This window comes from Mya arenaria, chromosome 7, assembly GCF_026914265.1.
Source record: "Mya arenaria isolate MELC-2E11 chromosome 7, ASM2691426v1".
NCBI classification, from domain to species: domain Eukaryota; kingdom Metazoa; phylum Mollusca; class Bivalvia; order Myida; family Myidae; genus Mya; species Mya arenaria.
Window position 1 is genome coordinate 53,425,896 of NC_069128.1, and position 72,089 is coordinate 53,497,984.

At 33.4% G+C, this 72,089-nt stretch overlaps 1 protein-coding gene across 1 annotated transcript; it reads left to right on the plus strand.

Annotated features, from left to right (window-relative positions):
• The first annotated feature begins 8,492 nt into the window (after positions 1-8,492).
• On the plus strand, positions 8,493-25,105 carry LOC128241248 (cardioacceleratory peptide receptor-like). Its single transcript, XM_052958194.1, has 7 exons — positions 8,493-8,570; positions 20,907-21,042; positions 21,324-21,521; positions 22,221-22,360; positions 22,713-22,872; positions 24,162-24,290; positions 24,873-25,105. The coding sequence occupies exons 1-7, from the start codon at positions 8,493-8,495 to the stop codon at positions 25,103-25,105; spliced, it is 1,074 nt and encodes a 357-aa protein (XP_052814154.1).
• Positions 25,106-72,089: the final 46,984 nt, after the last annotated feature.

Consider the following 72,089-nt stretch of genomic DNA (forward strand, 5'->3'; position numbering starts at 1 on the left):
GGTACGATTGAGGAGATAGATACAAAAAATAAGAGGATAATTGATTGTTTTTGTGTTTGATTGCCAGTCAGCACCAATAGCTATATTTACTTTTGGTTGTTCACGAGGAGAAATAAATTGCAATTTTACACTAAAACAAATGCTTTTCTCTTTTCGTTATGGGCCTCAAACGCATATTAAATGACACTTAATTGAAGCCCAATTCTAACGTAGCGTCATTCAGATATGACCTCATTGGAATTGTGCCATATACTTGAAAAACTACAGAAACAAGCTCAATAGCAAACAATTTAAACATAAACCCGCTTAATGGCACTGGGTAAACGCCAAAGCCATAGAGCACGAAAACAAAACAAAAAATCACAAACAAGAAACATGGAAGAACAGCACAAAACTCCACAAACAGCACAGTACATAAAGACTACCGATCTCAGTCTCTGTGAAACTGGAAATTATGACAACATTAAATGAAAGTGCGGGGCGGCTTTTACAGCTTCCACACGGCTCTCACAAAACTGCTGTAAATATCAATCCCTGACCGCGCTGATGTTTGATTTCAAAAGTGAGAGCGGATTTAAATTTCAAATAGTGACAAAATGTTATTGTCTTTCCCAATTACATAGTGAGCACGCGTGTTGGCGCTGTCTAGCGAGAAACTGGTCTTGTAAGTGATTTTAAAGGAATACCGGCTGTTAAGTAACAGTAAATGGATACCATATATCGTTGAACATACAGCACTTCAGACTAATTGTAGAATTTATGTGGTAGGTTAGGGGTAGTATGGATTCAAATTGGCCACTTTTCTGTTTTTCGTTTGATAGCCAAATTATGTTATATTGATACTAAATACGAATACAACGACCAACGTCCTTGTAAGATTATTATATAATGATACGATTATTTATATAAGAGGAAATGTTACTTAATGGTGAATAGCAACTTTGAAATACTTCTGTCAACAACCGTTCATGCAAATACTTATATCTAAAAAGGGATGGTACACTCGGATTTATTACCTCACCAATCGTTGGCCGATACTGCAACCTAAGCAAATAAAACAACCTTTGACGTCATAGTTTCTATTTTCGTATACTTATACTAACATAATATTAATTTGTACCCTGACTATTTGTTTGTCCACGAAGTCTATAGTATGTAATGTCAAACTCTTCGTTGATACTTGAGCAATCATTTTTGTAACTGTGCTTGTATATCTCAACGATCATGTCAGCGTTCGACAGAAAACAATTTGTGAAATAACGACGACCATGGTAATATAGTTTGCACGTGCATAAATAAAATACTACAATAAAAAGTATCATCAGTTATTGCACATATCAAAACGAATTCATCAATACGATTCAATATAAAGGTTGAACAAGATAATATATAATTATTTAGATGGTTAATAATTAGGGCATTACATGTGCCATGGTTTGTTTGTCCTAACATTTATCAGTTTTAAATGACTGGGGATGCCTGGAATTTATGCGAACGTAATTGCTGCAGAGCCCTTTGGTTAATGAAACATTATCTTAAAGAGTTTCCAAACCCAAATCATGAATTAGCGAAAAACGTCATTTCTTATTTTTCAAGTGTTTTTTAAAACTGTTTTACTGAATGTTTTGATTGAACAAAAGGATTAACATTTCATATGGCTGTTTTTAAATCATATTCAGTAATATAATGCTAAACTAAACAAATGGCCTTTTACGTTTGCTTTTGTGCATCTACAACAAAATGTGTTATACAATAATCAATAAAAAAATTAGAAGACTCGCTCAGTAATCTCACGTGTCCGTGCCGTTCATGGAAGGTTTATTTGTTTGTATAACCAAATATATATCCTTTGCCGATACTGCAACCTTTATATGTTAACAGCAACTCTTTGACATGAATATTTCTATATGTATATACTTATACTCACAATATGAAAATTTGTATGATGAATAAATATGTCCTTGTGTACGCTCCTCTATTCTAAATAAGGAAGGCTATAGTATTTTATGATCAACTATTTGTGTGAGTAAACACTTTTTGTTAGAGTGCATTTACAGCATTAAAAAAAAGTTACAGTAACTCTTCCCCACCTTTTCTGTATACAGTCCATCATATGACGTCATAACGTGGGAATAGTTAATCAATTCATAGTTGAAACGTTATATCACTTTTCAATATAAAATTGTAACACTATTGACAACAATAGGTTTAACAAATTACGAACAAATTTGTTTTAACACGTTGATTAAAGTTTATCGTGTCCTGCTTACACAATAAAAACACTAACAAGATAAACACTTTTAAATTTATATTATATGCAATGATTCGCGATCCGAACAAATTCGAATATGTTGCGTTCAGAATATATTCTCAATTGCTGAAAGGCCCTTCATTTGCGGTGGAAAAATTGCCGTTTGATTCATTTTCCTGTACCCCTAAACACGGTTTTTTTTTAATGTTCGACTACCGGTTTTGTCCAAGAAGTATAATAATATTTGATAAATACATTACCGTTACTGCATCCACTTCCGAGTTATTTAAACGATGTGCGAGTAATGTATACATTGAACAACGAGTGTTGGGTTAAGTTAATAAAGTGTACCATTCATGAGAAGCTTACCGCGCAATGTATAGCATTTGTTTATTTGGTTTAAACAGTATTTATTTCAACATAACATTTTAATGATATACACAGTTATAGCCTACTCAAAATTACGGAGGTAATGATACATGGAAGGTATACAAATGAGATATGCACAAAACAAAATAAATTGACAGAATTGAGAAGGAAGCTATGGAAGTTTATACTATGCCTCGCTTCTGTCACTCTGTCATGCTGCTTGAAATGGTGTAAATATTCTAATTTTTTGTATATTTTTGTAATCGTTATAATTTGATGGATAATGTGAAAGGTGAACGTCAAATAAATAATGTAGTAGGTTGTAAAATGCGCATGAGGTATGAAAGAAAGAAGTGTAAAGAACGGGAAGAGAGGGACGGCATGGATAGGTCAGGTCAGTTGTAGAGTCAAGGTTGTTCTAATTTATCTTAAGGAAATTAAAAACGTTTAGTTTGGCGAATGTAGTGTTGAACGTGATTAAATATCGTTGAGTGTGTCTGGTCCGTGGCGTTTTTGGATCCAAACAATAAAACTTGAAGTGACATAGGTCTAATAGCAGGCAATTGGTCAAATAGGTGATGCCTTTGTGCATGATATATGGGACAGGTGAAAAAGAAATTGTAGGTGTCCTCAATTTCACCACATTGGCAATTTGGGCTATTGATAATGTTATTAAAGAACAATGTTCATTAAGATTACTACAGTGCATCCGCAGCCTTGCATGTGTGACACTCAATTTGCGTTCACCCTCATAGTAGAATTGAGGAAATGTTTGCTTATTCTTGTTAAGGTTAAACTTGAAGGAGGCCAAGGATATAGAGGAACGAACTGTTTCCGGAGGTGCATTCCACGACGATATTGTAGTTAGTAGAAATGAATTCGATAACAGTTGAGTTTTACAAGTAATATTTCGAAGGTTAACAGAATTCCTAAGATTGTAGGAGGTTGCATCACCAACTCGGAACGGAATAAGTGAAGTGAGATAGGCTGGAGTAATGAGATGAAACATCTTGTAAAAGAGTTTGAGTTTATGTTTCCTCCGTCTCTCCTTCAGAGGTTCAAGTCCTGTTTCAATATAAAGATTAGAAATGGAAACGAGACGTGTTGCTCCGAAGATGATCCGCGCTGCCTCATGTTGAACCTTCTCAAGATCTTCTTCATCAGCTTGCGTAAGATTGTCCCAAACAACATCGGCATATTCTAAAAGTGGCCGAATAAATTTTCCAGACTTTCCGTTTAAATGTTGATCCGACCGTTTTGTTAAATTTCAATACGCAATAAATAGGGCAGTGATAACGAACTAGCTGATCAAGAAATGGTTCCCCTACACCACATTTTAAAACAAATATAATGATGAAACTAAAAATAGGTCGAGAACAGATTCTGAGTTTTCGGTAAAATGAGTAGCGTCACGATTGACTTGTGAGAGACTGAACTGTTGACATACGGACTCAATCTTTTTTCCAGATAATGATTTATTCATATCAAGATTGAAATCTCCTGTAATGACTATGTCTTTAATACCAGTATCAACCGCCAGTGATATTGAGTTGGTAATGGATTCAAGAACATATGAACTGGATTAAGAAGGTCTGTAAAAAGTACCCAAAAGAAGACGTTTAGTTTTAATGCGTAATTCGAGCCAAATACTTTCCACATCATTAACTTCAAGATCACGTCGCTCTAATACAAATATGTCAGATTTGATGAAGAAAATGACACCTCCATGTGGGTCAGTAGACTGTCTCTTCTAAAAGGTGTATGAAAGGGAGGAAAATGCAACTCAGCTCAGAAGATTCAACATTAGGCGTGAGCCATGTTTCAGTAAAAGCTAATATATCAAAGTTATGTAAATCAGCATACAAATGTCTTGTTTGCTGTAAAAACTATGCACATTGTAATGTACTATACTTAAGCTACCATGGACCGCACTAGAAGCTTCGGAAGAGGAGGTAGACAGAGATGATATAGGACCGGGATTTTCATGAACAACACCGGAAAGGAGTAAAAGCATAAGCAACCAACAAATCAATTCAAAATAAGTTAAATGTTTAGTATCTTTTGCTTGAGCTTGATAATAACAGAACAAACCGACCCTCATTCTATAGGTGCCTATTTCAATAGACAATAAAATCATGTTATACCGGGATCAAACAGCTCTCTGAATGACGGATATCTACATACAACCTGACCTGTACCACGGGAAAATAGGGAATAGAAAGAGAAAGAGGGAAAAAAAGATGTATAAGGAAAGTACTTGTGTAACATAACTAGTACTTTAAAGTTGAAAGTTCCCTGAAATAGTTACGGGTTGGTTACGTTTTATTAAGTATTTTCGTAGATATAAAATGTGTAGCGCGAATGTGAGCATTCTAGTACAACTACAAGTATTATTTGAGAAATTATTTAGAAGCTAATTAAGGTTAACAGCTTCTTAGAAAATATTTCATGTTTTCGGTTTGTTAGCGGACGTGACTTTATAAATAGCAAAACCGAATTAATGCGACTTTTCCGATCAAATTTTAATGTAATTGTTAAAGTAAGAACTACCTTTGACTCTTTAAATTGTTGAAAATCAGATACAAGGAAAAAACTGCAAGCGGTTTCTCCATGTCATTTGTGAAACATAAAACATATAAGTTAACAACGCGAAATATTTAATTAAACATCCTTTTTAATGTTTCTTGATAAACATACCTATTTTTTATATATAGTATGTATGCACTGTGCTGTTTGTGGAGTTTTGTGCTGTTCTTCTATGTTTCTTGTTTGTGAATTTATGTTCTATGTCGTTGGCGTTTACCCAGTGCCACTAAACCGGGTCTATGTTTAAACTTTGTGCTACTTTTTGTAGCTTTTTGCATCAATAAGAAAATATGACATTACCGAAAGTTATTTTTACCAAAAATTGCAAATGTATATTTAAACATCGTTATAATTTATCTGCACTCTTATCGCACGGTAACTTGGCGTCTGCTGTGAGCATATACACAACAAAGAAAACATATCGACCGTAGCAAATCTTTGTTTGAATGCAAATATATGTTAATTTTTTTTTATTAAAAGTTGATTAATCTATATAATATCTTGCAGAATGTTTAAAAGCAGGCCTTTATAAACTTACATACTTGGTTTTGTGAATTACAAGAGTCGAAAAAGGATGTAGCTATTTTTTCGAGGCAAACGAAATTTGTTTTTCATACAGGAATTATTTATTTTCCGGCCCTTATGGATTATTTGAATTGATTTAACTATTCTTGAAAATGAAAAACAGCCTAAGTTGATACTTGGCAGATCTAACATTGTTACGCCTACCTCTGCTGTCAACAAGAATTAACTGCTGTCGCAGACAATCAAAATGGTATTTGAACTTTTAACAATTTGAGCATCTCTTGATAGTTCGACCGACGAAAACTGAACACAGGCATTGGAATTGATTTAAAAGATTTATAATAGGTCATTATTATGGTGAACATTAAATGTGTATTGAGTAGTGAGCTATTCAATATGATCTAATTTTCACCGGCAATCAGTTTTTCATTATTTGACAATTTAATTTTAAAGTGCCAACTCTTACAACTCTTTGCTTAAGACATGTTGAATGCTACCTTCATAATTATCTGATAGTAGTATATGCATCTATTATTTACTTTTAATGGTCTATATAATTAGTTAATTTCGTATACAAGAAAAAATAGTTATAACTGTTTAATAAAATATCTTTCATCGACCATTATAAACACAAAGGTAAACCTACTATTAATTCTAATACTAACCAATAACAACATAAAGTGAAAATTATGAAACAAACCGAAAAAAAAAATGAATTTATAAATAGAATGACATTTTATGTTTAGTTCAATATTATGAATAAAACCCAACAGACATGGGTTTTTTTTCCTCGTAGGATATCTGGACCAATGAGAGACTGTCTATTTATAGGTTAATTAAATATTTCTCGATACAGACACTGGTACTGAGTATTTGATGTACTCTGTGTCATAGGGTTGTTTTTATAAATCTAAGTTCATTACAAAATCAAAAAATAAACAGAAAAACAAATTAACACAAAATAAAAAAAGCAATATTACATGATTTTAATTATTCACATTTCCTAGGATTAGGGAATCTCATGTGTCATAGTTAGATTGTTTTTACATTTATCATTTTTAAATGACTTGCCTGGAGATGCCTGGAATTTATCATAAATGAGTAAATAAGTGCTGCTATGCCAGAATGATTAATGAAACATTTTCTAAAATTGAATTTAATGTATATTAAAGCCTTTCGAACCACAAAATATGATTAAGCAGACAAAGTCAATGCTCATGTTTCAAGAGTTGTAAACTACTTTTCTACTTAATATTACGCTTTATCAAACAGATCAATGTTTAAGCTATAATTTCAAGATTATTTTATACAGTCATAATTTGATAAAAACAATGGTTTTCACCATCTGCTTAGGAATGTCTCGGATAAAATATGTAAAACTCGATTCAATTTAATTAAAAGCAAATTAATTGACGTGTGCAGTAACCATATTTATGGGTACTCTCTTAAAAGTATGAGTTGAGTTCGTTTGTTTCGAGTAATTGACAAACCAGGATCGAAATTGAAAAATGTCATTTAATGAAATTAAATGACGTATATCGTTACAAACGAACAATATACATGGCCGAAAAAAAGTTGGAGGTAAATTAAACGCCATCCAATAGAAAATATCAAATAATACAAATTGCATGATAAAGCCAAATGGTAAGATAACAGTATAACAATGGTAAGATAACAGAATAGCAAAAAGTAGAAAAGCATGACTGATAGTGCAATAAAATATATACAACATGAAAAGGAATAAAAATAATATGAAAACAAACAGGCATGGCTTGAAAAATTGAAAGGACCTTATTAGGTATAATACGGTAAACACGCACTGGCCTATACATTGGGTAAGGTACGATGGGAATAAAAGCTTGTGAAAATACTGCGTTATCCGGGTTACTAGAAATTATCTGTGAAATTCTTACGTTGTGAGACCAGCGAGACGGACGGTTAAATAATACTATCAAAATTGGAAACTCGGTACTTAAATTATAAATTACTGCGTAATGAGTTAGACCCCTTGAAAGTATCATAAATAAATTCATTTCTTAAGAAATAAATTAAGTTATATCAGATTCGGCCAGGGATGGTGATACACCTGTTGTTTTATCAACAACTCCATCCTTGGCCGATCCAGTAACCTATACAAACAAACAAAATGATAGTCCTTCAAATCTGTGAACAAACAAACCAAGTATAAACTAAATTCGATTTAATTAAAAGCAAATTAATGGTCGCGTACAGTTACCAGATGGTTCAGCTTCGGTCAGGGATGGTAATACACCTGTTGTTTTATCAACATCTCCATCCTTGACCGATGCAGTAACCTATACAAACAAACAACACATGATAGTCCTTCATGATAGTCCTTCAAATCTGTAAACAAGCACCTCTAAAAACTTCCCTTTGACGTCAATATAACTCATATACATACAGTTATATAAGAAAGACTATCACTTAAGCAATGCATATGTTGATTGGAAATCTTACCATTTTCATGAATGATTTGTTCGGGTTAGACTCTTTGATTTTCGACACAGAAATACAGTTTAAAATATATACGCATTAAACCTACTGTGTTGTAATATGTACATTTTTGTTGCAAACAATAAGCTAATATCGGATGATCTGTAAATATTTACTTATATAATGGGAAATTACAATTGTGGAATTGTTTCTTTTGAAGAGTACAGTTGATCTTTGAAAGTTAAATATAAAAGTAAAAATAGATAGCTAACAAATTACTGGAAGTGGATCTCTACCAATCTTCACTATGAACAACACTACGAGTAAGCTGGACCAGCCAGTTACGAAGGAAAATAATACGTACTTTGTCTATGAGTTCCACCAGGTAAGTAACGGTTTCTTAAGGTATCAAGCGCACAATTATTTTAATAAAATATGCCTTGTGACACCATATTATGTTGGTAACCTTTGAAAAGGTTAGAGAAGAAGGGATTTAATATAAAGAAATGTAAAAAGATCTTCCAAATACGCTATTTCAGCAATAAAATATTTCACAATTCACGATCAATTTCAGTTGAAAAAATACAAACAACAAAAACTGTATCTATAATTATGTTTTTTTCGTTTATTTATATAGATACACAACACCCTTTTAAATTATACCAATATTTTACGTCGTCAACAGAATCAACAATTTAAAAGTATTAAAAATGACTCAAAATTATTTGTTTATCGAATACAAACTATGCACAATAATGTGAACTTTTAATGCCTGGAAAACCCATACAATTTTTGTATCGTTTGAAAGTGTTTTAGGTAGTGTTGAAAAATACCAAAAGTAATTTAAAAAAGAGATTGCAAAAGCTCTGTTTCATCATCAGAATAATAAAATGTCGGTCATTTTACTTGGAATTCAAGTGAAAAATAGAATAAAAAAACTCAAATTGCCTTAACAATATCGGTAATTAATCACTAATTTGTATTTTCAGTCATGTGTTGAAACGTTTAGTAATCATTAGGCAACTACCTTTTAAAGTTGACGACCATTATGTCATAAGAAAACATAATTATTTGCACATCGAATATCTCAACCATTATATATTTCGTGTGAATGTATAGAGTTTAAAATAGCGGTAAGATTGTGGAGCTAGATAAAAAAATAAGAGGATAATTGGTTGTTTTTGTGTTTGATCGCCAGTCAGCACCAATAGCTATATTTACTTTTGGGTGTTCACGAGGAGAAATAAATTGCAATCTTACACTAAAACTAACGTTTTTCTCTATTGGTTAAGGGCATATTAAATGACACTTAATGGAAGCCAAATTATATGCGAACGTAGTGTCATTCTGATATGACCCCATTGAAATTGTGTCCCAGCCCTGTCCGCGCTGAAGCTTGATTTCGAAAGTGAGAGCGGATTTAAATTTCAAATGGTAAAAAAACGTATCTTGTCATTCCCAATTATATACAGTCGAACCCCGTTTGCTCGAACTCCAAGGGACCGGCGAAAATACCTCGAACCTCGAAAAATTCGAGCTATGCGGAAACGTTTACGTATAGTATAAAGAAATCGGTCCTTTACATCTTGTTCGAGCCAACGAGGAATTCGAGCCAAGTGAATTCGTACCAACGGGTTTCGACTGTAGTAATCACACGTGTTGGCGCTGTCACGCGAGAAACTGGTCTTATAGGTGTTTTTAAAGGCATACCGGTCTTAATTAAGAAACAGTAAATGGATATCAAATATCTTTGAACATACAGCACTTTAGGCTTATTGTAGAATGTATGTGGTAGGTTAAGGGTAGTATTGATTCAAATTGAACACTTCTGTGTTTTTCGTTTGATAACAAACTCAGCCAAATTATGTCCTATTGATACAACGAACAACGTCTTTGTAAAATTATAATTATAGAATACGATTATTTTTATCAGAGGAAGTTTAAGCAACTTAAAGTTGAATATAAATCAAATTGAGACGGTGTCAACAGGCTGTTTTTCCTTTCTTTTCCATTTAATTCAGATTTCCATTCATCTCATATTTTGCGGAAAAGGCTAATCTTGTCAGCTACATTGAGTCTTGTTGAGGACTAAATGCAATGAATTAAGACTTTTAGGCAAGCAATCAATAGCAACTTTGAAATGCATCTGTTAATAACTGTGCATGTAAATATACTCATATTTGTTTTTAAAAAAATAGTATTTTAATTAATATTTGGTTGTTCACTATACAATGAATAGTTGTACAGGTCTCACTACGTCACAATTACTCTATAGATGCATTTGTTAACGTCTCTGTGTCGCTTGTTTATACACCGAGGTATAGTTATATATATTGACGAAACTTAAAATGAGAACACACAGAGGGATTTAAATTTGTTTAAAAAATACAAGCTAGGATATTATGGTAAACATATCTCGATACAGACACTGGTACTGTGTATTTGATAAACTCCATGTCATAGTGGTATTGTTTTTGTTTTTTTAAATAATTTTAAAATGACGCATGCAGTAAACATATGTGCCCGTTTCGGTCAGTAATTCATTAGGTTTTGTTACAAAACCTCATTAATCCTTGGCCGATACTGCAACCTGAACAAATAAAAAACAACCATTGACTTCATTTCATAGTTTCTATTTTCATATACTTATATTAGCATAATACTCCTTTGCAGCATGACTATTTCCTTGTGCACGTTCCTATATTCTAAATATCGAAGTCTATAGTATGTAATGACAAACTTTCGTTGATATTTGAGCAATCATTTCTTGTAAGTGAGCATGTATATCAATACGATATTGTCTACGTACAACATATAAAAACAATTGTCTTAATTACAATGACCATGGTAGCGTAGTACGCATGTGCAAAAATAAGATAATACAATAAAAAGAACCATCAGCTATTGCACACATTAAAACAAATTCAGCAATACGATTCGATATAAAGAGTGAACAAGATAATATAGTTGAAGATGCACTCTTCTTTCAAAAAACGATTTACCACAATTAATAATATTGTTTTAATATTCCAAAACGAATGAATAAATGTGGAAAACAATGCTTTTTATGAAGAATAACTAGTTAAATTTTAATAAAGGGTATAAACACGGTATCTCCACCCTTATGAGACTAAAGTAGATCACAGTAAATATTTTAGCACTCAACAATCATTTAGTATTTTTGCGCTTTCAGCTTATTAATACACGGTTATAATCTTGTTATCAGTAATTATTATTTTCAATAAATGCACTATTTAGTAAATAGTTAAAGGTTTATCAGTCGAAATTGATGGGGGTTTTTTGCATGTGTATGCAATGATTTTGAATAAGAGTGTTACTTTAAAAATTCGGGCATTACATGTGCAATACTTTGTTTGTCGTAACATTTATCAGTTTTAAACGACTTGCCCGGGGATGCCTGGAATTTATGCGTACGTAAGTGCTGCAGGGCCCGTATGATAATGGAACATTATCTAAAATTGGCCTTAAAGTATTCAAACACAAATCGTGATTAAGCAGAGAATGTCAATGCCGTTGTTTCATGAGTTGTTTAAAACTGTTTTACTGAATGTTTCATTTGATCAAAAGGATTAACATTTCATATAGCTGTTTCTACATCTTATTCTGTAATATGATGCTAATAAAGTTTTTGTACATCTCCAACAACACTCGTTAAGTTATCATATGAGTCCGTGGCGGTCAGGGATGGTGCATTTGTTTGTATAACCAAATATCCATCCTTTGCCGATACTGCAACCTTTACATATTAACAGCAACTCTTTGACATGAATATTTCTATATTTATGTACTTATATTCACAATATGAAAATGTGTATGATGAATATGTCCTTGTGTACGTTCCCCTATTCTAAATAAGGAAGTGTGTTATGATCAACTATTTGTGACAATTTGAGTAAACACTTTTTGTAAGAGTGCATTTACATCACTGCGACCTTGTTCAATGGCAAATAGAGCAAAGCCAAATATTTTTAAATAAAGTACAATAACCATGGCTACATAGTTCTCTTAAATATATTATAATATAGTTAAAATGAATTCGCACACTTTTATTTTAGTAAGCTTTTGTGAAAAAGTGGTTCACTATATAAATGCAATTTTTCTATCGTACATGTGTCTTACTGATTTATCATGACATAATTTATTTTATATATATTGAATTAACAAAATTATAGTTTGAACATCGTTTGTTGTCCACAATTGATATAAAACGGACATCAAGTCGGAAATGCATTACATTTGATGATGAATATTTAATCCATAGCTTCGTATATAAAACGTTAACGTTAAGTTCGCAAAACTTCAAATATACATCGTTCAAGGTATAGAATTAGCGTTGTGTCGATATAATTTGTTAAACACAACCTGATACACGTCTAAATGTCCATGCAAACTATATTTCACACGAACAAGTATCGAAACAAAATGCCTTCACTAATCTAGATTACTAGTAACGATAGTTATGTGCCAAATATACACAACAACATAAAACCGGTAATGTTTACGAATCGAACACTAGCAAAAGGTTGTTTACCGGGCATGTATCGTGGAACGTTGGTGTTTGGTAAAAGTTCAACTGATTAAATCAATCATAGATAAATTCTGTATCTGAGGATTGCACTCCACTGTATAATATATACAGGTTTGTTAAACGATATACCATTTATGTTTTGCTTTCCAGTTGTTTATAGAGATTAATCTGTGTAATAGAAATGATATTTCACTGTTCTAATAATATGCATTAACAAGAAGGTTTATATCAATTTTAGTAATAAGCCACTCGTAAAATATAACTTTTGGAGTTAACTCGGTGAAATGTATTATAATATTCCACTGAAGCAAACAATTACCCTCTATGTCTTTATTGAAAATGATGAAAAATGAGATTGGCCAATCAAACACTTGACAGGTTTTTACTAAGCTCTGTTGAATGAATAAGGGCGTTATTATATATTCATGTCACTTTGTATATCGTCAAAACTTAGTTTGCCTCATAAAATCTCCATACCAGGGGCAGTATTCATTAAGCAACTTAAGCAATTGAATTTGAAACTAAATGTTTTGATTTGCCTGTATATTTAGTTGACCAATAAGCTGAATGGAATCTCTAAGGCATGTCTAAGAATAAGGATAAGGTCAATATTGAATACTGGCCCAGGTGGCTATTGTAATGGTAGGTTTTAGTTTCGATAGAGGTCATAGCAGTGTTTAGCCAATAATCAACATGTACGAGCATATCAATTCAATCCCTCGTATTTCCGCCATTATTGTTTACCTGTCATCATACGCCAGATATAAGCAGTGTTTTAACAAACAACATTTTTTTATATATAAACAGATTAAGGGAACTTACATACAGGCCCCAATTTGTCTAAACTTCTTAAGCTTAACAGGCTTAAGTTACTTATTTCAATTAGCAGAAATACATACTTATAGTGATTGTTTATAAATAAAAAATGGTTGATTGTGATAATAATAACAAAAATCCCTATTTTAAGTATGAACACATTTAAAGGAGTATATAAAAATGCAAGATATTGAAAGTCAAAAATAGTGGGTTTATCTTAATCCTGTTATAAGTGACTGCAGATGTTTTGAGAAATTGGGGACTGGTTCTTGCTATTTCGCCCCAACTTTTACCAACCAAAATAGAGGTAGCGAGGCACCCAGGCGACACATCGTTGATTTTTATGATAGATTTACCTCAATAAAATATTCAATGAATTCCCATTAGCTACATTAATTTTGTAATAAAATGTTTTTATTGTTTCTGAACATTTTTACAATCATTAAGAGTTAAGAGACCGTTTACAATGAAATAATTATAACATAGATAATCTAACAGAGGACATCTTTTAAATAATGAAACGACTGCCTCCTAAGGTAATGCGATATATCTGTGAAATGTTATAATCGAACTATCAAAAGTACTTGCATATCAACATTTTCCCCATATTTGCAGCTGATTATGCCCAACTTTGAATGTGTGTTTGCTTATATTTTATAAGGAAACATAGAAATATTTTAGGACAAAACTATCATTTTACGAATAGTTTTCGTAACCATCTAGTTGGATAAAACAAGAAGCATAAAACAACCTGTGCTATATAATTTTCATTGCTGAATATATCAATAAACTCAATTATGTCGAGAAAGTCCATTCAACTATTAAGTGTAGATCATGAACTGCAGATCAAAAGAAAGTCATCCCGGTCTTTAATGATGCCTTGCTTAGAGTATGGTCAATGCCGTTTTAGCACCAGTTGCTCTGATGAAAGTATTTGAAGTCAATACATTTATTCTCTCAAATGCATGTACAACATGGAAAAAAAGAGGTATTTTTAGAAAATATAAGATGTTAACATTCAAAAATGAATTACCATATTTAAAAATCAAAACTAATATTAAATATATGATCTGTTTCAGAGTTTTATAACAGTTTTATGCAAAGGGAGAGACACGTTTGATGTCGGTATCTGTGGAAATAATATATAATCTTGATGTAGCAGTGATTTATATGATACAGTCTTGGAGACAGATTATCCGAAATCATACAATACATACACAGTATGAAACAAGCAATCTAGGTTTGGTTGAAACAGTTAATTGACATTGATGAACTGCGCAACACTTTCGGAGACCTCTAGGATCGGCTGAATGCGTTTTTTTTCGTTTTTAATATCATCAAGACTACATTACTAGTCCCAAAGGACCAGAGACATGATACTACAAAATAAAGCGCATCTGGCATTTTGTAGTATATTTAAGAAATTTTGATGATATTTATTTATTTAGTCTAAATAAAAAAACAAATTCATTTACCCCATCCTTGGGCGATACATAAACCAATCTGTACTTAAATAGTTATAAAACAAAATCTCCATCCTTCGTCGATACTTTAACCTATTAAAAGAACACCATCATCATCATCATCATAAAAATACACCATTTCGTTATTCATATACCTAAAGAAGCAAGGCGTCCTCACCGAAAATAGCTCGTGTTTTTTAATAGTACGCTTAACCAATAGTGTCAACGATGTATATGTCCATGTGCATGTTCTCCTATTATAACTAAATACGTCTATTTTATGTAACGATGAACGATAAGAAATACTACCCACCACTGAGGATCATATATGTCATACCCAGGACCGGTCAGCCTGCCACCGAACATGTATATGGACCAACCGACTTAATATGTACAAAGAAGGACGCATTACTGTTTGGTATAATGTTTGTTGACATTCGAGTACTATAATAAACAAAAACTTAACTCCAGTTTATTTTCAATAGGTCTTTGTAATGAGATAAGTTTCCTCAAGTTAATGCATACTTTGATAAGATTTATCTTTTGCGTTTTATCTTTATTAAGGATTGTTGGGATAAGAGTGAGGTTTGTGCACCTAAACTGGTTTAAACCCCAAGTAAATTTACATTTTACTGACTGTTCCAAAGCGGTACCTAACAGTTCTTGATAAACAAACCTATTTTTTATATAAAGTATGTATGCACTGTGCTGTTTGTGGGGTTTTGTGCTGTTCTTCTATGTTTCTTGTTGTGATTTTGTGTCTTTGGCGTTTACCCAATGCCATTTAACCGGGTTTATGTTTAAACTTTTTGCTACTGAGTTTGTTTCTGTAGCGTTTTGCATAAATATTGTTATGTCTTTTACTTTAAGATTCATATGAATTGTTTATTGCGAGTGCAATTAAAGAGTTCGTTTTATTTTTTAACTTTGTAATTTGCAAATAAAAATATATACATATTCGTAAATGCTTGAATAATAAAGAATTTCGTTTCTGCATTTTTAAAATGACCACGATCCTAGGGAAATACAGCTTTTTCTATCTAATATTGTAATGCAATATCATAATGGATATTGACAATTATATGACTTAAACGCTTTCCTAATATCAATGATATATTAAAATTCAAAGCAAACGGAAGCAGATCTAAAGATTGTAACGACATTTTATGAATCATATCACTTTATAGTTCTTGCAAAATACAATTCCGAGAATGTTAGCGTTCCCTTATGAAATAATATCGAGTACGCCTTTAAGTTGATATACATTTTATAAATGGAAAACATTTATTGTATAGTGATAATTATTTCAATTATTCATTATTTAGCCGTACAGACTGCCTACGCTAGTTTTACAGTTATATATATCATTGTATACCAATATTTTTCAACTGTTCTAAAAAACCTTTTAATTTTGATAAGCCTAGAACTTTTTTTGGAAAATGTTAAAAACAGTTTGTTAGATATCTGATCTTTAGACTGTAACTTAGTTTTATAAATGTATCGATTGTTTTATTGGCTTTTCTCGCGGCAAACTTTATAATTACATTTTTGAGAATGTTAACATTGTATTATAAAATATCATTTAGTCAGCCTGATATTAAGAAAATCATAAGCGCTTAGGTGACATCTATTTTCCAAATGGAGAACACTTATTTCATGGATATATTTATTTCAATCACTTATAATCAAGCCATAATGACAATAGGCGCTTGTTTCTGAACGCGCAAATTGAAAGGTTGTTGATTGTTAGTTAAGGTGACTTTACAAGGAGAATATGGCCGCTGATTAACACTTTTAATTGGAAAATCAAAGATTTGCATGGACGCAGTAAAATGTGTATTTCTTATGAACGAATGCATGAGTTCCTATCTTGAACTGGAAAGCAGGTGGAATTAAGACATTTGTATTAGTCCCGATGTTCCGTTATAGGGACTTAAGGATTTGCATAATAATACAGAGATTGAATGATACAAGATATCTGACACAGAGAGAATGAGTGTGAGCATAACGCATTGCAGCTGAGGATTGATCGGCAATCCTTGATATAAAATACAACAACCATGGTTATGCGGCGTCAATGCAGGTGCTTTGGTTTAAAAACCTTTATACAAAAATAATAATCATTAAATTGGTATAGTTAATTTTAATCCTATCATAACGTCGCATTAATAAGCAATTTCGGTGTTTTGATGAAAGGAAATAATCAAAATGCCCGATATCTCCTCAATGTTGTTGATATCATTTGGAAGCGCTTACATGTGGAAAACAAATGTGAACAGTGTAGGAAAAAGACATGATCTAAACTATTGACCTGGGGCCTTATTCAATAAGCAACTTAGATTGAATTTAAAATGAGGATTAGAAAGTACGCGTTTTGATTGGCCTGTATGTTTAGGTGACAACTATGATGAATGGAATCACTGAAGCATGTCTAAGCATAAGGATGGGATCAATATTAAATACTGGCCCTGAACCCTTCAATTATGCCCATATAACAAGGCTTTTAATGTTACGTTCAATGGTGGTAATATTAAACGTGTAGCATAATTTTGGATCGGACACCTCAAAGGAAGTCACAACATTTTATTCTAAATCAAACAATAGGCTTGTACATTTTTGTTTTATTGCGATTGGGCTGGATTTTCTTGATATTTCGAAACTTCCCCTCTCATATAATTTCCTCTTTACGAGACCACTTCATGTTCGCCTTTCTTAAGAAACCACTTCTTCTGCCCAATAAAAGTTGTTTCCTATTGAATTATGTCTGTCTGTGCATGTAAAGGTTGAATACCCTCCGTAAATATATTTCTGTCCCTGATTTATTCTCGGACAACGTCTGATTATTGTATAACCTTGTCTGATATATCTTTTTAAACAATTACACAGCAACTGTTATTCATATTAACGCCTCATTTTCCGCAGTCATTTACCATTTTCTTATGTAGTCATCATACATATTCATTCAATTGTTTCTCATAACTGCTTCAAAATGATACGTAAATTGTCTATTAACAAGTAAGATTACACTTTTTTGAGGAAGAGGCATATAGAACTTTGCATGAAAAGCATATATATTTTTTGCGCAGTCTGCTGGATATTTCTGAAATCATATCAATACATTTTCTTGACGGAAATTGTAATATAACGAACGATAAACTACGAAGTACGTGTCAGACGTGTATTATGTAGCAGAGCTGTTTTCTATATACACCATTATTGCAATGATGGACGATAGCCACCAAAGTGGACATTGATCCATCAGAGATTCTTAGAAAATACATTTTCGAGTAAAATATGGTAATGGCATTTATAACTGGATACCTTATGGTACATTTCCATCATGCACATTGCCGAAACTTTATTTTGCATCAGCATTATAACGATCAATATATTTCGCAAACTGAGCCTCGATTCGATTTGTTTTGAATAAAAATGTATAAAACGAATTATATGTCTATTAAATGTATGGCCAATTTTGAAACGTCGGTAACCCTTACATTGCGTCGCACTTGTCATATCATAATAAAATGCATCAAGTTTTCTTAATATATAAGTATAAATATAAGGACAAATGTAAATATGTTCAATTATTATAGACAAACTGGTCCAAACACGCACACGCACGCACGCACGCACGCACGCACGCACGCACGCACACACACACACACTCCAGTTCATTGTCATTAGTCATATAATTCACTACTTACATTTAATTGTATTAATTTTACATGTCATTTTTATGGGCCGATCCCTTTTATAAACAACTATTTTGACTTGACTTGAACTACTTTCTTGACCATTACTCGAACTTTCGACTAATGTTATTGTTTCTGTAGTTTTTCATATAAATAATGGTGCACTTAAATTGCGTGTTACGTTTGTCAATACCCATAAAGAACTATTGAAATATTTTATTATTAATTAAAACACGAAGGAACTGCGTAGGCAAGTTTCGTATGTTATTTTCATTAATAGTACATCTATATATCATCCAAGATGCAAATGTAGCTCAAAGCGAGATAGAATAAAGCAATTTTCCATGTTAACTCTCGTAAAACACGCGGGAGGAAAATAGGCAAATTATGATTAATTGTCCTATATGTCATACAAAGCTAATAATGTCAAGTGTAGGCTGATGTATGTAATTATTTGAGTGACGACACGGAAACGTTGATTTAGATAGACCGTAAACAGGATTTGATTAAAAGTCTGTAGAAATATATACATTTTGCATCACACTAATACGTTGCTAATCTTCAGATGATCCTACTTGTTGCATGTGATGCTCTTGCAGCTGACTACAAAGAAGACGTTCTTTAGACAACCTTTCAGTTTTTTAACCTAACCACTCTTTACCGCCTACAATAATTACACGGAACAAAGTAGTGCGAAGTAGAGCATTACGTTGCTGAGCATAGATTGCCTATAAACAAGGTTGCGAACAAACACTTGTTTTGTTATGGTGACATATCCCTGTCGTTAAATTACCTGAAAACGTTCGCAAATTGCATCGTTTAACAACCTAATAGTCGCGATAATTATCTAGCTATCAGGCTACTTTCGTTAAACGTTTTCGTTAAAATATATCATTCTATTTTTTCTCCTACATCTCTACCTACATGTCATCCTTTTTATCGTCCTACTTCCTATCCAAAATCTCATTTTTTCCTACTTTTCCTCTGACATCTACTCCTATATTTCCTTTACTTTCTCCCCTTCTTCTCATCCTACATCTCCTTCTACAGTTTCTCCTACATCTCCTCCACATCTTCTTCTACATCTCCTCCTACATCTCCTCCGACATGTTTTGATAAAACTTGCTTCAAACACATGCATTTTCCATCCTGAAAGAGAAATACCTTTCTAATGTTAAAATCCAAACTACATTAAAAATTAAAAATGCATTGCCTTTGAAAGTACAAAATGATAGAAATAATACAAAATATATGATTACTTTACCAAAAAATCTCAAACCACAAAGCAATCATGTATTATAAGTGATACTATTTTCTGTGTCTACCACGAATTGGGATTATGACAACACGGTGTTCAACCGCACCTCTACACTTAATACAGTGGTTTGTTATGGGTTGATCGAATTGCCAGGCCTTACCATAATATAAATTATTTTTGCATCGTGAGCAAAAGTAATTGCTTTGTATAATACTTGATCTCATGACAAATTGTCCAGTAGCTATTCGATTGGAATACTGATAGTCTGATAGTCTGAGGATGAACTGTTTATGTTTCTGATTGGGGGCTCCACGATATAAAATCTATAATTCAATTGTCTTAACAAGTGTAACATAGGATTATAGATATTGTTTTAAATCGATTGGACCTGTAACCAATCCAGATACATTGGAAAACCGTAAATCATTATAGATATTATGTACAAATATTGAACATCTGCGATGTTTATTTTAAAAATAGCTTTACAACACATTGTCATAAATTCAAAAGTGAAACCTTTGAGTGTATAAAAATATAATTTCACCGCTTCACGCTAATAAGCCTTGTTCAATAGGAACAAAAATAAAATGAACTCACGAAGTGCTTGGACAAATATATGAAGTCATGGTTTGTATGACATCATTTGGCTAAAATTGAAAAGGTTTTCAATTAAACATCAATTAATTATACACATTTTTCTGATAAATGAGCGTTTTTCAGGTTTATAAGCTGAAAGTCCTGTGTAACATGTTGTAACGACTTACCATGTATATTTAAAAATAAGCATCTGATAGTCGGATGTAACATTTCGTAACGAGTTACAACTCATATTTCAGGTTTAGCAGCAGATAGTCCAGTGTAACATTTTGTAACGATTTTTTATATATATCAGGTTAAGCAGCTTAAAGCTTGAAATGATCCATTGTTGTGTTTGTTTCAGACCGAACAGCTGATGTTTCTATGTATCTTGTTTGTAACGATCGTGGTCGGCAACTTCCTAATCCTAGCCGGCATTGTTTCCTCAGGCAAGCGCAGATCACGTATGAATGTGTTCATCATCAACCTAGCGTGTGCAGGTACACTAAAACAATTAGATAACGTATTGCAATATATGGGCAATAACAATAAGTCTACATAGCTAATCATAGTACCAATACATATATGGCACAGTGGCTTTATTTATGTCATTATCAATTCTTTATGGCTATGGAGCGTAAACAGATGTTTTCGGCATATCACGTATTTCGAGCCTTCTGGCCATCTCGACTGACGAAGAGTTATCGCAAGTATATTGATCTCACTGTTAATAATGATGCCTAGCACTGTCATATGAATGTTTAAACCGTTTTGGTTGCAGACCTGTCCGTTGGCTGTCTCCTGGTACTTACAGACATCATTTGGAAGGTGACAATCACGTGGTACGGGGGCTACATTGGCTGTAAGGTGGTCAAATTTGCTCAATGTGTAGCTACGTTTGGTGCAACCTACTCTCTTGTGGCGCTGTCTATAGATCGCCTGGATGCAATCGCAAGACCAATGAATATCAACAATGTCGGTAAGCACGTTGAAACATGTTCACACACAAGATTACAAAGCATATGTCAGATGTGATATTGGAGTTATAGTGACATGCAATATATCTTGAACAAATTTTACATCACTGATTGTCAAATATTCGTTTAACGAAAGTGGACGTATATAACGTAGATTCAGTTGGACTATTTAGAATCAACATGCTTGCGGGAATCACATCAAATAATGAACGCTTAGGCAGTCAAGATCTAAATAATGTAGACAACATGTGTCCTTCATTGCTTCTTTAAGATTCAAAGGGACTCTGTTCTCTGCACGATAAACTGGAAAGTATTACTGTGCTTAAGCCTTCAATATAGCTTAAAGTATTTGTTTCCATTCCTTATCAATATTATAAGTTTTTGGGCATTTTAATTGGCGAACAACATTTTAAAAGGTGTGCCTTCGTTTTTATTTGATGCCTTTTATCAGAAAGAAACGTGTTTTTGTAAAATTAAAGAAGACAATTATACAACATAGTGTTTTCGGATACTGGTAATTAAATTAGTATTTTGTCTAGCCTCTGTTCAGTTGAAATATACATCTTACAATAGTTATTACCATATACATTTTCAATGTTTTAGATAGGTCAAAGTCTCATTTCAAACGAAGCAACCAAACCAAACATTAGGTAACAATCTTATTTAAAAACAGGTCAATTCTATTTTTTTCTCTATTCAAGAGAGGCGGTGCCGCATACTTGTTGGATTGGCCTGGTTGTTTGCTGTTCTATTTTCATCCCCGATGTTGTACATGTCAGAAATGGACATTGTAGACGGGAAGGAACAATGTTGGATAGACCTACAACCGTGGGTGTGGCGGGTAAATACAGCTTAAATACTTCTTATATTGTTCCCGCTCAAGGCACCACAATCCACCTTGATGATGATTGCCAAACGCATTATAGATTAAGCATCTGGAACAATACCAATAATGATCTTAGCCGTAAAGTGAGATTATCTTAGTGTTTTACTTTAATTTCGTTTGGCAAAGATGTATAATGAAATGATTCCTAGTATTAAAGATTAAAAACATACTAGGGAAGAACACATAATTACTGGATGCCATCTGTTACTTAGATATTCGAAGTAACGACTGAAAATACGATACATTGATAATGTTAAAATGATGCACATATTTAGATATCAAGTTTGTTTGCATTTATCATTTCCAGATCTATGTAACCATGGTTTCATTCGCGGTGTTGATAATTCCCGCCATCATCATCGCTAGCTGCTACATCGCCATTGTCGTGGTCATCTGGTCAAAATCCAGCAAGTTTAAATCCCCCGACACTAGGCGCTGCGCAGAGAAATCTAGTCTTTCAAAATCAGGTATTCACTTATTGTTAACAAACAATTGGATTATGAACTAAGCTTTCACTCTCAAATTTACATAAAACTCAATAGTTATCATTTGTTATTATATTTTCTACAACTATTGTTTCGTGTACTCACTTTTGTGTTAAACATGTCTTTGGGTTGCAATTAAGCTTTCAAAATGATGTTAAGAAATGTTGAAATACGGCTTTGATTGAGGTTGTTTGTTATTGTGTGGCCTAGTTAGACTTTTAAAGTGTTTGTTGAGCCCGTACGTTGTTCATCAGAAGTGGGTTTTCATACGAGTATTTGCTATTGTACGTGTTGCTATAGTTTGTACTATTTGTCAGTACGCCCATTTATATAAACATTGGCGTAAGGGAACGAGAATACCTACAAACAACGCAAAAAATGCACTATAAGTCGGTTTAAGATTGATGATTCAACCAAGTATCATTAAGCAAATTCATTTTATGGTGTCTGCGTTTTTCCATCATTGCCTAGGGCATGGCAAGAACAGAAATATTATTTTGAACGCTGGCTTTTTGACTGATGTTATCACTGTTTGTGTCACATAAAACAAGTTCCTTGATGCATTCATTAAATGCACTAAAGTATGTTCTTAGAAGTTTAGAAATGCATCTTACTTTTATTTAATGATATTGCACAGTGCATTAGAGGTTCATAAATCTATAAAAGTAAGATCGCTGACATCTTGTCACTTTCATTTTCAAGAAATGTCTTATATATTGATGTCTTTTTTCTAGAAAATAAGAAATAAAGATGTGAAAACGTGTGTTTGTTTACTTAGTTATTTACATATGAATGTTTTTGTTGTGAGAATAAACAGCCACAAGGTCAATATGGTATGGCAAGATCCTGGAATCAAAGTAGAAACAAACGTAAACAAAACCTAATAGATATCAGTTACCATTTGTCAGTGTCAATACATAAACACAACGAACAGCGCAACAAAAATGCATGCTTTTATCGAGCTGATAGTTGTTTCACTCTTTTACATTTTATACGGGAATGTGTGTTTCGTATTGATTGTAACTTTTGAATGGAAACTACAGGGACAAAACCTACCGTTGTGTTTTTCAAAGTCACGAGGATCAGAAGTCAACCGCCAAGCACACAGTGAAAGAGATACACACGGCAACACAATAAGCATGAATTTAGGCTACGATATATCGATGTTTTCTAATCATAATACATGTTTAGCACACCGTCTTTGAATGGTACGCAGCAAAATGCGTTCATAAAGTGTTAGCAAAATCGTACAACACTATTTCATTTTCCAGGTTCTATCACTGTCCGCTTTACGGGTTCCAATAGACATTCCAAAGCCGCAATGGGAGCTTCAAGCTCAAGAGGAGTTATTCCGAAGGCCAAAATTAAAACGATTAAAATGACATTCGTTATAGTATTAGGTAAGTCTTGAAAATGTATAATGGAAAGAAGAGTTCATTTTTTTAACATAAATGAATCATGTATCTGAAGCAATAAGAACAGCGAACATTTTGTCATAACATCTGAACGGATGTTTAATAACACGGTACTGAATAGGACATACAAAATAAAACAAATAAATTCGTGCTTCACATTTCTGTTTTAGTGTAGTTCATTTCAATAATAAAACACCTAGTAAAGTTCCTACTGCTTGCCGCCTTAAGTTTGTTGATATAAACCTTTTTATAAATATTTGAAAGAATTACTTCTTATACATTTCAGGGGTACGGTAAATGTTATGTTATTTTTCTTCTTAGCAAATGTAATGCCATTTCTTTTCTGAAAAAGTGTTTGTGAAGAACGTTATCGCAAGCTATATTCCAAATGCTGATTTTGACAGGCAATTGAAAAGAATAGTAATTTCGATGAATCGTCAAAAACTTCAAAATTTGAATAAAACATATCTGATTAGTCATTCTCTCCGAAAGTAAAACACTGCAGGTTTATTCCATCGCCGTTAAGGGAGGAATACTTGAATAAAGTGTTATGTTTCTCTGTTTCAGTGTTCATATTCTGTTGGGCTCCATATTTCATCTGGGACTTGTTGTACGTGTTCGGTCACATCAAGATGTCACAGAGAAGTATCGCTATCAGCACATTCATCCAGAGTCTAGCGCCCCTTAACTCAGCCGCGAACCCAATCATCTACACGCTGTTTAACACGGCCATATTCACAGGAATGTTTAAGAAACGTCACGCATACAATTCCCCGCCCCATACGCCACGTAGTATATAGACACTATTCATGCTCAAAATTATTCAACGTTCTTAATTCTAAGCTAGACTATTTGGTGCTTTACTCTAGACCGGAGTCGTTTCAAGACTTACTTGGCGTAACTGATCCAAATATCGATGCACGAATTTGGCGTAAATGATCAAAACATCGATAGTTGAGGCGGTGTAACATGGCTAAACAGCGATTCTTAGGTTAGCATTGATCATAAAAAAAAAACGATACATGAGCAAGCGAAACTCAGCCTAACACTGATATTTATGTCGGCAAAACTCATTAAACACCGATACTTGAATCGGCGTAACTCAGCCTAACACCGATATTTGAGTCGGCGAAATTCATCCAAACACCGAAACATGAGTCGGCGTTACTCAGCTTACACCGATAAGTTCAGTTGGTGTATTTGGCCCAAACACCAATACTTCAGACGGTGTAACTCACTCTTAAAATTATACTAAAGTATTCACCCTTACATCGATATATGCGTCGGTGTGAATAATCATAACACAATGCTTAAGATGGCGTTTCTCATCCAAACACCGATACTAGAGTCGACGTATCTCATACAAACACCGATACTGGAGTCGGCGTTTCTCATCCAAACACCGATACTAGAGTCGACGTATCTCATCCAAACACCGATACTAGAGTCGACGTATCTCATCCAAACACCGATACTAGAGTCGACGTATCTCATCCAAACACCGATACTAGAGTCGACGTATCTCATCCAAACACCGATACTAGAGTCGACGTATCTCATCCAAACACCGATACTAGAGTCGACGTATCTCATCCAAACACCGATACTAGAGTCGACGTATCTCATACAAACACCGATACTAGAGTCGACGTATCTCATACAAACACCGATACTGAAGTCGGGGTTTCTCTTCCAAACACGGATACTGGAGTTTGTGTATCTCATCAAAATAGCGATACTGGAGTCGGCATAACTCATGCAAACAGCGATACTGGAGTCGGCTTATCTCATTCGAAATTCCAATACTGGAATATGGATACTCATTCAAAAACAGATAGAAATTTATAGTTATATTTCATTAAATTTTTAGCTGGTGTCATATTTTAAAACGCATAATACTGATTTCGAAGCTAAATTTGATAGAATGCATATCAATTTTAAAGCATTGAACATTGATTTTCACGAGACTGTGTGCAAATAGAACATTAAATTGAAAGCTTATAAGTCAGAGATATACCTTTATTTCTTACATAGGTTTTGTTATTAAGTTATGCTAGTAACTATATAATGAGGGATTTGTTTTATGTCATTCTATAACAGAGATTTGCATTAAATATTTATAAAAAATATGTTTGCTTAATATTGTAGTGCGTTCATATGGATTACGTCTTCATAGAATATTTAATAAACGAATACTGTCAACTCTATTAAGTAAGCAATGCACAGTATAAATAATATTCTACATTAAAAATGCTGTTTTAATATATTTTGCACCTAAATAATGTGAAGTGTATTTGAAAATGAATATCTATCTATTGTTACATTGTGTTTCATGTTTGTATTATATAAAAACGTAAGGCATAGTTATGTCTTGTCAATATTTCCAATAAACTTTAAATTTTATTTGTTAAAAACAATTTTCCAAAAAATTCAGATATTGTAGAATATATACGTGTTAAACCTCTTTAAAGCGCTACATCATCAAGTTAAATAAATGTAACGAGTAAGGATAAGATGATTTGTGAAGACTGGCAATTTGGTTGCTTTTGGGGGTCAGTATGGCTTGTGCAAATAGTGTTGATACCAAGTGGTTTTCAAGAAAAAATAAATTTGTTTTGAATATATTACATGATATATAATTTCTATCCCGGTGCAGTTTTGCAACAAGTGTGTGCCATCTACCGGCTTATCTCTCTTTCTAATATCCATGCAGATTCTTAAAAAAACCTGTTGTTATTCATTAACACCTGATTACAATTTTACATCTGCAAAAAGAACTATCTAGCTCTAATGGATTATTATCTGAAACTGGTTAACCAATTGTGCAAAAAAGACACCCTCCCTTATTCGTTGATTGACTGAAAACATCAATAAATCAACGTTTCCCTCTCCCTGATAAATCCTCTCATGAATATATCATAAGAATGTAAGTTCGTTTTTCATTAATTAAATTCAGGATTTAGAATGAACGTAGATCACAACACACGTTTTCATAAACAACGTGAACATAGCTAATAGTCTCCATTTGTACTCTGCTTCTTCCAATGTCAAAGTCTGTGTTCTAACACATAGTAGGTCCTTACAAAAAATCACATCAACTTATTTTAATTGTAAATTATTCTGTCATTTCCATACATCTGAAAATAGTTACAATCTGAAAAGAATGAGAAATCAAACATGTCTTATTAGTGCTAAGTTGAAAAGAATGGTATTTACTTCAACAATGATTTACTGTAAGAGCTTTTCCTTATAATATAATGACATTGGTAGAAAGGACCAACATAATTTCAACAAATAACCAAATAAACAATATTATTAAGTTTGTAATCCATTATGTATGCAAAAAAAACATACTGAAACGTTTGTGTTAAATCTATAAATGCTTGACATAATTTCTTATTTTAACAGAACACTTAGTTTTACTCAGCACTCTTTTATTGAAAACTCGAGTTCACTGGCGGTTCAAACTTTTCAACCAGCCGTAAGGTCCTATTTCAATCCGGTTTTGAGCTTGACGTGCCATTGTCATTTATTACTCATTTTCCGGTTAATGAGCTCGCGCGCAATGGATTTCATACAGAGCAATATTGTTTCCTGCATAGTACCGATGTTAAACATTCGAATCAAACTGTTCGTTATTTTGGCCTTTTACAACCATCGGAATTTGTGCAGGATTGTCATTCACACCAAAAATTATGCAGCGATTATCCCTGTAAATGCATTCATTTCATTCATGTTGTCATTCTCTACTCCTGCGAGGATGCACTTAAAGTCAGTTTTAACTGACAAATTCGATCGTTATAAAAACCTGTAGTCCGGTTTAAATGCTTTAACTGCACTGTTTATGTTCATATTTTCGTTTCCGTTTGTCTGTTTTGTCCTTGAAAATGCATTTTATACCATGATGTTGTTATTCTCTACTCCTGCTAGGATGCACTTAAAGTCAGTTTTAACTGACAAATTTGATCGTTATAAAAACCTGTAGTCCGGTTTAAATGCTTTTACTGCACTGTGGATAAGTGGATTACAGGTTATAATGAGTGTAAGGGGGATATCCGGAACATTGAGTTAATACATGTTATAATGAGTGTAAATGGGATTTCCGGAACATTGTGTTAATACAGGTTATAATTTGTGTAAGTGGATTATCCGGAATATTGTGTTTATACATGTTATAATGAGTGTAAGTGGATTATCCGGAACGTTTTGTTAATACATGTTATAATGAGTGTAAGGGAGATATCCGGAACGTCGTGTTAATACATGTTATAATGAATGTAAGTGGATTATCTGGAATGTTGTGCTAATACAATTGGGTTATTAGTACTGCGTTTTGATCCGGTGGTTGTATTCGACTCGAGTGTATTTTTGCGGAATCGGATTTCACAAGACGCAAGCCGATCACTTAAAAGCCACATGTTTTCATAGTAAATGTCATTTAAACGACGTACTATTTTGTTTTATAACGTCATTTTAACATCGCGCAACTGTACTTGTTATTACATGACGTCATAAGAGTGAAATACGGCCGTATTGCACAGGAGTAGAATAAGGACTACAGTATTTTGCGATATGCATTTCGTTTGGATTTATGATAGGTATAATACAGGCTATACTGAGTGTAAGAGGGTTATCCGGAACGTTGTGTTGATGCAGGTTATAATGAGTGTATGGGGATTATCTGGAATGTTGTGTTAATACAAGCTATACTGAGAGTAAGAGGGTTTACCAGAACGTTTTATTTATACATGTTATAATGAGTGTAAAGGCGATATCCGGAGCGTTGTATTCATACAGGTTATTATGTGTGTAAGGGGATTATCCTGAACGTTGTGTTAATACAGGTTATAATGAGTGTAAGGGGGTTATCCTGAACGTTGTGTTAATACAGGTTATATTTATTGTAAGGTGGCTTTTCGGGATATTATGCATAAATACGTTGTGCTAATACGGGTCATAATGAGTGAGACGGGGATATCCGGAACGTTGTGCTAATACAGGTTATAATGAGTGTAAGGGGGATATCCGGAATGTTGTGCTTATACAGGTTATAATGAGTGTAAGGGGGATATCCGGAACGTCGTGTTAATATTGGTTATTATGAGTGTAAGGGGGATATCCGGAGCGTTGTGTTAATACTGGTTATTATGAGTGTTAGGAGATTATCCGGAACGTTGTGTTAATACAGGTTATAATGAGTGTAAGGGGGATATCCGGAACGTTGTGATAATATAGGTTATACTGTGTGTAAGGGGGTTATCTGGAACGTTCTGCTTATACAGGTTATACTGAGTGAAAGGGGGTTTATCCGTAACGTTGTTTTAATACAGGTTATAATGAGTGTAAGGGGGATATTCTAAACGTTTTGTTAATACAGACTATGCTGAGTGTAAGTGGGTAATCTAAAACGTTTTGTTAATACAGGTTATTATGAGTGTCAGGTGGACATCAGGCACGTTGTTTTAATACATGTTATAATTAGTGACAGGAGGATATCCGAAAAGTTTGGATAATACAGGTTAAAATGAGCGGAAGGGGGATATCCGGAGCGTTGTGCTACTACAGGTTATACTGAGTGTAAGGTGGTTATCAGGAGCGTTGTGTTAATAAAGGTTTTAATGAGTGTAAGGTGGATATCCGGAGCGTTGTGTTAATACAGTTTATAATGAGTGTAAGTGGGATATCCGGAACGTTGTGTTAATAAAGGTTATAATGAGTGTAAGGAGGATATCCGGAGCGTTGTGTTAATAAAGGTTATAATGAGTGTAAGGAGGATATCCGGAGCGTTGTGTTAATACAGTTTATAATGAGTGCAAGTGGGATATCCGGAACGTTGTGTTAATACAGGTTATACTGAGTGTAAGGGGGATATTCGGAGTGTTGTGTTAATACTGGTTTTTATGAGTGTAAGGAGAATATCCGGAACGTTGTGTTATTACAGGCTATAATGAGTGTAAGGGGAATATCTGGAACGTTGTGTTAAAACAGTTTATAACGAGTTGAAAGGGAATATCCGTAACGTTGCGTTGATGCAAGTTATTATGAGTGTAATGGGAATATCCGGATCGTTGTGTTAATACAGGTTATTATGAGTGTAAGGAGGATATCCTCGGCGTTGTGTTAATACAGGCTATAATGAGGTTAAGGGGGATATCCGGAACGTTGTGTTAATACAGGTTATTATAAGTGTAAGGAGGATATCCGGAACGTCGTGTTAATAAAGGTTATTATGAGGTTAAAGAGGATATCCGGAACGTTGTATTAATACAGGTTATATTTATTGTAAGGGGGATATCTGGAGCGTTGTGTTATTGCAGGTTATAATGAATGTTAGTAGGATATCCGGAATGTTGTTCTAACACTGTTAATAATGAGTGTAAGGGGAATATCCGGAACGTTGTTTTAATACAGGTTATTATGAGTGTTAGGAGGATATCCGGAAAGTTGTGCTAATACAGTTTATAATGAGTGTAAGTGGAATATCCGGAGCGCTGTGTTAATACTGGTTATTATGAGTGTAAGGAGAATATCCGGAACGTTTTGTTAATACAGGTTATAATGAGTTTAAGGGGGATAACCGGAACGTTGTCATAATACAGGTTATACTCAGTGTAAGGGGGTTATCCGGAACGTTGTGTTAATATAGGTTATAATGAGTGTCAGGGGGGTATCCTAAACGTGGTGTTAATACAGTTTATACTGCGTGTAAGTGGGTTATCTAGAACGTTTTGTTAATACAGGTTATTATGTATGTAAGATGGACATCAGGAACATTGTTTTAATACAGGTTATAATTAGTGTAAGGAGGATATCCGAAACGTTTGTATAATACAGGTTATAATGAGCGGAAGGGGCATATCCGGAACGTTGTGTTAATACAGGTTATAATGAGGGTAAGGGGATTATCTAGAACATTGTCTAAATACAGATTGATATGAGTGTAAGGCGGTTATCTAGAACGGTATCCGGCTTTCCAATGGTGGGCATATTCTGATCTAATAGGAGGTGTTTAGTACGTTAAACTAATAATGCGTATGTCGGCATTATTTATGAATATAGTTATCGAGTTCAATGAGCGTTTTGTCGTCAGGTAAAATTGGAGAAATATGTAGGCTTTACAAACTTATCATTGCTATATCCATGATATGCAAAACTTGACAGGTGTTTCCTGATTTTAATTTCGCTTTGTCTACTAACAAAGCAAACCCAACCTGAAACCGGAATAGGAACCGTAAATAGGCCAGTATATGTGTCAATTTGTCAGTTATTCTGTCCGAGACCTGTGGATGTGCATGAAATGGGAGAGATTTTATGGGATCAGATTTCAAGCCTAGTTAACCAGAAGAATTTATATAATATACACAATCATACGATACTAGGTCCAGGGGCACAATCGGTCAATAATCACATCATCTACAACAAACACAACTTGATAGATACATTGATCAAAACAGTCTCCTTTATTTAACAAATCACTTGCTTTTAAAGCCCTCCTCTAAGTTAATGTCCGAGAGTTGTAATCGCACACTTATTGAAATTCCACGAACATGGGAGACTCATTATAGAAACAAAAAAAGCATCAAATGAATAAGGATGATAACAATGAGGTGTTTCAGTACAGTTTATTTAATATAAAATGCAACAGAACTGATCCATCTAATGTGTGAAGACTAAACTGCTACAAACGATATGCAATGAACCTTGTTTAAATATATCAATTTGCATTGTCACTGCTAATGGGCTTTGTTTCAATATATGAATTTAAGACTGGCACTGATAAGCTTTTAGAATTATGAAAGCTGGTTAATACCTTAATTGAACCTGGATTCATAGTTCAATTGGGAATATTTTGTTTTAAAATAAAAGTACAGGTGGCTGACATGCAGCTTTATATACAATACGTCTCGTTAACGAATTTATGTAAGTAAACAACAAGAGCGTCAAATATCGAACACATTGGACTGTGATTTTTTTCAATCTACCATTGATAAAATTCGACATTGATACAGGCGAAAGTTATGAGCTTTGCTATTCAAGTGCGCATTGTTTCTGTCATCATATGTACCAAGTTTCCTTTAATATATAGATAACTGTTTTCCGAATTGTGTGGTAAAGATAAATCTTTTGCACAACGATGCCGAAAAACAGGCAAACTGAAACTGACAAAGCAAGGAAATACTCCTAAACACTATGCTATACAAGAATATACTTGACATTGCAGAAATAAATGACTACTCCTCCAGGTTAAAGAATCTCACAAAACCCACTAAGCGGTTGATATACAAGTGGTATTCGGTTTATATTTGGTTGTTCGAAGGCTGTCAGGGAGTAACTTCATCCTGCTTAAATCAGTGACTATTTTGGTTGAAGAAGTTCGCTGTATTTTTTCATGACCCTACCTCAGGTGACTTAATTCTTGGTTTTAGAGAAAATGGCTGATTTTCCTTCCACGACATTGCTCGACTTGAACAAAAAACAACAACAGATGACGGTAGCAACGATGATTTAAGTGATTAATTATTTGCTTGGGTTCATTGTATATGCATAAAGTCATGTGTGAACTATAACTATTAAAATGGTATTAGCTATTGACAAGTCATTCATACATTTTTAGCAGAACAGATTAGAACAGAACATATATTTTTTAAGACTTAACGGATTTGTATTCATTATGAATACAAAACAGTCATGCCTACGAAATCAGCTGGCTGATAACGTTTATGCTATTGGTACGATTTAAAGTGCAAAAAAAAATCAAATGCAATTTACTCATACAGTTTATTCTAAACATTACCGGAAGCATACGCTTAAATATGCAAATAAAAGGCAGGAACTAAATGAAATGGAAAATCATGCTAACTTAAGTTGAAATCAATAAACTGAAGAAACGCGTTCAATGTCGGTAGGACATTTCAAGCACCACAAACAAGGATTTGAAACAAATATGTGCGTACAGTAAAGAAATTATTATAGCTATTTTCTGCAATTAGAAACGAATTTAAACCATATCTCTCAAAAGCATTGGCAGTTAATGTTATGATGTAGTATGCTTAAACACATTTATTGGCAAAACTGTGGTCTCGTAATGTGTAATACCCATTAAAAATGCTATAATAGGAATCGTTCAGTAACCATATGTTTTAGTTATTCTTATGTACATTCAATGAATTGAATTGTAATGTTAACATCGTGCTTAGTATTTGATATAAAACATGCCTACGGTCAGAAACATCATTACATTAAATGAGTACTTCATGTCTATCTAGGTACATATATAATACGTAAAACTGTTTAATTCACCTTTAGTACACGACCTCTTTTTTTGAGATTTGTTAAGAAAGAGTGGATTGTAACTCCGAATTGACAACCGTTAACCGATACTTATTAAGTTTAATTGAACAGTATAGTATGAAATAAAGAAACAAAAACACATCCGCATTATAATCAAATATTCATGTTTATGTATGATGAGTACATTAGGTCTTCTAGTGCAATTTAATACGTAGTTTATTTCAAGAATGTTTTATTGGTTGTGAAAATGATTTGTCACAAAACAACAGTTAAAATTAGAATATATAGCATATATGTTGATTTGTTAGGCTGCAGGCAGTAGGCGGTAAATTACCACCTAGTTGGGATAAAAGTGTGTTCAATGACGTGTTTTATATATTTTTCATTGGTGACTACATAAATGAACTTAACAACGGCGGGAAAGCTTATTCAACTATTAAGGGGAGTTTATGAGTTTATGAGTTGGAAAACAAAAGAAAGTCATTCCGGTCTTAAGTGATGTCTTGCTTGGGTATGATAAATGTTGTTTTAATACAAGTTGATCTTATGGACGTATTTGAAGTCAAGTCAAGTCAATATGTTTATTCTCTCTAATTCCTGTACAACATAAAAATGAGGAGGTATTTTCTTTAGATATAAGCTAACATACACAAATGAGTAACCATATTCAAAAATAAAAAATAAAATTTAATATATGATCTGTATCAGAGTTATGTAACAGTATTACACAATGGTGGAGGAACTTTTGATTTCGATACTGTGGAAATAATATATAAGCTTAATGTAGCAGTGATTTGTATGAAACACTCTTGAAAACAGATTATCCGAAATCATACAATACATACACAGTATGAAGCCAGCAATCTTGGTTTGATTAAAACAGTTAATTGGCATTGATGAACTGCGCAACATTTTCGGAGACCTATAGGATCGGCTGAATGTTTTTTCGTTCTTTTTAAATATCATCAAGACAACATGACTAGGCCCAAAGGACTAGAGACATGATACTACGAAATAAAGCTTATTTGACATTTGGTAGTATTTGGTAGTATTTTTGACAAACGTGAAGTGAAAATTATACAGTTTGTCTGAATGAAAAAAAAAGTAAGACACACTATAAGTCGGTTTAAAAGTGATGTTTCAACCATGTATCATTAAGCAAATTCATTTTATGGTGTCTGCGTTTTCCCATCATTGCCTAGGGCATGGCAAGAACAGAAATATTAAATCGAACGCTGGCTTTCTGACTGATGTTATCACTGTTTGTGTCGCATAAAACGAATTCCTTGATAAGTGCATTATTTAAATGCACTTAGTATGTTCTTATAAGTTTAGAAATTAATCTTACTTTTACTTAATGAGATTGCACAGTGCATTAGACGTTCATAAATCTGCATAAGTAATATCTTGTCACTTTCATTTACAAGGAAATTTCTTTTATAAATTCATGTCTTTTTCTAAAAAATAAGATATAAAGATGTAATAACGGGTGTTTGTTTTCTTAGTTATTTGCATATGAACGTTGGTTTATGCAGAAATCTTACCCTATTTGTTGTGAGAATAAACAACCAAAAGGTCAATATGGTATGGCAAGATCCTGGAATCAAAGAAGTAGAAACAAACGTCATCAAAACCTAATAGATATCAGTTAATATTTAAAATATAAACTGATTTTAGTACGAGTAAAACTACGTCCGAAACGTCGTTTACTACATCGCCATGTGTCAGTGTCAATAAATAAACACAACGAATAGCTCAACATGCATGCATTTATCGAGCTGATAGTTGTTTCTCTCTTATACATGTTATATGTGTATGTGTGTTTCGTATTGATTGTACCTGTTGAATGAAAACTATAAGGACAAACACTACAGTTGTGTTTTTCAAAGTCACGAGGATCAGAAGTCAACCGCCAAGCACACAGCCAAAGAGTTACACATGACAACACAATAAGCATGACTTTAGGCTACGATATATCAATCATGTTCCAATCAAAATACATGTTTAGCACACCGTCTTGGAATGGTCAGCAGAGACAGGCGTTCATAAAATGTTAGCAAAATCTTTCAATAATATTTCATTTTACAGGTTCTATCACTGTCCGCTTTACGGGTTCCAACAGACATTCCAAAGCTGCAATGGGAGCTTCAAGCTCGAGAGGAGTTATTCCGAAGGCCAAAATTAAAACGATTAAAATGACATTCGTTATAGTATCAGGTAAGTCTTGAAAATTCATAATAGAACGAAACGTTCATTTTTTACATAAATGAATCACGTTTCTGGAGCAATAAGCACAGCGAATATTTTGTCATAACATCTGAACGGATGTTTAATAATACTGAATATGAATTACAAAAAAACAAATAAATTCTTGTTTCACATTTCTGTATTGGTGTATTCCATTTCAATAATAAGACACCTATTAAAATTCCAACTGCTTGCCTTAGGTAATTATAGTGAGTCTTGTGTTGAAGGTTTCTGCCTCTCAAAAATGATGGTGTATAAGAGCTCTCTTAGATACACAAATAGACGCTGGACTCAACATTACCCACATATTACAAACTTACTAAGTCAACTCTCATTCCATTCCTCAACTCATAATACTTTTTACTAAAATCAAAGTCTAAATGCAAATCTTGTATGTTTTAAAACCTTTTAAAAAAGTATTTTCTCGCTGAGTTTATAGATAACCTTTAATCAATATACTTCTTATACATTTCAGGGGTACGGTAAATGTTTTTTTTATTTTTTCTTCTTTGCAAATGAAATGCCATTTCTTTTCTGGAAAAGTGTTTGTGAAAAACGTTATCTCAAGCTATATTTCAAATGCTGGTTTTTACAGGCAATTGAAAAGTACAGTAATTTCGATGAATTGTCAGTCAAAAACTTGAATAAGAGATGTTTGATTAGTCATTCTCTCCGAAAGTGAAACACTGCAGGTTTATTCCTTCGCTGTTAAGGGAGGAATACTTAAATAAAGTGTTATATTTCTCTTTTTCAGTGTTCATATTCTGTTGGGCTCCATATTTCATCTGGGACTTGTTGTACGTGTTTGGTCACATCAAGATGTCACAGAGAAGTATCGCTATCAGCACATTTATCCAGAGTCTAGCTCCCCTGAACTCAGCCGCGAACCCAATCATCTACACGCTGTTTAACACGGCCATATTCACAGGAATGTTCAAGAAACGTCACGCATATAATTCCCCGCCCCATACGCCACGTAGTATATAGACAATATTCATGCTCAAAATTATTCTACGTTATTAATTCTAAGCTAGATTATTTGGTGCTTTACTCTAGACCGGAGTCGTTTCAAGACTAACTTGGCGTAACTGATCCAAACATCGATACACGAATTTGACGTAAATAATCAAACATCGATAATGTGTATAACACGGCTTAACAGCAAAACTTAATTTAGCATTGCTCATAAAAAAAGATACTTGAGCTAGCAAAACTCAGCCTAAACCGATACTTTAGTTGGCGTAACTCAGCCTAACACCAATACTTGAGTCGGCAAAACTCATCCAGACACCGATACTTGAGTCGGCGTAACTCAGCCTAAAACCGATACTCGAGTCGGCGTAACTCAGCCTAACACTGATATTTATGTCGGCAAAACTCATCCATACACCGATACTTGAGTCGGCGTAACTCATCCTTACACCGATATTTCAGTCGGCGTTACCCATCCAGACATCGATACTTGAGTCGGCGTAACTCAGCCTAAAACCGATACTCGAGTCGGCGTAACTCAGCCTAACACCGATATTTATGTCGGAATAACTCATCCAGACACCGATACTTGAGTCGGCGTAACTCACCCTAACACCGATATTTCAGTCGGCGTAACCCATCCAAACATCGATACTTGAGTCGGCGTAACTCAGCCTAAAACCGATACTCGAGTCGGCGTAACCCATCCAAACATCGATACCTGAGTCGGCGTAACTCACCCTAACACCGATATTTCAGTCGACGTAACCCATCCAAACATGAATACATGAGTCGGCGTAACAAACATCGAAACCTGAGCCGGCTTAACCCATCCAAACTTCGATGCATGAGTCGGCGTAACCCAGCCTAACATCGATACATGAGTCGGCGTTACACAGCTTACACTGATATCTAAGTTGGTGAATTTGGCCTACACACCAAGACGGTGTTACTTACCTAAACAATTATAGTAAAGTATTCACCCTTATATCGATATATGCTTCGGTGTAAATGATCATAACACAATTCTTCACATGGCGTTTCACATTCAAACACCGTTACTAGAGTCGGCGCATCGCATACAAACACCGATATTCTAGTCGGGATTTCTCTTCCAAGAACGGATTCTGGAGTTGGTGATTCTCATTCAAAAAGCGATACTGGAGTCGGCATAACTCATTCAAACAGCGATACTGAAATCGGCTTATCTCATCCTAAATTCCGATACTTGAATATGGATACTCATTAAAACACAGATATAAATTTGTAGTTATAGTTAACTTAATTAAATTCATAGTTGGAGTCATATAACGCATACTACTGATTTTGAAGCTAAAATTTATAGAATGCATATCAGTTTTAAAGCATTAAACATTGATTTTAACGTGACTGTGTCCAAACAGAACATTAAATTGATAAGCTTATAAGTCAGAGATATACCCTTATTGGTAATAACATATAGGTTATGCTATTAAGTTATGCTATTAACTATATAATGAGGATTTGTTTTATGTCATTCTAGAACAGAGATTCGCATTAAATATTCATAAAAATAAAATTGCTAAATATTGTAGTATGTGCATATGAATAACGTCTTCATAGAATATTTAAGACACGAATATTGTCAACTCTATTAAGTAAGCAATGCATAGTAGAAATAATATAATAATATTCTACTGTACAAATACTATTTTGTTATATTTTGCACCTAAAATAATGTGAATATGTATTTCAAAATGAATATCTATCTTTTGTTATCACTGTGTGTCATGTTTGTATTATAAAAAACGTAAGGCGTATGTCATGTCGATATTTCCAATAAACTTTAAAATTTATTTGTTGCAAACAATTTTCCAAAATTTTCAGATATTGTAGAACATATATGTGTTGAACCTATTTTAAGCGCTACATCATCAAGTTAAATAAATGTAATGAGTAACGAGTAAGGAAAAGATGATTTTGTGAATACAGACAATTTGGTTGCTTTTGCGGTCAGTATGTCTTATGCCAATAGTATTGATACGAAGTTGGTTTCCTGAAGAAATGATATTGTTTTGAATATATTGCATGAAATATAATTTCTATCCAAGTGCAGTTTTGCAAGAGGTGTGTGCCATCTGCCGGCTTCTCTCTCTTTCTAATATCCATGCAGAATCAGAAAAACTGTTGTTATTCATTTACACCAAACTGCAGTTTTAAATTTGCAAATAATCTGTCTAGCTTTGTGGATTAACATCTGAAATCGGTTAACGAAATGTGCAAAAAAGGACACAATCACTTATATGTTGATTGACTGAAAACATTAATAAATCAACCTTTCACACACCTTGATAAATGTACACATGAAGATATATATCGCAAAGATGGACATACATTTTTCATTAAATAAACCCATGATTTGAAAGAAACGTAGACAACAATACATGTTTTCATATAATAGTCTCAATTTGTACTTTGCTTCTTCCAATGTCAAAGTCTGTGTTCTTACACATAGTAAGTCCTTACAGAAATCACATCAACCCATTTTAATCGTAAATGATTCAGTCATCTCCATACATCTGAGCCATAGCTTAAAATTTGAATAAATGAGATATCAAAGAGGTCGTATTAGTGCTAAGTTGAAATAAATGGTATTTACTTAAACAATGATTCACTCTCAGAGCTTCTCCTTATAATTTATCGACATTGGTAGAAAGGACCAATATAAAATATCAACAAAATAACCAAATAAGTAATATTATTAAGTTTACGATCCATTATGTATGCAAAAAACATTCTGAAACGTTTTTATTAAATTTATAAATGCTTGCCATAATTTCTTATTTTAACTGAACACTTATTTTTACTCAGCACTCTTTTACCGAACACTCGAGTTCACTGGCGGTTCAAACTTTTCAACCAGGCGTAAGGTCCTATCTCACTAACAGTTTTAGAGATTCATTGCATTATTTTTCCGGTTTTGAGAATGCCGTTCCATTGTCGTTTGTTTAAGCATTTTACCGGTTAATGTGCTGGCGCGCAATGAATGTCATACAGAGCAATATTGTTTCCTGCAAAATACCGATGTTTAACAATTTCATTAAACTGTTCATTATTATGGTCTCTTAAACCATCGTATTTTTCGTAAAATTGGCATTCACACAAATAATTATGCAGCGATTATATCTGTAAATGCATTTAGTTCATTCTTGTTGTCACTTAAATTCAGTTTTAACTGACAAATTGGACTGTTATAAAAACCTGTACTCCGGTTTAAATGTTTTTACTGCACTGTTTTTGTTCATATTTTTGTGTTCGTTTCTGTATTCTTTAGCATTGTTAATGCAATTTCAAACTTCATGTTGTCATTCTCTACTCTTGTACGGTTGCACTTAAAACCAGTCTAATAATTGTAGGGGGGTTATCTGGAACGTTGTGTTAATACATTTTATAATTTTATTAGAGGACATCCAGAATGATGTAATGATACAGTTTATAATAGGTGTAATAGGGATACCCGGAACGTTGTGTTAATACAGGTAATAATGAATGTAAGTGTGATTTCGGAACGTTGTGTTAAGTGTGATTTACAGAACATTGCTTTAATACAGGTAATAATGAATGAAAGTGTGATTTACGGAACATTGTTTTAATACAGGTAATAATGAATGTAAGTGTGATTTACGGAACATTGTTTTAATACAGGTAATAATGAATGGAAGTGTGATTTTGGAACGTTGTTTTAATACAGGTAATAATGAATGTAAGTGTGATTTACGGAGCATTGTTTTAATACAGGTAATAATGAATGTAAGTGTGATTTACGGAACATTGTTTTAATACAGGTAATAATGAATGTAAGTTTGATTTACGGAACATTGTTTTAATACAGGTAATAATGAATGTAAGTGTGATTTACAGAACATTGTTTTAATACAGGTAATAATTAATGTAAGTGTGATTTTGGAACGTTGTTTTAATACAGGTAACAATGAATGTAAGTGTGATTTACGGAACATTGTTTTAATACAGGTAACAATGAATTTAAGTGTGATTTCGGAACGTTGTTTTAATACAGGTAACAATGAATTTAAGTGTGATTTCGGAACGTTGTTTTAATACAGGTAACAATGAATTTAAGTGTGATTTCGGAACGTTGTTTTAATACAGGTAACAATGAATTTAAGTGTGATTTCGGAACGTTGTTTTAATACAGGTAATAATGAATGTTAGTGTGATTTTGGAACGTTGTTTTAATACAGGTAATAATGAATGTAAGTGTGATTTTGGAATGTTGTTTTAATACAGGTAATAATGAATGTAAGTGTGATTTTGGAACGTTGTTTTAATACAGGTAACAATGAATGTAAGTGTGATTTACGGAACATTGTTTTAATACAGGTAATAATGAACGTAAGTGTGATTTCCGGAACATTGTTTTAATACAGGTAACAATGAATGTAAGTGTGATTTCCGGAAGATTGTTTTAATACAGGTAATAATGAATGTAAGTGTGATTTACGGAAGATTGTTTTATTACAAGTAATAATGAATATAAGTGTGATTTCCGGAACGTTGGTTTAATACAGGTAATAATGAATGTAAATGTCATTTCCGGAACATTGTGTTAATACAGGTTACAATGAATGTAAGTGAGATTTACGGAACATTGTGTTAATACAGGTAACAATGAATGTAAGTGAGATTTTCGGAACATTGTGTTAATACAGGTAACAATGAATGTAAGTAGGATTTCCGGAACATTGTATTAATACAGGTTATAATGCGTGTTAGGGGGTTATCTGAAACGTTATGTTAATAAATAGATAGACAGACAGACAGACAGACAGACAGACAGACAGACAGACAGACAGACAGACAGACCCTTCAATTATCTCTGTTATTTTGTTAACCATTGCATACACAATTATATATCAGTGATTATGTTCTAAATGGAAACTTTCTTTTCCGGCGAAAAAAGGAGATTAAAGATAAAAACATTCTCGGTTGGTTTCGTATTATACAACTAAATAACTTAATAAGATCTTTCAATGTGATCGTTATTTGCCTCATATATATTTATTGATATCATATATTTCTGTGTGATATGCTTGTTTCCGTTATGTTTAAGAAAGCGCACGTCCTGATTTTTGTTATAGTAGTATCATTATATGCTGTGAATGGTACATACACGTACGGGCTTCAGAGAGGTGTTTCTTGTTACCAACATTTGCCCTTCATTGATCATTTGTGAGTGAAAAAGAGCCTTTTACTATAAGTATCTTTAAAAATGGTTGTTTCAGTTGGATATAGTCATATTATAACCATGGTATCGAGAGATAAGGGGAATGTTTTTTTTAAATCTAAATTTTAATTTTAAATAAATGTAACAAAAGGAAATAAAGGAGATGTGGAAACATTAGCCAAAAATGGATCATGATTTGATTGCCAATAAATGTAAGCATAGTAACCTGCCTTTTCACAATCTGTAGTATAGTCTTCTAAAAATACAAATTCTGTATGTATCATCCCTAGCAACCAGTAATATTTTGTTCAAGCAATACTAGTACACTGCTCTTTGCCTGTCAAAATGACCCCTGTACTGGTGATATCCCGGGAAACGGACTCGTGCGATACATACTTTTAATCTTAAAGCTGTTTTTAGAACCATTACAATACATTTTTAATTACATTTTTTTGCTTTACCTTAGTGCTATCTTAAATTATTTTTTCAGTAACATTTACACTAATTCGAAAGCAATCACAAGCACGCTTTATAGAACTTACTCGCGTGCCCTACTACCTCCCTACAGTATAAATGCAAGAACAAATGCGATCAATCATTAAATAAACAACTAAAGATAACGAAACCGGAGTCCTAGTATACGTACAGGCCATTTCAGTGTCCTTTTTCGTTAGTTATATCGAATTAAACAATTAAACAAGTTAAACACTCGATAAAAGCAAGCGTCATTGAATAAAATAATTGATGCGTATGGGATCTGTTTGTTATATTTGTATCTCTGCATGTGGTATTTATACGTTGTGTCTTTTGTTCATTGTTATTTGGGTTATAGTCTTTTGTATTTTAGCAGGTGTTTATTTCCAACTATTGGGATTGTCTCTGTAGTTTTTATTATACTATTGAAATCGAAAGATTTATTATCAAGCTTTTCAATGGTGGGAATATTCTGATTAAATAGCAGGTGTTTTATACGCGAAACCAATTATGCGTATGTCTGCATTATTAATGAAGATCGTTATCGAGTTTAATGAACGTTTAGCCTTCAGTTTAAATTGAAGAAATATGTAGGTTTTACACACCTATCATTATTATATCCATGCTAACATTTCCAGGCGTTTCCTGATTTGAGTTTTGCTTTATCTACGAACAAAGAATCATCAACCTCAATCGAAATAGGAACCGGAAATAAGCCAGTGTATGTGTCAAATGTGTCAGTTATTCTGTCGCTGAGACCTGTGGATTTGCATGAATCGAAAGAGATTTTATGAGATCAGATATCAGTAAACCAGTTGAATTCGTATAAAATACACAATCTTACGATACCAGGACCAGGGACACAATCCGTCAATAATCACATCATTTACAACAAACACATCTTGATAGATGCATTGATCAAAACAGTCTCCTTTTATTTACAAAAACACTTCCTTTTAAAACCCTCATCTAAGTCAATGTCCGAGAGTTGTATGTACACACTTATTTAAATTGCACGAACATGTGATAAACTTGCCAGAAACAGTTAATCATTAAATGTATAAGGTTATAAGGAGATGTTTCAGTACAGTTAATTTAATATGAAATAACAGAGAACTGGTAAATTGAAAGTGAGAATACTTAACTGCTACGAACGAAATACAATGAAACTTGTTAAATATTATGAGCTTTGCTAAATGAGTGGGCATTTTTGCTGTCAACATGTGTGCCAAGTTTTCTTTTATATGTATTTAACTGTTTTCCAAATTGTATGGTAAAGGTTAATCTTTTGCACAACGATGCCGAAAAAGAGGCAAGCTGAAACGAACAAAGCACTATGATATACAAGAACATATTTGACATTGCAGAATTGAATAACGACTCATCGAGGTAAGCAATCTCACATAACCAACCCAACTTTGTTGTTGGCAAACAAGGGATATTCGGTTTATATTGGTTTGTTCAGAGACCGCCAAGGAATAAACCCATCATACTCAGCCAGTGGCTATTTTGGATGAAGAAGTTTGCTGTATTCTTAATGACCCTTCCACATATGACTTAATTCTTGCTTTTAGAGAACATTGCTCTTTTTCCTTCCACGACATTGCTCGACTTTAACCAAAACAACACTTAAAACATACGCGGTAGCAACAATAATTTAGATGATTCATTATTTGCTTGGGTTCACGGTAGATGCATAAAGGCATGTGTGAACAATAACTATTAAAATGTTAATAGCTATTGGCAAGTCAGTCATAAAATGTTACCCTTAACGGATTCATTATGAATACAAAACAGTCATGCCCACGAAATCAGCTGGCTGATAATAGTGAACGCTATTGGTATGATCCCAGGTGCAAATAATTTCAAATGCATATAAAGCTTACCGGACGCATATGCTTAAAAGATGCAAATAAAAGGCAGGAACTAAGTGGAATGGAAAATCATGCTGAACTTTTGTTGGATTTATAGCACTGAAGAATCGGGTTCAATATCGGTATGACTTCAATGATTGTTAGGTAAGAATCATGACATTAAATCAGTAATTCATGTCTATCGAAGTACGTATATAATACTTAAAACTACACTATTAACCTTTTGTTCACGACCTTCAAATTTAGCACGTTTAACGTACTATACCATTATTTGTGTACGGATATTGTTTGTTGAACAAAGTCTGATATTTCCGAAAACAAGACCACACTACTTTCACTAATCTAGATTACAGTCCGCGATAATAATATGCCAAATAATTAAATGCCTAACAGCAACTGTTTTCTTAACAAAACCCAGCCTAGCTCGTTTTCCTGGCAAAACTCTTACATCTTGAGGATCGGGTAATAAATTCATAGGATTTAAACACAATACATAGTAAGCACTCGCTCTTTTCTATCGACAACGCTTATTTTATTGAAGAAGTTGCTATGTCTTCAAAAATAAGTGTCGCAGTTGTAATCATTGTTTAAAATGATGTGACTGGATTGCATTCCCTTGGCTTCATGTATTGATTTGTTAAATGTATCAAACGATTTCTTAATTAGATATATTAATGACTTATAATGAACAATATCACTTTTATCTGATCGAAAACTCTGTTTTATTTATTTATTATTATTCATTGTTCAATTATGATATAAAAGTCATCCAAGCCGATCCTTATTATAGCCATAAAAGCTACAGTTCGTAGTAAAATTGTATATATTTTTTTAATATTTAAATATTATAGACCAAATCTTCCTTACCATACAGTTTGGTGATATATAGAAGATACAAGAATATTTTTTATAGTCGCGTACATGTTAATAAGTAACATTTGCTATTATTTTTATCATTTTGTTTCGACATGAATAACAAACATACATACCAAATCAAAACATAGCAAGGAGCTGGTGACCTGGAAATAAATGCATACAGTTTTAGAAAGGTACAATATTTGAACAGTTTTTTGTAAAGCCGTTCTCTTGTAATAATCATGGAAATAATTATTAAAAGTACGAAATCTTGTCCAGTGGATGTATTAAGTATTGTTCATGAGGCATTGTTCAACCTATTGTGTTTATTAAATATTATTGTGAGGATGCACATTTAACTGTAATGTGTAGATTATGAAAATGCAAAGACAACTTTAATCTTTCCTGTCTTTCATGAAAGTTTCTTATTTTTGAATTGTATCTTGCCGAGGAAATACAGAATGTCGTTTTGAAGCTGTTCGATCAATCGGAAGTTTGGCGATATTGTGAACGAATATGTAGCTCTACAAACATCAGTAATTAATATGAACATGTTTGGAAAAATGATCCGTGTGAAACATACAATACATACACAGTATGAACCCAGCAATCTCAGTGTGATTGAAACAGTTAATTGACAATTTCGATAAATTGCACATCATTATTGAAAACCCCTAGGATCGGCTAACATTTACTCTATATATATATATCTATCTTCAAGACACTGTAGTTGGTTCAAATGACTAGAAACAAAAAAACATAGGAAAATGAGTCGCATCTGGCATATTGTAGTATTATTGGCAAAAGTTTTATGATATTTATCTAGTTTTTTTTTAAAGGAACGCTTATTTGATCGATGACATTCCTCTGTATGTAATTTGTAATTAAAACAGCTATACAATACTTTTATACAAGAAAGAAATACGTTCGAATATGCCGACAGTAATATTTCGTTACACAAGCTTTTCGAAATAAATATATTATTGTCCCTCAAAACAGACAAGAACTATTTGAGTATTATTCGATCAGGTATTTGTTTTGATATCGGTATCAGCAAAATATCCATCCTTGGTCGATACTTGAATCTATACAAACTTAGTGCCTGCAAACAACTACCTACGTACGTCATTTATATGTAGCTGTTTTATCCTCATCGATGGTGTCTGGTGATTATCTATAATTTCTTGAATATATAAATGATTTTTATGATACAATATTCGAATGCAAGAACTCTATAGTATTGTATTGATAAGCAATTCGTTGATATTTAACTACTATTTGTGTTTTTCTTCATGTACCCCACCGCGATCTTGTTTAAAGGCACAAATATCAGAGGACAATATTTAAATACAATAACAATGGTTATATAGTACTCAAGTTTGAATTTTAAAAACATGAATTGGTTGTATTGTTTGGTGAAATTCTTACGCAATATTTCTTCAATTTTAATCAGCAAATAACCAAGGGTAGATCTAGCATATATCGTCAGATGGGTTGTGCATGTATCGTTTGAGGGGGCGTTAGTTAGTAGCACAAATCAATGTGCGATCCTACTTCTCCTATACCGAAGAATAGAGAAAATGGGATGATGAGGGTTAATGCTCCACCAGTTAATTTTACGTACATTTTTGTATTTGAATTGTATTGTCCACATCGTGTATGATCGTTGCTATGAAACGACTAAAGGTCAGAAAATCATGACATTAAATGAAAAGTTCATGTCTATCTAAGTACTATATACTACGTAAAACTATACAAATACTTATGCTTGCGAACTCCAAATTCATCTTCACGACAAACATTAGGATTGTACGGATACACTTTCTTGAAGACAGTCTGATATTATTCTACGTGTGAGTAAACAATGAAACACACGAATACGTATCATACCAAAATGCCTTCACTAATCTGGACTACTAGTATTACTAATTTTACAAATGAAAAGAAAGAAAACATCACCAGTATGACTGTTGTTTTCAGAAATTTCAAAGACATTGATGTAAGCGCATTCTCCAACGATCGGAAAGAATTGATCAATGTGACCATGTTTACTCTTTGGTTGACCAGTGGAATATACTGGAATTCAAATGCACCTATATCTGAGAAAACAACAATTTGCCGCCCTTCAAAACTCAGGTTTACAGAAAACCTTCTCCGTTTGAAAAAAAGCGACACGCACAGCCACATCTTACTGAAGCATTCAAAATAGGTTGAACATAACCTCAAACGTCAGAAAAAGATTATCTTTCAGTGAGAAAGTTCTAAATGCAAAAGGTGATTTAAAAAAGTTCTATAAGTTTGTATCTGAGATATCGGCACAAAATCTGAAAACCCGATGCCAATTGGAAATAATTATACTGTACTAGCAGAAAGGTTTCCTGACCATTTCATAAATAAAACTAAAATCAATCGAGAATCATTGGTCAATTTCAATAAATACCAACGAATTAAAGAGGAAGATCCTTCTGTTGATAACATTCTAGACCTGAGTGAAAAAGTAGTTAAAAACTATATATATTAATTGCAGACAAAAACATGTGCTCTTGACATTCTTCCAAAACAACTGTTGAAATCTAACTAAGGTTAATTGCTACCTGCCATCACGAAGCTTGTAATACTTATCTCATAGTGTCTTTCAAACGAAATGGAAATAGGCAGTTGTGAGACCATTGCTGAAAAAAGCTGGACTTGAACTGGAGTTTAACAACTATAGACCTGTTAGTTACTACTTATTTTTGTCAAAAATTATTGAAAAAACAGTTATGTTTGGACTTAGTGATCATGCTAATGAAAATAGACCTTTCCAAAATATCAATCTGCATATAGACGTCATCACTCGTGTGAGTCAGCTTTGTTACGGCCTTTGAAAGACTTGTTGGATGCCTTGGAGATATAGGAAGTAACGACACTGATTACAATATAATTTTTTATTTGATTTTTTAATATACCTGCTTAAAACATATATTCGATAGTCTGTACGATATTTCTGATATCATATCGACGCATTTGCTTGACAGAAATCGTAATATTGCAAACAATAAACTATGTAATAGGTATCAGACTTGTATTATGTAGGAGTGCTGTTTTGTATATTCACCACTATTGCAATGATGGATGATAGCCTCCAAAGTGTAGATTGATAAATCAGAGATTCTTAGAAGATATATTATGGAGTATGAAATGTTAATGACATTTATAATTGGATACCTTTGTGTGTATTTCCATTATCGCACAAAACTACATTTTGCATCAGCAATTTAAAGTTCTCAATCATTCGGAAAGAAAATCTGTATGTATTCGATTTATGCTGAATGTTAAAGATGCATTATTAAATAATAGTATAAAATGAAAGTATATGTATATTCAATGTAAGGCCGATTTCGCGACTTCGGTATCTCTTCGGTAAATGGCGTCGCGCTCTACCTATTAGAAAAAACAACAAAACGGCTTGCGTCCCATGCACTGTACATCAGAGTTTCCCTATATAAAAGCTAAGGACAACTGTAACTATATTCAATATTTCATATAATAAAACCAACTCCTAGGATCCAGTTTGACGCATTATTTATTGTCAAACACACACATCCGCTGGTTGTCATTAGTAATAAAATTTACTTATTATATTCAAATGATTTTTGTTACATGCTGTGTATCACGAGCGGTGGCCTTTTATTACCAATAAAGAATTGATTTGACTTGACTTGATTAAAACATGAGTTCTTATAACAATTAAGAAGAACACAAATGAAATTTGACATATCATTGTGAAAACGCACACTGAACACGTATACAGCAATATTGAAATGAATTTATATTAATACGAAGACACTTCGGAGACATATTGCGTATGCTATTCATCATTCTTCTTTAGTTAGTGTCATCCAATATGTTATTGTAGCTCAGAGGGAGACAGAATGAACCAATGAACCATGTAAACTGTCGTTAAACACGTAGAATGAAAAAAAAGCAATACGTCACACAAAGCTTATAAAGTGTAAGCTGATGTATGTACTTATTTTGTGTGGCAGACATGCAATTACCGGTTGTGGAATAGTTGATGTCGATAGACCGTCAAGGATATGATTGAATATCTTCTATAGGGATAAATTCTGTTTGTATCGACCTTATTCAATCTAGCTTAAAGATGAAATTACGTGTTGTATGTGCTGCCTTTGCGGCTGACTACAAAGAAGACGACCGTACAGCTTCTTAACATACCCAATCTTTACTTCAAACAATTTTAAACAAAAAAGTGCGATGTAGAGCATTTCATAGCTAATCTAACACTTTTTTTATTTAGTTATGAAGATAAGCTCGCTGCATACATATGTTGTTATTTTACTTTTGACAATACCTACACTACCCTAGATAAAATGTTGTAAGTTATACTCCTTCCTTCCTCCTGCATTTCCTCCTATATCTGCTATTATTTCTCCGGCTTCATCTCTTCCGTCTTTCCATCCTACATATTCTGTTTCTTCTGCTCCTACTTCTCCTCCTTATTTCCTTCTCCTACATTTCCCCCTATTTCAGCTACTTCTTCATACACATTTCTCCTTCTTTTCTCATACACCTGCTCCTACTGCTCCTTTTTCTTTTTCAATATCCCCTACAATTTTCTATGCTTATTTCAAAATGCAAATATTCTTCTTATATTAAACACCAGCCTACTATATTCTTAAGAATAATTGCCTTGCATTCTACCCTGAAATGATAGATGGATACAAAATATATGATTGTCATACAAACAAAACTTCAAACCACAATGTATTCATCATGTCTCATCAGTGACATTATTTTCTTTGTCTACCACGAAATGAGATCATGATGACATGGTGTTTAACCAGACCTCTGCATGTAGTGCAGTGCTGTATTAAGGGTTGATCGAATTGTAAGGCCGAACTAGTAATTATTTAAGCATCATGTGCAACACTAATGGTTTTGTATAATATTTGCTCTCATAACAAATTGACCAGTAGCTATTTGATTGGAATACCGATGCTCTGGTGAAAAACTGATTATGTTTTTGATGGGAAAGGATAATATAAAAAGCATTACAACTCATTTTGAAAAATACACCACTTAAAACGTTAAAGTTTATCGATGGTTAATCATGTTTTCACTCAATTTAGCCCGGTTGTCAAATGGGAACACTACTATAATACTTTTTTATCACGGTGATTTAAATGACACAACATGAATGTTGCGAGCGAACATACAACGAGAGGTGTTAATTATTATAATATGACATTACGCATATTAACAAGAATATTTTGACCTAGAGTTATACTGAACATTATAAAATTAAAGTGAAGACAATTAAGCTCCTGTTTCTCAAATATTTGTTATGTAAGTAATTTCGAATGAGTGTTTATCAATGCTATTTAGTGCAAATTCGCCAATTTAGTGCGTATATATTAAACATCTTATAACCTCATTTTCTTCAGTTAAGTATAGTTCACTTTACATTTTTTTAATGAGAGTAATAGTGTTAAAATTACAATTATATTATTAGATAAAGAACTATTTTAACAAGAATATTTTGCACTTAAAAAAACAAGAATCTTTAGAATGTGAAGCAACATAGATTTATTGTGTTAATACAATGGATAAGGTCTGGTAAAAAACCCTGGTTTAAGAAAACATAATCAGTAATAAGATTGAGTTGATACCACAAGATGTATGCAAGAAGAAGATAATAAAAGGTTTTTGTGAAATAAAAAAAACGCCTAATTAGCAGTTAAAGAGATTTATTTTGATATTTTACTGGTTTTGAACGTGACGTTACATTGTCGTTAATTACGCATTTAATTGGATAATGACCTTGCGCTTAATGAATGTCCTCAGAACAATATTGGTTTCTGCAATTTACCAATGTTTAAAATTCGCAACAAACTGTTCATTGTTTTGGGTCGCTTTAAACTATCGAAGATTTCGCACTAATTGTCTTTGAAAGCAATTTTAATGCAACACGTACCGCTGCAAACCATTTATTACCTTCGTGTCATTCTTTACTCTTTTAAGGATGCACTTCAAGTTTTTACTGACAAATTTGACCATTATGAAAACCTGCACTGTTTTACTCCGTTTCAATGGTTTTACTGAAACTTAAAACAGAAAATCACCAGTTTTAGAAACCAGATGTTTTTTAGAGATACGTAGATGAAATTGTTGATATACATTTCAAAATAGTGTTATACTATGAAATCATGGAAGACCAAATTATTACATCGCCTTTTATTGTTCCATTTAAGATAAAATGTAAAAATCGATATTTATTTTTGCCGTCGACCTTACATTTTAATCGTGATTCTTTCGATTCCAATTACTGGAATAGTAACGCATAGCCATTTCTGTAGTTTGCGAGAAGTTTTTCACGCTGGCAACTTGGCTCAGTTGTTAGAGCAAGGTACATCTTAGTATGGTCTTACATTAATGTTATTGTGTTAATGCAATATTGAAATGAATATAATGTTGTTGTTTTTTAGAAATGTGTCTTCAAACAGTCTGTAATAAGTGTAATGGTGCGGAAAAAAGTAGTTCTTATGTTAATGACGAGTGTGAGTAGATTAATCCAGAAAGTTATGTTAAAACAGTCTCGTAACGAGTGTAAGTAGATTGTCCGGCACGTTTATGCTCATGGATTAAGACAAATATCGATGTTATATGTTTGTGTTCAAATTTGCATTAGATGTCCAATCTCGTTCTTACAAGCCAAACAGACTCAACCTATCTTTCATCATTTTATTATTAGTAGTATTTATTTATAATTATTAGGTCTTATGTAAGAGAGACTAAAATGATCAAGGTCCATTGTTACCTCAGGGTGAATATTGGTTCCGTTTTTACATTTAGCACAATATATCCCGAAAATAAACAGTGAGTATATAACGAACTGGTCTTTAAAATGTACTAGTGCCTATGAGCGTTTGACATGCTGGTAACAATAGTTTAATCTTGAACATAAAGTGCATAATTCTTTGTTTTTACGAATGAGTAAGAACAAATCAATAGTTACCTTTCGGAAAATCCTCTATCAATACTATCATCAACATAAATTAAATAAACCCAATTCCAACATTCATCTACATATATACGTTCAAACAGTATGTCATCAAGACGTCTGGCACGTCCACCATTTTTTAAGGACAATTTTGTAATAAACTAGGTAAGCCATTCTTATAACGACGAAGAAATATTGACTCTGTCTTATAGGTTTTGGACACACGGCACACTTTAAAATACAGACATCACGATAAACGAGATTTTTTTCTCCCTTATTCTTTCCCTGTTACTTTGTACATAACATAAACATATCCCAAATAACCATTTTATCAGTGATTAAATTTCGAAATGAGAATGAAAATTATTTTTTCCGCCGGAAACTGAAGATAAAAAGTTAACAGTGCAGCTTAACAGATTCAGTAAGCTGCCCATGATATCGTTACGTTGAAAATAAAGCCATCTCAATTCCCAGATAATGCTTCCAGGCAAATATATGTGCAAAAGGAAATGATCCAACGCAAAACCCTCTTTTTCTTATTTGATAGTTTTTACAATAGTTGCCGAGTACGATCGCAATCATAGTTAACTGATCTGAAAAAACAAGGGGCGGGGGTTGGTGTTTGGATGCTAGTTTATTCTTCACGGTTGGTCTCGTACACTTATACAAATATATCATTTCCTGAAACTTCTTAATGTTATTGTTATTTGACAATTTTATAATTAATGATATAATATATATATATATCTGTATTATATGCTTGTTACCGTTATGGTAAAAAAGGGGACGCATCGTGTGTTGTATAGTATTACAATTATAGGCTATACAAGGTACAGACAAGGGCGCCAGAGAGGTATTTCTTGTTATCAACGTTCGCCCTTCATTCATCAGTTTTGAGTGGTAAGAACCTTTTATTACCAGCACCTTTAAATGTTCGTGTAAAGGTCAGATATCATCATTTTTTACCAAGGTATCTACAGATGTGTCTAATACGTTCTAAATTCTAAATGCTAAATAAATGTAACATTAGGTCAAAAGGAGATGGGCAAAAATTAGCCAAATTCGGACCATTATTTGATTGTTAATCAATATATGCATTGTAACTTGTAACAATCAGAAGCGAAACCTTATTTTTCAAGCATTTCTACCAGACATTACGGTTTCCAGTGGTTTGGTTAGCAATACTTAGTTAACCGTTCACCTTTTAACTAATTAAACAAATAAGCACATTTAAAAGCAATTGTCATTGAAAAGCAATTTCGATGCATATTGAATCTGTGTGGTATTTTATATCTCAGAATGTGGGGTCTATTCGTTGTTTATGTGGTTTCAATTACTGTGTGCCGTAAAACAGGAATTATCTTGTTATACTCTCCTTTTTTCTGGGCTTGTCCCATTTTGTATCAATGTCTGAAATTATTCATGAAGATCGTTATCGAATTCATTGACCGCTTTTTCTCTTGTGTTTAAAGTGAAGAAATATGAAGGCTTCACACACGTATGATAAAAATATTCATGATATGATAAAAATTACAGACGTTTCCTGATATGAGGATTGCTTTTTCTACGAATAAAGCATCTCCAAACCTTAATCTTAATATGTACCGGAAATAATCAAGTATATGCGTCAAGCTTGTCAGTTATACTGTGGCTTAAGCCTTAGGATTTGCACGAAAAAAAAGAGTTTGTATGAAATCAGATATCAAGAAGATTTCATATAAAATACACAATCTAACGAGACAATGTTTAGACGCACAAGCCGTCAACAATCACTATTAATGCAGTGAGAATGGTTTTGCGCAAAGGATTCCGCTTACCATTGAACGGTTTGGATGAAGTACGTACAAATTAAAGACATGCAATAGAATCGATACTGATTCATCTCAGGCCATATCTGTCTTCACAATGGACTGTGATTAGCTTATGAAAATACATTCATTATGTCGTCTGTCCGGTTTTCATAACGGAACGGAAACAAACTAATTACAAAACATACATTAGGTCGCCTGTTCGGTTTCAAGTAAGGGCACGAACGGAAATAAACGGCGGTGAGTAATTAAGTGTTTCAATGGGAGGTAAAGGCGTTATAGTAGTACAGTGAACGACTGAGAGTGATATAGTGGTAGAGTAAACGTTTAAGAGTAGTGCTGTGGTACAATGAATTGTTAAGAGGAGTGTTGTGGTTCAGTCAACGGATGAGAGTAATTACGTTGTACAGTGAAGGGATTACAATTGTGAATTAGCACTGCGAACGTTGTGTATTGTATGCATACCAGGATTGCCGGGCGCTTTAAAGTATATTGATATATTTAAACACACGTTACTGCAAGTGGTGAGATAATTATGCACGATAGAAACAAGGATTGCATTTACAATTCCAAATAAGCAATGAAGGCCCTTTAAGTCAAGCAAATATTACAAAACTTTTTAACATTACGGTCAATGGAAGTTTAATTCTAAAAACTAAGTATAATGATATTTCTTTACCATAAACACATAATCCTGCAATATTTACTGAACAAATCTCCTGAGTTTGGACAGCAGTTCGAAACGTTCCGTAAAAAATGCTTACCTTTTTGCGAAATACTGGCCCAATTATAGCAGTTTGGCTTAAGGACTGGAAAGAAATTAAATTGTATTCTATAAATATTCGTGAACTTAGTGTCTTGAGTCTTAACTAAGTATTGTGAATGTTTGTAAACATTCAGCTGTTATTTATTACGTCTGGATAAAAGTTGTTTATGTTTAGAAACATACCCGCACCCGATATATCGCACATTTTTCGAGACCAGATTCGATATAGTGTTTAAAGCACTTTATCCTGTAAGTAAACGTTGATTTCTAATAATAGTTCTGTCTGTGGATATGATGACTATTACCTCTGAGAAACCATGTTGTTAACTCTGATTTAACATTTGACAACTTCTAATTATTGTGTAAAATGTCTGGCAGAATTTTTGAAATATGATACAACACCATGTTATTAATATAAATGCTCTCTCCACCCCCTCATTCTTTCCATTTTATATAATCGTCATAGATCACAGAAAGTGGTTTAATTTTAAATCCACCCGCGTAGACCCAGCTATCGCGGATTCATATTTTTTTAAATGTGTTTATTTTGGAAAAACATATACAGTAGGCATAAACCCATGGCACAAATACAATGTATACTACATTCATATGGTTTGCGATGAGTATTATGTACAGCGAAATACATTCCATCAAAAGCGTGAACTCAGAAAGCTCAACTTGAATGAAATTCTGTTAAAAGCGTGAACTCAGCATTCTTGGCTTTATTGACAGTCCATTTAAAGCGTGAACTCAGCTATCTAGGTTTGATTAAAACTCCATCCAAAACTTGAACTCAGCAATATCGGCTTTATTGGAACTCAATTCAAAGCCAGCACTTTTGACCAAATAATCTGTTTTTATTAAAATAAATCATTTTAATAAACTCGTCGTAGAAACTGTATTTGAATTGTGTTCGCAAACTTATTCAAATTACACAAACATGCAATACACATGACAGAAACAATTAAACATCAAATGGATAAGGTAATACTGAGGTGTTTCAGTATAGTTTATTCAATATCAAATTACACAGAATTGGATAGTCAGTAGTGTGAAGACTAAACTGCTACCGACGATAGACAATGAGCTTTGTTTCGAGATATAAATTAAAACTGGCACTGTTTAGCTTTTAAAGTTATTAGGTGATCGATACCATTAATTAAAACTTGATTTTTATTTCAATGGGATACATTTTGTTATGAAACTAAGAATTTCTGTGGCTAGAATATAGCTTTTAAAAATAACACATTTTATCCAATAGAAAATTATGTAAGCAAACAGCGAGAACGCCGAGGAAACGAACGCCAACGAAGGACCGTTATGTTCTTCTTTTTCAATCAAACATGGGTAAAGCTCGACATAAATAAGTTATGGGTTTGCTATACGAGTTCACATTGTTGTTGGCAACTTGTGTACTAAGTTTCCATTAAATATTGTAAACTCTTTTCCCTGCTGTTTATGTTTGGTTAATGCTAATACGTTTGCTTAGTGACGCCGACGTCGCTGCCGATGATTATACCATGGCTATGACAATACCCCTTCTTGTGTTTGTTTTTTTAAAAACAGCGAAGCTAAAATGAGCAAACCAATGAAATGCTCTCAATCCTCATTATCTACCTCAACTTATTTGAAATTGCGGAAACAAGCTTAATAACGACTTCCGGTAAAGAATATCGCAATACCGCCTAAGCTGTTGGTATGCAACCTGTCCTCGATTTATATTGGACCGTTTTTGCATTACCTTCTTGGTTAAAGAAGTTATCGCCATTACTGCATTACCCTTACTAAAGTGCATTAATTATTGCTTTTAGAGGAAAACTTGCTGTTTTCCTACAATGTCTTTCCCGACACACTTGGCGCTAACAACGGTGGTTTTAGTTAATTTAACTAAGCGAGGTTTAGTTGGTGTTCACGGTAGATGCATAAAGGCATGATATTCGCCAGTTGACAAGTCATGCATGAAATGTTATATTGAACGGATTGTCATAAATGCAAAACTGTCATGCCCACGCTATCAGATTGCTGATAATGAATGACGCAATAGGTTCGATTCAAAGTACAAATAATTTCAAATGCAATATTTCCACTCAATTTTATAAAAACCTTGGCGGACGCGCACTCTTGTAAAATACAAATAAAAGCCAGGAGATTAATAGAATGGAAAATCTTGCTTAACATGATATTGATGGTTTGCACTGAACAAATGGGTTCAATGTCGGTTTTACCTTTCAATCAGAACGAACATTTCAACAAGTGTACTGATTTTGTCTAGATAAAAATGTAGAAGCGATCACCAAATTTACGTATTTATTTACTTCTATAGAAGTAAATCACTTTCAGTTCAAGTTACTATTTATCAAATGCATTTACCTTGATGACATGAATGAATCTTTATTTCCTCCAATACATGAAGATTTTAACAGAGTTATATTTACAACCATGAAATGATATATACATATAATTAGTTTTATACACACCAAGAGTACACAATCAATTACAGTAATATAAACGTGTTTTAATAGAGTTATATACAAAGTTCAAACAGAATACATACAACTAAATATGCATTTGTTATGTTATTGTGTCTGCACAACATTCTGTACGTTAAATTAGAGAACCTGTTCAGATTTGTTCTCAAAAGTCCTATACAGTAAGAGCATCCTTCTTGTATAAAAACGTGGAAGGACGACTTATTCTGTATACGGGGTGGTTATAATGTCCACACACTGATATAGTTAATCTAGATCGAAATCGAAACCATAAAATAACTATGCGTGCTTTGAATTGTACCAGAGATTCAAATAAGCATGAGTTCAAATATTAAATAGAAACTATATAACATTACAGCCGGAGCATATTGCAAATGTGTATTGCAATATATACGTTTTTCATTTCGTGATTATCGTTGGTAGCCGTGGCTATACCTAGTAGGTTTTGGCATTGATTTTTCAGAGAGCTAGTTGATAGTTCCCTGAAGTTGGTGTTTCCGTGCTGGATTATAATTTGATCCCACAGTTTCTCTCTGGGTGTGGTAATCTCGGGACAGAAACACAATTTATGTATTATGTAATTGTCGTGATGTACATAACACTTTTCACACATTTGCATGAAAGTTGAGCCGAGCGCACCAATTGAACGCAATAACTGTCTACTTATTAACAATAGTCGAGGATGTTTTCTCGCTACCAAACGCCAGCGGCAGTATTTTCCCTTAGTACATGCGCCGGTACAAAACCTAATGATGACGAACGTTCAAACTGTCGTTTCTGTGTAGGTTTCCTGACTTTCATATCAAGTAATTTCTTTCAGATACACTTCGAAGGAAACTTTCCATTGTGAACATAGTCCCACAGTATATCCTCAAGATTGTATTTCTTCATGATTCTATGTATTTCAGGCACAAATCCCTTTGATTGGTTGTCTATATTACAGTAGCTAACAAGTCGGTAGTTTAAAGCATGTTTTGCGAAATATTTATTCGGAAGATGACACAATTGTCCCAAAAATTGAAGCTTCTTCAAGTCTACATGAGTTTCAACGGAAACGATTCCGAGTGCACATAATGCAAAATCTGTTTTGGCGGGTATTTAGCTGTATATTGAACGCATCCATCCTAAGCAGTTTATTTCGTTTGGGAGCTAACTCATCATTTATGAGTACCTTTTTCATTTTTAGCACTTACCTCAAGATTGTTAAAGCAGAAGTAAGGGCCTTTTGTGTAAACATATATTTTCTTCTTGTCGAATCGGTATGTTTAACTTCAATCATATAAGACATTTGAATGTTCCAAATGACAGGAACAAAAAACGAAGTCAGTGTTGTTAGATATTATAAACAAACAGTGTGACAACATTTTGCGCATTTTTATTTTTGCTTTCGAATAAAAGCTTTTTTATCGCCATATTCTAAAAAATGGATTCGCACAACTATGTGCGTACAGTCAAGAAACTATAATAGCACTCTAATGTAATTAGAAACTCATTCGAGCGGTATCTCTTAAAAGCGTCGATATAATGAGGATGTCATTATATGTTTCATTTTTAGAAGTGGTAATAAATGTTGTGATGTAGTATGCTCAATTGACAAAAATAGTACTCTCGGATTAAAGGTGTAATATTTATATGAAAAGCTACAGAAACAAGCCCAGGAGCCAAAAAGTTAACCTAATCCCCGTTTAATGGCGGCACAGGGTAAACGCCAAAGTCATATAATACGAAAACAAAAGATCACAAACAAGAAAGGCGGAACAACAGCATAAATTTCCACAATCAATACAGTGCATTTATAGTATATGAAAAATAGGTGTGTTTATCAAGGAAAGTTAGGTACCGCCTTTGAACGGTCAGTTTAATAACTTTACTGGGGGGTTAAACCAGTTTGCGTGCACAACCTCACTTTTGCGCCAAGAATCCTCAATAAAGTCAAATTATATACACTTTCAAAATGCAATGAAAATAGTCGTGCAGTAACAATTGATGTAGGTTAATTTTATTTACAATGAATTATTTGAACTGTACTGTTCTGATTATTGTCATTGATGTGAAACAGACTTGAGGTCAGAATACAATTACATTAAATGAATATTTCATGTCTATCAAGGTACGTTTATAATCAGTAAAACTCTGAAATAAAACTTAAGTACGCGACCTTTAAATTCTTCTCGTCTTAAGTATAACATTAGGTTTATACGGATATTTTTGTTGAACACAGTCTGATATTTATCGACATTTTAGTAAACAATAATGAACAGAAACTAATATGATGGCACAATACCTGCAGTATATAGATTACTGGCGTGATCAATATATGCACAATATACCAAAAAACTAAAAACATGTTTTTTGGTAAACAAACCCAGGCCAACGTTCGTTTTCCTGGAAAACTACTATCAGCTTAAGTGTCGGGCAATAAGTTCAAAGGAATTACAAAAGCATACAGTACACACAGAGTATGAAACTAGCAATCTCGGTTCGCATGAAAATGTAAATTGACAATGATGATCTGCGCAACACAATCGGAAACCTCTAGGAACGGCTCAATGTTTATTTTTCCATTCTGTATGTATATTTCATTAAGACAATGTTTATGGTTCCAAAATACTAGTAAAAAAATCATACATAAACTTGTCATATCCGTCATTTTGTTGTATTGATAACAAATTCTTAGTAATATTTATCAAGTTAGTATGTATGGAAAAACTTCATTAACTGACAAATGGCTCTGGATATTTTCCTCATTGCAACATCTATACAATATATCCATGAAAGGAGTAAGCTCATTTACGGCGATTAAACAACGTTAAAAACGATCTTTCACAAGCTTTTCAAAATGTCTACATTATTTTTACTCATTTTTGAACATAACTATTTGTATCAGTTTCGGTCAGGGATGGTCAACCATTTGTTTTGGTATAGCAATATAACAAATTATCCATTCTTAGCCGATACTTGAACCCACTTGTTTTCATATATAAAACACAATCTCAATCCTTGGTTAATAATGGAATCTATACAAATATAGTGTCTGCCAACGACATCCTTTTGGCGTAATTGATACTTTATTCGTATTTTTATATTAGCATGATTAATCATCACCGGTGGCGGCTGGTAATTGGTTATACCTTATAAGACTGTTTTTTTTTACGATACATTTGTACTAATGTGCGTTCCCTTATTATAACTAAAGAATATTATATGACTGTATTGATAAACACCTTGATGAAATTTGAATTTACTATTCTTGTGATTGTCCATGTACCTCATTGCGAATTTGTTTAACGACACACATATCGCAGGACAATATTAATACAAAACAAACATTTTACATGGTCACATGTTTCTCATGTTTTAAATAAAAAAACAACAATATTACTCTGTTGTATCGTTTTTCAAGAATACGTACGGAATTTTTATTCGATTTCAATACACAATTTACAGGGGGGGGGGGGGTGAATCTAGGTTCTATTGTTAGAGGGCTGTGCAAGTATCGTTAAAGAGGGCGCAGCTTTGTAACCCAACTCTAAATACGCTCACTTTTGCCCCTGTAACGAATCATAGGGGCAATGGACTGATGAGTATGTAGGGTCCACTCAAAATATTTGGCTTATTTTAAACCCCTCGAACAGCTTGTATTTACTACATCTATATAATAGACAGGTCCGTCCCGTTGGTGCGACTGCATTTGGATTTGAAGGTCGAAGGATCGAGTCTCACATGGAGATTCTTCTGTCATGGTCGGTTGTCGACCAACAGCTAGTTAAATGTAGGGGTACTGATTGCCAGCTACACAGATGCCTGGCATATAGGAAAGGAATTAGGGAAAGATGTTAACAAATGTAGGTACCTCAAAACCAGACAGGCCATTAACAGAGAGGTGAGACACTTTTACAAGCACACTTTATATTTAATCATTTAAAAATGAGATGCAGCGTGTTACGTCTTGAAGAATACTACAAACTTTTTTATGCGAGTGGATTTAAACAGTTCTTTTCTTATTCTACTTTGCAATTTACAATAAAATATATGTGATCGTAAAACGCTGGATTAATATATATTTAGGCTTCTGCATTTTACAACGAACATAAGTATTATCTTTATTCAAAGCATAACTTTATAATTTACTTGTATTTTTTCTCATATTATACAATGTTCTGTGTGCAATGGTCGATACATAACAATAAAATATAAATGCAAGACCACTTTTTAGAGTTAATTATTAATTAATAAAAATATGACTTATTTTTTTTAACATATCAACTTCCTAACTATCTATATGCAATCTTTATCAATATACGATATGAAAATGGGTTTGAAATGAACACATAAGATTAGAGTGATTGGAATCCTTTACGGGTATTATAGATATTTACTTTTGACCATAACCAAAATGCTAGAATAGTCCAATTAGTTTTGACCATTTGTTGAGCTGGTCTTGGTCATTGGAGTGGTACAAGCTGTCGCCGATTTCTTAGAACGGACAATTGTATTGAATTCGTATGTCGGTGTTTTGATTAATAATTGAAAGGAAATGATAAGGAATGAGGTTGTCGCGTTAAAGGTTGTCTATTCATATATCAAATGCCAAGTAATGTGTTCGGTATTATTTTATTTATTTTTGGAAACAATTGTGTATAGGTTATGACTTTATTATGTTCTTAATCATTAAACAAGCCCCTTAAAATGATGTCAGTATAACAATGCTTAAAACATTACGTTCAAAAGGAGTAATATTATGAGCGTGGCATAATGGTGGATAGAACACGTCAAAGTGTAAGTATCGTTTCGAACATATCAACACAGGTTACTAACTCCAGCGACAGGCATGAACATGTTTTTTGTTTTTTTTTGCAATTGGGCTGTAGTTGTTAGATGTTTTGAAACGTCCCCCCTCTCCCCCTAATATAATTTCCTTTTTACGAAACCAGAGCATGTTTGCTTCCTGTATAATTATGTCTGTCTGTGGATGTAAAGGTTGATTTCCCTCTGTAATTGTAGTTCTATCCCAGATTTATTCTTGGACAACGTCTGATTATTGTATAACCTTTTCTGATTTATCTTTTTAAATAACAAGTCAACCACTGTTATATATGAACGCCTCATTTTCCGCAATCATTGACCATTTTTCTTCTGTAGAAATCATTGTCCATTATCTTGTTTTACATTACTGCTTGAAAAAGTATGTAAGATATTTCTGGTATCATATGGACGGAAATTGTAATATTACGAACAATGAACTACGTAATAGGTGTCAGACGTGTATTATGAAGCAGTTTTCTTTTGTATATTCACCATTATTTGAATGATGGACGATAGCCTCCAAAGTGTACATTGATCTATCAGAGATTTTTAGAAGATACATTATGGAGTATGAAATGTTAATGGCATTGATAATTGGATACCTTTATGTGTATTGCCATTATCGCACACGAATAAAGTACATTTTGCATCAGCAATTTAAAGTTCTAAATCATTCGGAAACGAAATATGTATGTATTCCATTTATGTTGAATGTTAAAGAAACATTATAACGTTATAATATAAGATTTTTGTTACATGCTGTGAATTACAAGCGGTGGCCTTTTATTACCAATGAAAGAATTGATTTGACTTGACATAAACATATTCCAAATAATCATTTTATCAGTGATTTATTTTCGAAATGAGAATGATAATTATTTTTCCGCCGGAAACTGAAGATAAAAAGGTAACAGCGCAGCTTAACAGACTCAGTAAGCTGCCCATGATATCGATACGTTGAAAATAAAGCCATCTCAATTCCCAGATAATGCTTCCAGGCAAATATATGTGCAAATGGAAATGATCCAACGCAAAACCCTCTTTTTCTTCTTTGATAGTTTTCACAATAGTTGTCGGGTACGATCGCAATCATTGTTAACTGATCTGAAAGTACAAGGGGCGGGGGTTGTTGTCTGGATGCTAGTACAAGGGGCGGGGGTTGGTGTCTGGATGCTAGTACAAGGGGCGGGGGAATGAAACTTCTTAATGTTTTTTTTTTGACAATTTTATAATAAATGATATAATATATATATCTGTATTATATGCTTGTTACCGTTATGGTAAAAAAACGGGGACGCATTGTGTGTTGTATAGTATTACAATTATAGGCTATACAAGGTAAAGACAAGGGCGCCAGAAGGGTATTTCTTGTTATCAACGTTCGCCCTTCATTGATCAGTTTTGAGTGGTAAGACCCTTTTATTACCAGCACCTTTAAATGTTCGTGTAAAGGTCAGATATCATCATTTTTTACCAAGGTATCTAGAGATGTGGCGAATACGTTCTAAATTCTAAATGCTAAATAAATGTAACAAAAGGTCAAAAGGAGATGGGCAAAAATTAGCCAAATTCGGACCATTATTTGATTGTTAATCAATATATGCATTGTAACTTGTAACAATCAGAAGAGAAACCTTATTTTTCAAGCATTTCTACAGGACATTACGGTTTCCAGTGGTTTGGTTAGCAATACCTAGTTAACCGTTCACCTTTTAACTAATTAAACAAATAAGCACATTTAAAAGCAATTGTCATTGAAAAGCAATTTCGATGCATATTGGATCTGTGTGGTATTTTATATCTCAAAATGTGGGGTCTATTCGTTGTTTATGTGGTTTCAATAACTGTGTGCCGTAAAACAGGAATTATCTTGTTATACTCTCCTGTTTTTTTGGGCTTGTGCCATTTTGTATCAATGTCTGAAATTATTCATGAAGATCGTTATCGAATTCATTGACCGCTTTTTCTCTTGTGTTTTAAGTGAAGAAATATAAAGGCTTTACACATGTATGATAAGTATATTCATGATATGATAAAAAATACAGACGTTTCCTGATATGAGGATTGCTTTTTCTACGAATAAAGCATCTCCAAACCTTAATCTTAATATGAACCGGAAATAATCAAAAATATGCGTCAAGCTTGTCAGTTATACTGTGTCTAAAGCCTTAGGATTTGCACGAAAAGAATTTGTATGAAATCAGATATCAAGATGATTTCATATAAAATACACAATCTAACGAGACAATGTTTAGACGCACAATCCGTCAACAATCATTATTAATGCAGTGAGAATGGTTTTGCCTATAGGATGTCGCTTACAATTGAACGTTTTGGATGAAGTACGTAGTTATTTAAGACATGCAATAGAATCGGTACTGATTCATCTCAAGCCACATTTGTCTTCACAATAGACGTGATTAGCTTATGAAAATACATTCATTATGTCGTCTATCCGGTTTTCATAACGGAACGGAAACAAACTAATTACAAAACATACATAAGGTCGCCTCTGGTTTCAAGTAAGGGCACGAACGGAAATAAACGATGGTGAGTAATTAAGTGTTACCATGGGATGTGAAAGGCGTTATAGTGGTACTGTGAACGATAGAGAGTGGTATAGTGGTAGAATGAACGCTTAAGAGTAGTGTTGCGGTACAATGAATTGTTAAGAAGAATGTTGGGGTAGAGTGAATGGATGAGAGAGGTGAAGTGGTAGAGTGAACGGATGAGAGCGGTGAAGTGGTAGAGTGATTGTGTTGTACAGTGGACGGATTACAATTTATTATTATAGTGAAGTAGCACTGTGAACGTTGTGTATTGTATGAGTGCCGGGTGCTTTAAAGTATATTGATTTATTTGAACACACGTTTCTGCGTGTGGTGAGATAAGTTTGCACGATACGTTACCAGGATTGCATTTACAATTCCAGATAAGCAATGGAGGCCCTTTAAATCAAGCAAATATTACAAAACTTTTTAACATTACGGTCAATGGAAGTTTAATTCTAAAAACTAAGTATAATGATATGTCATTACCATAAACACATAATCCTGCAATATTTACTGAACAAATATCCTGAGTTTGGACAGCAGTTCGAAACGTTCCGTAAAATATACTTACCTTTTTGCGAAATACTGGCCCAATTATAGCAGTCCTGGTTTAGGGACTGGAAAGAAATTAACTTTTATTCTATAAATATTCGTGAACTTAGTGTCTTGAGTCTTAACTAAGTATTGTGAATGTTTGTAAACATTCAGCTGTTATTTATTACGTCTGGATAAAAGTTGTTTATGTTTAGAAACGTCCCCGCACCCGATATATCGCACATTTTACGAGATTCTTTTCGATATAATGTTTAAAGCACTTTATCCTGTAAGTAAACGTTGATTTCTAATATTAGTTCTGTCTGTGGATATGATGACTATTACCTCTGAGAAACCATGTTGTTAACTCTGATTTAACATTTGACAACGTCTAATTATTGTGTAAAATATCTGGTAGATCTTTTGAAATATGATACAACACCATGTTATTAATATAAATGCTCTCTCCATCCCCCATCCCCCCTCATTCTTTCAATTTTATATAATCGTCATTGATCACAGAAAGTGATATTTACCGAGATGGAGACGTTTAATATAATATACTTTAAGGAATACGTAGATACTTTCAATTCATTGTTGTACTCGTTTTATTAATCATGAAACGGGAACGATGCCAAGTCCTGCTATTAAAACGAGTTTGTTCACTTTGTGCTTATATATTTAATTCAAAGTTAGGTTAATCTATTGCTTGTTGTGGTTATTTATTCGTCTGAGAGACTATGCTTGAAACTTTATCCAAGGCATGAGCTCATAAAACTTTACTCAAACTTCATCAAACAAAAGAAATCAGCAATCTCGGCTTGATTGATACTCCAGCCAAAACGAGGATATAGCAGTCCCGGCTTAAATCCACCCAACGCGTAGACCCAGCTATCGCGGTTTTATATATTTTTTTAAATTTTTTTATTTTTTGAAAAAAACATATACTGTAGGCATAGACCCATAAGTACAGTATACAAATACAATATATACTACATTCATATGGTTTGCGATGAGTATTATGTACAGCGAAATACATTCCATCAGCATTTTTGGCCTTATTGACACTCCATTTAAAGCGTGAACTCAGCTATTTGGGCTTGATTAAAACTCCATCCAAAACTTGAACTCAGCAATATCGGCTTTATTGGAACTCAATTCAAAGCCAGCACTTTTGACCAAATAAGCTCATACCCTCTTTAGCTTTAAACGATATCAGGTGCTGACTTCTTTGAATAACTAAATTCTACGTACAAGCATACCAAAGATAAATGGTCTTTCTACAAAACTTTTTATATCAATAGCTCTTATTCCGGTATTTACATTGATCCAAACAGTCTGCTTTTATTAAAATAAATCATTTTAATAAACTCGTGGTAGAAACTGTATTTGAATTGTGTTCGCAAACTTATTCAAATCACACAAACATGCAAGGCACATGACAGAAACAATTAAACATCGAATGGATAAGGTAATACTGAGGTGTTTCAGTATACTTTATTCAATATCAAATTACACAGAATTGGATAATCAGTAGTGTGAAGACTAAACTGCTACCGACGAAATAAAATGAGCTTTGTTTCGAGATATAAATTAAAACTGGCACTGTTTAGCTTTTAAAGTTATTAGGTGATCGATACCATTAATTAAAACTTGATTTTTATTTCAATGGGATACATTTTGTTATGAAACTAAGAATATCTGTGGCTAGAATATAGCTTTTAAAAATAACACATTTTATCCAATAGAAAATTATGTAAGCAAAGAGCGAGAGCGCCGAGGAACGAACGCCAACGAAGGATCGTCATGTTTTTCTTTTTCAATCAAACATGGGCAAAGCTCGACATAAATAAGTTATGGGTTTGCTATACGAGTTCACATTGTTGTTGGCAACTTGTGTACTAAGTTTCCATTAAATATATTAAACTCTTTTCCATGCTGTTCATGTGTGTTCAAGGTTCGCTGCCGATGACGATACTATAACTATAACAATACCCCTTCCTGTGTTTTTTTTTCTGAAAACAACAGGGAAGCTAAAACGAGCAAACCAATGAAATGCTCTTAATCCTCATGATCTACCTCACCATATTTGAAATTGCGGAAATAAGCTTATTAACGACTCCCGGTAAAGAATACCACCATACCCATTAAGCTGTTGGTATGCAACTTGTCCTCTATTTATAATAGGTTGTTAGAGAGCCGTCCATGCATAACCTTCTTGGTTGAAGAAGTTATCGCCATTACTGCATTACCGTTACTGAAGTGTATTTATTATTGCTTTTAGAGGAAAACTTGCTGTTTTCCTACAACGTCTTTTCTCGACTTTGAGAAATACACTGATACACTTGGCGCTAACAACGGTGGTTTTAGTTAATTTAACTAATTTAGCTAACCAAAGTTTACTTGGTGTTCACGGTAGATGCATAAAGGCATGATATTCGCTAGTTGACAAGTCATGCATGAAATGTTACCCTGAACGGATTATCATAAATGCAAAACAGTCATGCCCACGCTATTAGATCGCAAAAGGTACGATTCAAAGTACAAATAATTTCAAATGCAATATTGTCATTCGATTTTATAAAAACCTTTGCGGACGCACACTCCTGTAAAATGCAAATACAAGCCAGGAGTTAAATGGAATGGAACATCACGCTTAACATGATATTGATGTTTAGCACTGAACAAATGGGTTCAATGTCGGTATTACCTTTAAATCAGAACGAACATTTCAACAAGCGTACTGATTCTGTCTAGATAAAATGTAGTAGCGACCACCAAATTTGCATATCTATTTATTTTTTATAGAAATGAATAACTTAAATACACTTACATTCATGACAAAACTTTGGCTTATCACTGTTTTGCTGTCAGAACCAGAAAAAACATAGTTCTTTCAATCAATTGCGAGTTATAAAACATATATTCAGCTGACCGGCGGGTATTTGGCTGCATTGGTATTACGCATTCATCGTACGCCTTTTATTTCGCTTGGGTGGTATCTAAATATATATGAGTACCTTTTAATATTCTTAGCACTTACCTCAAGATTGTTAAAGCAGAAGTTAGGACCTTTTGTGTAGACATATATTCGCTTCATGTCGGATCGGTAGGTTTAATGTTAATCATGTCAAACATTTGAATGTTCCAAATGAAAGGAAAAACACGAAGTCAGCGTTTTCCAATATTATAAACAAGCAGTGTGACAACATTTTGTGCATTTTTATTTTCGCTTTTAAATATTAGCGTTTTTATCGCCATCTCCCCAAAGATTGATTCGCACAATTATGTGCGTACAATCAAGAAACTATAATAGTACTCTCATGCAATTAGAAACTCATACGAACGGTTTCTCTTAAAAGCGTCTTGATAATGAGGATGTCATTATCGGTTTCATACATAGAGGTAGTAATGAATGTTGTGATGTGGTATGCTCAAACACATTTATTGGCAAGAACTGTAAATTGCACATAAATAAATGTTAGCTTACAAATGTTGTAAGTGATTTGATTTGACCATACTACGTTGTTCATCCATGAACGGCATTCGTTATTATATAAAATTACATCTTAACTCCAGACCATGATTTTGATCAATTTGACCGCGTAAAATGTAATCAAAGGGTGTATGTGATCATGTTTTGTTAGGTTCTACCACCGCACTTTCTTATGGCCTCTGAAAATGGACACGGTAACGGATTTTACCCAGAAAACGGACAAGAGCCTGATTCTATAAGCTGTAATATTTAAATCAATTTATTTTAAATTACAGTAAAGTGTATTTCCAACCAGGTTAATTGCTTGCAGCAGTCCTGATAGACTTTACAAGCAATGCATTTTTGGAGAACAAAACACATTTAATTTTTTGCAGACATCGACAATCTATAGTGTGGCTGACAATTACAACAACATAAAATGCAAGTAAAGTAAACGCAACATATGTGCAAATTTCATCCACCGTGTAGTTAGGTACTGCCCGATTCCTCGGGATCATGGACTACCAATTGTAATTGTAATTGAGTTTTATTACCAAAATCATAGCGTTTTTTATTCATTGAACAATAAATGTTTGAATTGCATTCGCAACATAATGACAAGAGAGGATATATGGACGAACAGGACGATAAGCAATATATATGAAGACAGAGCCCTCAAAGCATGTCTTATATTCGTATCTTCTTATTTCCGCTGTCTACCAGGAACCTTTATCATGACAATATGCGGTTAAGCACGACTTCATCAGGCAATATCAGTAATCGATAAGGAGCGATCAAATGGCAGGGCTTTACAGTTATAGTAATAACTTGGCATCCTGAGCAATAATAATTGCTTTGATGAAACTTGATTATTTGACAAATTCTCCATCTGTTATTATATTGGAAAATTAACATTAACCTCTGGCAAGGCATTAGTTATGTACTTAATATGTGTTTCCATATAAGGACTGAATGTAGTGGTAATTTGGTTAATCGATTAGTGAGCACATTAGGTCAGTGCATATAATATTTTGCAAACTGAATGTTTGATAATCAATTACATGGCCAAAATATATATTTCAGCAATATATGACCTAGTTCGAAACCAGTCCCTCAAGTGGTGTTTTTGTTTTGGTACTATCAGAGGTATTTTGAGTATAATGCGTTTATCGCGACATTAAAGCAATTGGCAGGATATAAATTCATCACAGGAACAGCAATAGAAGTGTGGATGCATGCCAATACATCAACACATTTATAAACACATTCAGTTAACTGTAGTCTTTCTTCGGTGCATTTGTGTTGCTTTCCCGTTTAAACAATTTCATGATTTCTTTTTCTGACTTTTTCTTGTAAAATAGTGTCTTTTGAAAGTTAAAATTATTTAATTTTGCTTACTAAAGAAATAATATTATTTTGTGAGATTTTTGTGAGTGTGTAATTCGGATATACTTTATAGTTTATCATTAACCGAGAACACATCTGATTGGCTATTCAAATTAGGTGGACTTGTTAATGCAACAAAGTGAAACAAAGTTCATATATATATATATATATATATATATATATCAACATTCAAAAAAGTTAAAATGGTGTTTTACTGTACTTTTAAACTTCAATAAATGTTCAAATCAAAAATTCGTATCGGTCTGAGGGATGTACTTTCTCACTTTCGTTCCCTGAAAATTTGATGAAAGATGGCTCGGAGTGGAAGATGGATTCATCCGGGCCCCCGCTTCGGATACTGTGCAATCAGTCGGTAAAAGTCGTTTCTGATAATTGCTCTGCTCTTCGATTTGGGTACATCTTCCATTTCGGCCTACGGAATAAACATATAAATCAAAAGGCAATTTTGCTTGTATGTAATAAGACGATGAATCTTTATTCGTTTCACAATAGTATTAAAAATATATCCATGGAGCAATATTTATGGTTTTATTACAGCGATATTGCATTGCGCGGATAGGTTGTGTATACCATTTCCATTATCCGTTTTTCGAAGTTGCCTCCAAAATGCAAATTGAGCTCTGAACGAGACACATACAAGTTATTTTTCATGTGAACTACTTTGAACAGGCGGAAGGAAAACTAGCAAATTATGATAAATGATCTATACAACATAGAAACCTAATATTAGGAAGTGTTGGATAAATTATGGACATAATTAGTGTGATAGGCGCTTTATAATAGGCTTTTGAACAGTTGTCATCGATAAAGCGCCTACTGAAATGGATTGAAGAGACTTAAAGGGACTGTACTCCGTATGATGAAATGGCGAAAAAAAAATTGTCGAAAACTGACATGAACTTGGTATCTGTGTGTACAATGCATTGACACTTATTAACTGAAGTACCACATAGTTTACAATTAATTTATTTTTCGCAGTGTTTTTGTATTTTTCCATTAAAAAGATTGCTAGGTATGTCTGCCTAGTACAATTCCTTCCTTACGCGTGATTGGCTAGTCGATGTTATCACATGATATTACCAAGTTAGGAATATAGCTTAAATATTCAATTCGTTTAGAGTGAGCCTTCGTAGCACAGAGGATACAATACTGGACTGCAAAATTGGCGACATCAGTTCGAACCCTGTCTCCGAATCGATATGTTTTTACATTTTGGTATTTGTATTGCAATTTTTTTATCAAGGAGTAAAACATTTTAATAAATAATTGTCCTTAGATTCGTTACAAAAAACTTCTTTTGTTTCCAATGTGGTGTACAGTTTCTTAAAGATGTAAAGCTAAAATGTAGCACATACACAAAATTCGTTATTGTAAACGTACTTCGTTTAAAGCTGATATTTACAATATCGTGTTGTTGTTTTCAGGGCGACAAAGTAGCAGCTTGTGGTTTTTCGTTTGTCGCGAATGTATTGAAGAAAATATTAAATAATAAGCCTCTAAATAAGGGTCTAATAGCAATTGCATTAAAAGCAGCAGCAGTAGCAGTCACAGCAGCAGTAAAACAAGTGCCATTAGTACCAGCGTCTGTACAAGAAACAGTAGCTGCAGAAACTGCATTATGTGTAGAATATTGAACCAATCAATATTAGCAACACCTTTATATTAACGGTGTGTTCTAGATACTGATATATACAACATTACCGTAGTTTGTTCATGGCACTGACCACAATATAGACCAATAATGAGTATATGAGAGGCCACGAATGTTTTCAATATTAATTTGCTGCCTGATTTGTAATGTGTGAAACATAAAATAAATACCTTATAGAAACTATTTTTCACGGTAACAGTGAATCTTCATTTCGATGTATTTGCATACCAGAATACCCTAGTGTATCGAGAAAAGTTCAAGATTAGAATAAAGTGGCATGCATTATACAGATATGAAGACAATCTGAGGATAGTTTTCGTAAGCATTTTTTACGAGAACAACACTGCCGCATTGGG

Bases quoted from the DNA above. Each gene is read 5' to 3' on its own strand.
- LOC128241248 (XM_052958194.1), top strand. From the start codon at position 8,493: ATGAACAACACTACGAGTAAGCTGGACCAGCCAGTTACGAAGGAAAAT. The intron at 8,571-20,906 runs GTAAGTAACGGT...TGTTTGTTTCAG, and splicing joins TTGTCTATGAGTTCCACCAG to ACCGAACAGCTGATGTTTCT. The intron at 22,361-22,712 runs GTAAATACAGCT...TATCATTTCCAG, and splicing joins TACAACCGTGGGTGTGGCGG to ATCTATGTAACCATGGTTTC.